General features: G+C 39.5%; 1 protein-coding gene and 2 long non-coding RNA genes across 3 annotated transcripts; 1 reads left to right on the top strand and 2 right to left on the bottom strand.

Moving 5' to 3' along the window:
• Positions 1-11,831: 11,831 nt before the first annotated feature.
• On the bottom strand, positions 11,832-19,019 carry LOC310636627. The gene is made up of 3 exons (XR_014491755.1): positions 18,431-19,019; positions 12,886-13,008; positions 11,832-12,642 (listed from the first exon to the last, which is right to left on the bottom strand). It is a non-coding gene; the product is annotated as an uncharacterized lncRNA (long non-coding RNA).
• Positions 19,020-19,535: 516 nt separating this feature from the next.
• On the top strand, positions 19,536-25,135 carry LOC310636625. The gene is made up of 4 exons (XR_014491754.1): positions 19,536-19,570; positions 19,940-20,070; positions 22,416-22,944; positions 25,051-25,135. It is a non-coding gene; the product is annotated as an uncharacterized lncRNA (long non-coding RNA).
• An 18,387-nt stretch (positions 25,136-43,522) lies between these two features.
• Positions 43,523-61,521, bottom strand: PTGES3 (prostaglandin E synthase 3). Its single transcript, XM_083355736.1, has 8 exons — positions 61,241-61,521; positions 52,539-52,652; positions 52,333-52,402; positions 51,596-51,694; positions 49,616-49,705; positions 49,149-49,211; positions 48,284-48,308; positions 43,523-44,955 (listed from the first exon to the last, which is right to left on the bottom strand). Coding segments are annotated over exons 1-8 (483 nt in total). The 5' UTR covers positions 61,243-61,521; the 3' UTR covers positions 43,523-44,935.
• Positions 61,522-72,089: the final 10,568 nt, after the last annotated feature.

The raw sequence follows: 72,089 nt of genomic DNA, 5'->3' as shown, positions 1-72,089 counted from the left end.
ATTTGAAATTTGAAATTTGAAATTTGAAATTTGAAATTTGAAATTTGAAATTTGAAATTTGAAATTTGAAATATGAAATTTGCCTTGCCTTGCCTTGCTTTGCCTTGCCTTGCCTTGCCTTCGGCATTAGGAATTTTGTTCCCCGGACACCAAAAAATTCTTAATTTTTAAAAGCTATGAAAAACACCATTTTTAAGGAAGAAATTCAACACCGAATCTCATTCTGGTGTCCGTTTTTACATTTGGGTGGAAAAAAAAATTTCACCTCCTGGGCACAAAAATCCCTGACTCCGGCATCAGGAATTTTCTTCCCCGGACACCAAAAAATTCTTAATTTTTAAAAGCAATGAAAAACACCATTTTTGAGAATGAAATTCAACCCCGAATCTCATTCTGGTGTCCGTTTTTAGATTTGGGTGGGAAAAAAATTTCACCTCCTGGGCACAAAAATCCCTGACCCCGGCATCAGGAATTTTCTTCCCCGCACACCAAAAAAAGCTTGATTTTTAAAAACTATAAAAAACACCATTTTTAAGCGTGAAATTCAACCCCGAATGTAATTTTGGCGTCCGTTTTTACATTTGGGTCAAAAAAAATGTCACCTCCTGGGCACAAAAATCCCTGACTCCGAAATCAGAAATTTAGTTGCCCGGACACCAAAAAATGCTTGATTTTTAAAAAGTATAAAAAACACCATTTCTAAGGATGAAATTCAACCCCGAATCTCATACTGTACTCGGTTTTTACATTTGTGTCAAAAAATCTTTTTCACCTCCTGGGCACAAAAATCCCTCACCCCGGCATCAGAAATTTACTAGCCTGGACACCAAAAAATGCTTGATTTTTAAAAAGTATAAAAAACACCATTTTTAAGCGTGAAATTAAACCCCGAATGTAATTCTGGCATCCGTTTTTACATTTGTGTCAACAACGAAATATTCACCTCCTGGGCACAATTTTCTTCCCCGGACACCAAAAAACCTTGATTTTTAAAATCTATAGAAAACACCATTTTTAAGCATGAAATTAAACCCCAAATCTAATTCTGGCGTCCGTTTTTACATTTGAGTCAAAAAAAAAATGTTCACCTCCTAGGCAAATAAAATCCCTGACCCCGGCATCAGTAATTTTCTTTCCCAGACAACAAAAAATTCTTGATTTTTAAAAACTATAAAAAACACCATTTTTAAGCGTGAAATTCAACCCTGAATGTAATTCTGGTGTCCATTTTTACATTTGGGTCAAAAAAAAAATTCACCTCCTGGGCACAAAAATCCCTGACCCCGGCATCAGAAATTTACTAGCCCGGACACCAAAAAATTCTTGATTTTTAAAAAGTATAAAAAACACAATTTTTAAGCATGAAATTAAACCCCGAATGTAATTCTGGCATCCGTTTTTACATTTGGGTCAAAAAAAATGTCACCTCCTGGGCACAAAAATCCCTGACTCCGAAATCAGAAATTTACTTGCCCGGACACCAAAAAATGCTTGATTTTTAAAAAGTATAAAAAACACCATTTCTAAGCATGAAATTCAACCCCGAATCTCATACTGGACTCGGTTTTTACATTTGTGTCAAAAAATCTTTTTCACCTCCTGGGCACAAAAATCCCTCACCCCGGCATCAGAAATTTACTAGCCTGGACACCAAAAAATGCTTGATTTTTAAAAAGTATAAAAAACACCATTTTTAAGCGTGAAATTAAACCCCGAATGTAATTCTGGCATCCGTTTTTACATTTGTGTCAACAACGAAATATTCACCTCCTGGGCACAAAAATCCCTCACCCCGGCATCAGGAATTTTCTTCCCCGGACACCAAAAAACCTTGATTTTTAAAATCTATAGAAAACACCATTTTTAAGCATGAAATTAAACCCCAAATCTAATTCTGGCGTCCGTTTTTACATTTGAGTAAAAAAAAATGTTCACCACTTAGGCAAATAAAATCCCTGACGCCGGCATCTGTAATTTTCTTTCCCGGACAACAAAAAATTCTTGATTTTTAAAAACTATAAAAAACACCATTTTTAAGCGTGAAATTCAACCCCGAATGTAATTCTGGTGTCCATTTTTACATTTGGGTCAAAAAAAAAATCACCTCCTGGGCACAAAATCCCTGACCCCGGCATCAGTAATTTTCTTTCCCGGACACCAAAAAATTCTTGATTTTTAAAAACTATAAAAAACACCATTTTTAAGCGTGAAATTCAACCCCGAATGTAATTCTGGTGTCCATTTTTACATTTGGGTCAAAAAAAAAATTCACCTCCTGGGCACAAAAATCCCTGACCCCGGCATCAGGAATTTTCTTTCCTGGACACCAAAAAATTCTTGATTTTTAAAATCTATGAAAAAAACCATTTTTAAGGATGAAATTAAAACTCGAATCTAATTCTGGTGTCTGTTTTTACATTTGGGTCAAAAAAAATTTACCTCCTGGGCACAAAAATCCCTTACTCCAGCATCAGGAATTTTCTTCCCAACAAAATCTTGATTTTTAAAAATTATGATAAACACCATTTTTAACGAAGAAATTCAACCCCAAATCTCATTCTGGTGTCCGTTTTTACATTTGGGTGGAAAAAAAAATTTCACCTCCTGGGCACAAAAATCCCTGACTCCGGCATCAGGAATTTTCTTCCCCGGACACCAAAAAATTCTTGATTTTTAAAAGGTATGAAAAACATCATTTTTAAGAATGAAATTCAAGTCCGAATTTCATTCTGGTGTGCGTTTTTACATTTGGATGGAAAATAATTTCACCTCCTGGGCACAAAAGTCCCTGACTCCGGCATCAGGAATTTTCTTCCCGCACACCAAAAAAATCTTGAATTTAAAATCTATGAAAAACACCATTTTGAAGGACGAAATTCAACCCCGAATCTCATTCTGGTGTCTATTTATACATTTGGGTGGAAAAAAAATTTCACCTCCTGGGCACAAAAATCGCCAGGACTTAAAAACCTGGTTTTTTGAATTGTCTGGCCTGGACTTTGGGATTTTAAATTAAATTAAATAAACTTAAAGAAATTTGAAATTTGAAATTTGATATTTGAAATAATTTGAAATAATTTGAAATAATTTGAAATTTGAAATTTGAAATTTGAAATTTGAAATTTGAAATTTGAAATTAGAAATTAGAAATTAGAAATTTGAAATTTGCCTTGCCTTGCCTTGCTTTGCCTTGCCTTGCCTTGCCTTTGGCATTAGGAATTTTCTTCCCCGGACACCAAAAAATTCTTAATTTTTAAAAGCTATGAAAAACACCATTTTTAAGAATAAAATTCAACCCCGAATCTCATTCTAGTGTGCGTTTTTACATTTGGGTGGAAAAAAAAATCACCTCATGGGCACAAAAATCCCTTACTCCGGCATCAGGAATTTTCTTCCCAACAAAATCTTGATTTTTAAAAATTATGATAAACACCATTTTTAAGGAAGAAATTCAACCCCGAATCTCATTCTGGTGTCCGTTTTTACATTTGGGTGGAAAAAAAATTTCACCTCCTGGGCACAAAAACCCCTGACTCCGGCATCAGGAATTTTCTTCCCCGGACACCAAAAAAATCTTCATTTTTAAAAACTATGAAAAACACCATTTTGAAGGACGAAATTCAACCGCAAATCTAATTCTGGCATCCGTTTTTACATTTGGGTCAAAAAAAATATTCACCTCCTGGGCACAAAAATCCCTGACCCTGGCATAAGGAATTTTCTTCCCCGGACACCAAAAAAATCTTGATTTTTAAAAGCAATGAAAAACACCATTTTTGAGAATGAAATTCAACCCCGAATCTCATTCTGGTGTCCGTTTTTAGATTTGGGTGGGAAAAAAATTTCACCTCCTGGGCACAAAAATCCCTGACCCCGGCATCAGGAATTTTCTTCCCCGCACACCAAAAAAATCTTGATATTTAAATGCTATGAAAAATGACATTTTTAAGGACAAAAAGCAACCCCGAATCTCATTCTGGTGTCCGTTTTTAGATTTGAGTCAGAAATTTTTTTTCACCTCCTGGGCACAAAAATCGGCATAAGGAATTTTCTTACCCAGACACCAAAAAAATCTTGATTTTTAAAAGCTATGAAAACACCATTTTTAAGGATGAAATTCAACCCCGAATCTCATTCTGGTGTCCGTTTTTAGATTTTCGTAAAAAAAAAACATTCACCTCCTGTGCACAAAAATCCCTGACTCCGGCATCAGGAATTTTCTTCCCCGCACACCAAAAAAATCTTGAATTTAAAATCTATGAAAAACACCATTTTTAAGAATGAAATTCAACCCCGAAACTCATTCTAGTGTGCGTTTTTATATTAGAGTAAAAAAAAACATTCACCTCCTGGGCACAAAAATCCCTGACTCCGGCATCAGGAATTTTCTTCCCAAGAAAATCTTGATTTTTAAAAATTATGATAAACACCATTTTTAAGGAAGAAATTCAACCCCGAATCTCATTCTGGTGTCCGTTTTTACATTTGGGTGGAAAAAAAAATTTCACCTCCTGGGCACAAAAATCCCTGACTCCGGCATCAGGAATTTTCTTCCCCGGACACCAAAAAATTCTTGATTTTTAAAAGCTATGAAAAACATCATTTTTAAGAATGAAATTCAAGCCCGAATTTCATTCTGGTGTGCGTTTTTACATTTGGGTGGAAAATAATTTCACCTCCTGGGCACAAAAGTCCCTGACTCCGGCATCAGGAATTTTCTTGCTTTGCCTTGCCTTGCCTTGCCTTCGGCATTAGGAATTTTCTTCCCCGGACACCAAAAAATTCTTAATTTTTAAAAGCTATGTAAAACACCATTTTTAAGAATGAAATTCAACCCCGAATCTCATTCTAGTGTGCGTTTTTATATTAGAGTAAAAAAAAACATTCACCTCCTGGGCACAAAAATCCCTGACTCCGGCATCAGGAATTTTCTTCCCAAGAAAATCTTGATTTTTAAAAATTATGATAAACACCATTTTTAAGGAAGAAATTCAACCCCGAATCTCATTCTGGTGTCCGTTTTTACATTTGGGTGGAAAAAAAAATTTCACCTCCTGGGCACAAAAATCCCTGACTCCGGCATCAGGAATTTTCTTCCCCGGACACCAAAAAATTCTTGATTTTTAAAAGCTATGAAAAACATCATTTTTAAGAATGAAATTCAAGCCCGAATTTCATTCTGGTGTGCGTTTTTACATTTGGGTGGAAAATAATTTCACCTCCTGGGCACAAAAGTCCCTGACTCCGGCATCAGGAATTTTCTTCCCCGCACACCAAAAAAATCTTGAATTTAAAATCTATGAAAAACACAATTTTGAAGGACGAAATTCAACCCTGAATCTCATTCTGGTGTCTATTTATACATTTGGGTGGAAAAAAAATTCACCTCCTGGGCACAAAAATCGCCGGGACTTAAAAACCTGGTTGTTTGAATTGTCTGGCCTGGACTGAGTGATTTTAAATTAAATTAAATTAAGTTAAATTAAAGAAATTTGAAATTTGAAATTTGAAATAATTTGAAATAATTTGAAATAATTTGAAATTTGAAATTTGAAATTTGAAATTTGAAATTTGAAATTTGAAATTTGAAATTTGAAATTTGAAATTTGAAATTTGCCTTGCCTTGCCTTGCTTTGCCTTGCCTTGCCTTGCCTTCGGCATTAGGAATTTTGTTCCCCGGACACCAAAAAATTCTTAATTTTTAAAAGCTATGAAAAACACCATTTTGAAGAATGAAATTCAACCCCGAATCTCATTCTAGTGTGCGTTTTTACATTTGGGTGGAAAAAAATTTCACCTCCTGGGCACAAAAATCCTTGACTCCGGCATCAGGAATTATCTTCCCTGGACACCAAAAAAATCTTGATTTTTATAAACTATGAAAAACACCATTTTGAAGGACGAAATTCAACCCCAAATCTAATTCTGGCATCCGTTTTTACATTTGGGTCAAAAAAAATATTCACCTCCTTGGCACAAAAATCCCTGACCCTGGCATCAGGAATTTTCTTCCCCGGACACCAAAAAAATCTTGATTTTTATAAACTATGAAAAACACCATTTTTAAGGAACAAATTCAACCCCGAATCTCATACTGGCATCCCTTTTTACATTTGAGTCAAAAAAAATATTCACCTCCTGGGCACAAAAATCCCTGACCCTGGCATCAGGAATTTTCTTCCCCGGACACCAAAAAATTCTTGATTTTTAAAAGCTATGAAAAACATCATTTTTAAGAATGAAATTCAAGCCCGAATTTCATTCTGGTGTGCGATTTTACATTTCATTGGAAAATAATTTTACCTCCTGGGCACAAAAGTCCCTGACTCCGGCATCAGGAATTTTCTTCCCCGGACACCAAAATAATCTTGATTTTTAAAAGCTATGACACCATTTTTAAGCAGGAAATTCAACCCCGAATCTCATTCCGGCGTCCGTTTATAGATTTGGGTGGAAAAAATTTTTTCACCTCCTGGGCACAAAATTCCCTGACCCCGGCATCAGGAATTATCTTCCCCTGACACCAAAAAAATCTTCATTTTTAAAAACTATGAAAAACACCATTATGAAGGACGAAATTCAACCGCAAATCTAATTCTGGCATCCGTTTTTACATTTGGGTCAAAAAAAATATTCACCTCCTGGGCACAAAAATCCCTGACCCTGGCATAAGGAATTTTCTTCCCCGGACACCAAAAAAATCTTGATTTTTAAAAGCAATGAAAAACATCATTTTTGAGAATGAAATTCAACCCCGAATCTCATTCTGGTGTCCGTTTTTAGATTTGAGTCAGAAATTTTTTTTCACCTCCTGGGCACAAAAATCGGCATAAGGAATTTTCTTACCCAGACACCAAAAAAATCTTGATTTTTAAAAGCTATGAAAACACCATTTTTAAGGATGAAATTCAACCCCGAATCTCATTCTGGTGTCCGTTTTTAGATTTTCGTAAAAAAAAACATTCACCTCCTGGGCACAAAAATCCCTGAATCCGGCATCAGGAATTTTCTTCCCCGCACACCAAAAAAATCTTGAATTTAAAATCTATTAAAAACACCATTTTGAAGGACGAAATTCAACCCCGAATCTCATTCTGGTGTCTATTTATACATTTGGGTTGAAAAAAAAATTCACCTCCTGGCAACAAAAATCGCCGGGACTTAAAAACCTGGTTGTTTGAATTGTCTGGCCTGGACTGAGGGATTTTAAATTAAATTAAATAAAATTAAAGAAATTTGAAATTTGAAATAATTTGAATTTGAAATTTGTGAAATTTGAAATTTGAAATTTGAAATTTGAAATTTGAAATTTGAAATTTGAAATTTGAAATTTGAAATTTGAAATTTGAAATTTGAAATTTGAAATTTGCCTTGCCTTGCCTTGCTTTGCCTTGCCTTGCCTTGCCTTCGGCATTAGGAATTTTCTTCCCCGGACACCAAAAAATTCTTAATTTTTAAAAGCTATGTAAAACACCATTTTTAAGAATGAAATTCAACCCTGAATCTCATTCTAGTGTGCGTTTTGACATTTGGGTGGAAAAAAAATTCACCTCCTGGGCACAAAAATCCCTGACTCCGGCATCAGGAATTTTCTTCCCAACAAAATCTTGATTTTTAAAAATTATGATAAACACCATTTTTAAGGAAGAAATTCAACCCCGAATCTCATTCTGGTGTCCGTTTTTACATTTGGGTGGAAAAAAAAATTTCACCTCCTGGGCACAAAAATCCCTGACTCCGACATCAGGAATTTTCTTCCCCGGACACCAAAAAATTCTTGATTTTTAAAAGCTATGAAAAACATCATTTTTAAGAATGAAATTCAAGCCCGAATTTCATTCTGGTGTGCATTTTTACATTTGGGTGGAAAATAATTTCACCTCCTGGGCACAAAAGTCCCTGACTCCGGCATCAGGAATTTTCTTCCCTGCACACCAAAAAAATCTTGAATTTAAAATCTATGAAAAACACCATTTTGAAGGACGAAATTCAACCCCGAATCGCATTCTGGTGTCTATTTATACATTTGGGTGGAAAAAAAAATTCACCTCCTGGGCACAAAAATCGCCGGGACTTAAAAACCTGGTTTTTTGAATTGTCTGGCCTGGACTTTGGGATTTTAAATTAAATTAAATAAAATTAAAGAAATTTGAAATTTGAAATTTGAAATTTGAAATTTGAAATTTGAAATTTGAAATTTGAAATTTGAAATATGAAATTTGCCTTGCCTTGCCTTGCTTTGCCTTGCCTTGCCTTGCCTTCGGCATTAGGAATTTTCTTCCCCGGACACCAAAAAATTCTTAATTTTTAAAAGCTATGAAAAACACCATTTTTATGGAAGAAATTCAACACCGAATCTCATTCTGGTGTCCGTTTTTACATTTGGGTGGGGAAAAAAATTTCACCTCCTGGGCACAAAAATCCCTGACTCCGGCATCAGGAATTTTCTTCCCCGGACACCAAAAAATTCTTAATTTTTAAAAACAATGAAAAACACCATTTTTGAGAATGAAATTCAACCCCGAATCTCATTCTGGTGTCCGTTTTTAGATTTGGGTGGGAAAAAAATTTCACCTCCTGGGCACAAAAACCCCTGACTCCGGCATCAGGAATTTTCTTCCCCGCACACCAAAAAAAGCTTGATTTTTAAAAACTATAAAAAACACCATTTTTAAGCGTGAAATTCAACCCCGAATGTAATTCTGGCGTCCGTTTTTACATTTGGGTCAAAAAAAATGTCACCTCCTGGGCACAAAAATCCCTGACTCCGAAATCAGAAATTTACTTGCCCGGACACCAAAAAATGCTTGATTTTTAAAAAGTATAAAAAACACCATTTCTAAGGATGAAATTCAACCCCGAATCTCATACTGGACTCGGTTTTTACATTTGTGTCAAAAAATCTTTTTCACCTCCTGGGCACAAAAATCCCTCACCCCGGCATCAGAAATTTACTAGCCTGGACACCAAAAAATGCTTGATTTTTAAAAAGTATAAAAAACACCATTTTTAAGCGTGAAATTAAACCCCGAATGTAATTCTGGCATCCGTTTTTACATTTGTGTCAACAACGAAATATTCACCTCCTGGGCACAAAAATCCCTCACCCCGGCATCAGGAATTTTCTTCCCCGGACACCAAAAAACCTTGATTTTTAAAATCTATAGAAAACACCATTTTTAAGCATGAAATTAAACCCCAAATCTAATTCTGGCGTCCGTTTTTACATTTGAGTAAAAAAAAATGTTCACCTCTTAGGCAAATAAAATCCCTGACCCCGGCATCAGTAATTTTCTTTCCCGGACAACAAAAAATTCTTGATTTTTAAAAACTATAAAAAACACCATTTTTAAGCGTGAAATTCAACCCCGAATGTAATTCTGGTGTCCATTTTTACATTTGGGTCAAAAAAAAAATCACCTCCTGGGCACAAAAATCCCTGACCCCAGCATCAGTAATTTTCTTTCCCGGACACCAAAAAATTCTTGATTTTTAAAAACTATAAAAAACACCATTTTTAAGTGTGAAATTCAACCCCGAATGTAATTCTGGTGTCCATTTTTACATTTGGGTCAAAAAAAAATTCACCTCCTGGGCACAAAAATCCCTGACCCCGGCATCAGGAATTTTCTTTCCTGGACACCAAAAAATTCTTGATTTTTAAAATCTATGAAAAAAACCATTTTTAAGGATGAAATTAAAACTCGAATCTAATTCTGGTGTCTGTTTTTACATTTGGGTCAAAAAAAATTTACCTCCTGGGCACAAAAATCCCTTACTCCAGCATCAGGAATTTTCTTCCCAACAAAATCTTGATTTTTAAAAATTATGATAAACACCATTTTTAACGAAGAAATTCAACCCCAAATCTCATTCTGGTGTCCGTTTTTACATTTGGGTGGAAAAAAAAATTTCACCTCCTGGGCACAAAAATCGCCAGGACTCCGGCATCAGGAATTTTCTTCCACGGACACCAAAAAATTCTTGATTTTTAAAAGCTATGAAAAACATCATTTTTAAGAATGAAATTCAAGCCCGAATTTCATTCTGGTGTGCGTTTTTACATTTGGATGGAAAATAATTTCACCTCCTGGGCACAAAAGTCCCTGACTCCGGCATCAGGAATTTTCTTCCCCGCACACCAAAAAAATCTTGAATTTAAAATCTATGAAAAACACCATTTTGAAGGACGAAATTCAACCCCGAATCTCATTCTGGTGTCTATTTATACATTTGGGTGGAAAAAAAAATTCACCTCCTGGGCACAAAAATCGCCAGGACTTAAAAACCTGGTTTTTTGAATTGTCTGGCCTGGACTTTGGGATTTTAAATTAAATTAAATAAAATTAAAGAAATTTGAAATTTGAAATTTGAAATTTGAAATTTGATATTTGAAATAATTTGAAATAATTTGAAATTTGAAATTTGAAATTTGAAATTTGAAATTAGAAATTTGCCTTGCCTTGCCTTGCTTTGCCTTGCCTTGCCTTGCCTTCGGCATTAGGAATTTTCTTCCCCGGACACCAAAAAATTCTTAATTTTTAAAAGCTATGAAAAACACCATTTTTAAGAATAAAATTCAACCCCGAATCTCATTCTAGTGTGCGTTTTTACATTTGGGTGGAAAAAAAAATCACCTCATGGGCACAAAAATCCCTGACTCCGGCATCAGGAATTTTCTTCCCAACAAAATCTTGATTTTTAAAAATTATGATAAACACCATTTTTAAGGAAGAAATTCAACCCCGAATCTCATTCTGGTGTCCGTTTTTACATTTGGGTGGAAAAAAAATTTCACCTCCTGGGCACAAAAACCCCTGACTCCGGCATCAGGAATTTTCTTCCCCGGACACCAAAAAAATCTTCATTTTTAAAAACTATGAAAAACACCATTTTGAAGGACGAAATTCAACCGCAAATCTAATTCTGGCATCCGTTTTTACATTTGGGTCAAAAAAAATATTCACCTCCTGGGCACAAAAATCCCTGACCCTGGCATAAGGAATTTTCTTCCCCGGACACCAAAAAAATCTTGATTTTTAAAAGCAATGAAAAACACCATTTTTGAGAATGAAATTCAACCCCGAATCTCATTCTGGTGTCCGTTTTTAGATTTGGGTGGGAAAAAAATTTCACCTCCTGGGCACAAAAATCCCTGACCCCGGCATCAGGAATTTTCTTCCCCGCACACCAAAAAAATATTGATATTTAAATGCTATGAAAAATGACATTTTTAAGGACAAAAAGCAACCCCGAATCTCATTCTGGTGTCCGTTTTTAGATTTGAGTCAGAAATTTTTTTTCACCTCCTGGGCACAAAAATCGGCATAAGGAATTTTCTTACCCAGACACCAAAAAAATCTTGATTTTTAAAAGCTATGAAAACACCATTTTTAAGGATGAAATTCAACCCCGAATCTCATTCTGGTGTCCGTTTTTAGATTTTCGTAAAAAAAAAACATTCACCTCCTGTGCACAAAAATCCCTGACTCCGGCATCAGGAATTTTCTTCCCCGCACACCAAAAAAATCTTGAATTTAAAATCTATTAAAAACACCATTTTGAAGGACGAAATTCAACCCCGAATCTCATTCTGGTGTCTATTTATACATTTGGGTTGAAAAAAAATTTCACCTCCTGGGCACAAAAATCGCCGGGACTTAAAAACCTGGTTGTTTGAATTGTCTGGCCTGGACTGAGGGATTTTAAATTAAATTAAATAAAATTAAAGAAATTTGAAATTTGAAATTTGAAATTTGAAATTTGAAATAATTTGAATTTGAAATTTGAAATTTGAAATTTGAAATTTGAAATTTGAAATTTGAGCTCAACACACCCACACGCACCCAGTCTAATTGTTTGGGCTTGCAGAAATTCCCCACTTCCCCCCTCCCATTCTTGTGGCAATCAAGAACGAGCAAGATGGCTGCAGCCAGTTTCATTGTAGTTGACACTTTGCTTTTCTGCCTTTTAAAATACAGAGCAGACACATTTTTCTCCTGATTAGCTGAGAAGAGCTAAGGTTTTTGTAAGAAGCTGAGTGTATGCGTGAATCCAGCCCTCTTGGAATGGGCCAGGCCTGTGGGAAGTGGATCCACTCCACCATGCAAAGGGAACAAAACACAGGCTACACTTGAGGGACAAAGATTGGCAAGAATCGAGGCATGCAGGCCATCTGAAGTTCAGAACAAGAGAAGATACGGCGGGTACGCTGGCGGCAAGGGAAAACAATGGCAACACCAAAGTCAAGGAAGAGAATGACAGATAGGACACATTACACTTAAAGAAAGCTATGCCAGCTTTCCATTCAAAGAAACCCACCTCCCCCGTCAGAGTCCAACACATAAAGAGAGGAACCCCCGATCGCCCGCTGAACCACTTTCCCAGTAGCGGCCAGACTGCAGCCTCCGCTCTGTTCTCTGCTCTCCTCCATCTCAATTGTTCTGGGCACCAAGACAATAATGGAAGGAAACAAATTCTTCATCAGGCATGTCAAATCTCTTTCTCAGGGTTCCTCCCTAGCAGCAGCTGCATACAGGTAACTCCATCTGCAACGATCTAGGGGGACCCCTTTCCTTCATCCCAGAAACACGCAGGTGTAATGTCTTCTGAGCAGGATGACTCCAGCTGAATACATTTTCTCTGTAAATTGTACAAAACAGCCTAAATAAGTAAAAACAAAAGTTACTCTCAGGATTTCTCAAGGAGGTACAGCTTGGGGAACTACACTAGCCTCCTCAGCTCTACCTCTCTCATAGGAACACCAACTGATGCAGTGTCCTGGTGGAAAAAGACAAGCTTGCTATGGGTTTGAGGGGCCGGTATTTACATCACCAGTCCAGTTGTGCCCATTAAGAAATGTGACTCAAATCACCCACTCCTTACCTCTAAACTCCAAGCTCTCACTGTCCCACTGCACAAATGAAAACACGGTCATCTTGGTATTTCTTTTCCAAAAGAAAGGTCTTCGCAGAAGGGCTCTACGTGCATCCATCGAGCAGCCTAATTCTAGAAAGTGGGAGAAACAGGTGGTTACAGACTGCTTCTTGTCCCAAAAGAGGGCTAAAGACAAATGCAAAACAGCTACTGAAGTTGACCCTATGCTCAGAAAAAGTGTGAACTGAATAGGACCCAAAATATTGGAACAATTCTGTGTTTCATTAGTCACTAGCTTGCCGCAAAGCTACTCAACTACTTGTCCTATCTCTTTGTTTTGGATTTTGTTGCTAAAATGACCCCTGGAGGTCTTTCTAAATCTCTCCTCTGGCCAAAAACTAAAGCATCAGGCCCATAGGAGAGGGCCTTTTCTGCACAGCTATCGGACTGGCCAACAGGACCCTGGAGAGCAGCTCTTTGCCCAACCCTCAAAGGATTTAAGAATAGGGTAATCGTACATCTCTTTGACAGAGCTTCAATCTGAAACTTATTCCCAAAGCTTAATTTGAGCTAATTTCAATGGCATAACGGTGCTCCAATTTTCAATTGGTATTTTTATCGAAGTAAGCACCTTGATGATTTAAAAAAACAAAAGTACTGGTGCTGCAGGCACAGTTATGGCTACATTGCTGTTTTTTATGGTATAACTGTAGGCAGCAATTAACCTTACAGTGATTTTCAAAGTTTAGGTTATATTTATTCCTATTGTTTAGTACACTAAGGTTTAAGGTATAATCTATGTTTATAGTTATTTCTAATTTTATATTTGTACATTTCTAAGTTGCTTTATGTTTATCCAGCTTTTGTTTCTTTTACCATCTAAGTGCCTCAAAAAACACTGACATGTAATCTATAAATAACAATGCAATTAAAATTGCTCTTGAAATTACAGAAGAGAATCATTCCAAAATCAAAAGCTCGGCAAAAGAGATGCATTCCTACCTTGTCCCTAAATACCTGAAAAGTGGGGCCCATGAACACCACCTGGCAGGCACACCAAAGGGCCCTTTGCAGTAGACAGCAAAACTCTGTAACTGGGGTGTGGGAAGAGATTTCAAAAGATCCATCCTGCTATTTCCCACCAAAACTACAATACTTAGAGTGGTGGCAAATCGCAACCTCACACCGTATTTTCCACTCCATGTTGCAGCTTTTAGTTGGCTCCCAACCTTATTCAATTTCCATCCCCCATCACTTTAAAAGAAAAAAGCCTGAACCTAAGGGAAACTGGGAAAGAAAGAAAGACACCCCAAAATTCCCCATTGACTACTTATCCGGTTTCCTGAGTTCCTTTGTAACAGCCTGCAGGACAGGTCACCATCCAGCAGTGCTTCTTTCCCCAGGGCTGATTCCAAAAGACTGAAGGCCTTTACAGCTGAAGACCATCCAGCAGGCCTTTACAGGACTGGCCCCACCCTTCTGCCTGGCCCACACCCACTAGATCAGTGAATGCAGCTGTGAGTGGGGGAAATTAGCAAAATTGCAAGCCAGACTCTGCAAAGACTCAAGTCTCCTGTTGCCTTGAGTGACCAGCTTTTTCTTCTGGTATAACTGAGCAGAGGGCAGGCTGTTTCTTGTAATCTGGAGAAAAAGGCAAGGAGGACTCTCCTGCCCTTCCTAGCCCTGACTCCCTTTGGACAAAGCTCTACAAAGTTCTACAAAGTGAGATGGGCATCAAACAAATCTAATAAATAAATACATTCCATTAGTTTCAGCTTCTTTTGTCACATCCATTTCACCCCTACTTTAAATAATAGTGAATGCAGCTGTGACTGGGGGAAAGTAGCAAAATTGCAAGCCAGATTCTGCAAAGACTCAAGTCTCATGTTGATCCAAAAGACCCATTAGGGCTTATTTTCAGTGATGTCTTATGTTTTCATGTACAGGAGGAGCCAGCCCCGCTCTCCAAGCAGCAGATGGAGGCAGAGGCATGGGGGAGAGGAGGAGTTGCCGCCACCCACATCTCCTGCGATTCAAAGGTGAAGCATCACTCCCTGTTTTAAGCTCCACCTTTCACTGGTGTTTTGGAGCTATCCTGTTGCATTGGCAACGAGTGTTGCTACTGCTTGGTTTCAGTGACCATGAATTCTTCCTTCGTTCAGGGTTGGAAACTCTGCTCCTTCCTTCCTGCCATTCGGCAGTGAACGCTGGTCCCCACTTTCTCGCCATCCTGTATGGCCCCATGACTCCCTTCTTTCTCCTAGAAATGGCAGCCCCGTTTTCTGCTGCTTCTCCTCCCGGTGTTGTGTCCTTCCTTTGTATGGAAGGATGCTAAGCTCTGGGAAAACTGCGCCAGCTGGAGCTAGGCAAGGAAGGCCAGGCTCCCCTTCCCCTTGAGATTTTGCATGGAGAAGTGGATCTGCTTCCTGTAGGGTTGACCTTGGCACCTGCATCTGTTGGCAAACACAAGAGCTTTGCTCTTTTTCTACAGGGTCTTTGAAATTTCCCCCTCCCCTTTGTGTCAGATGGGACCAATTAAATTAGAACTCTGGGGCTAGAGGTTTCCTCAAAGAACATGCTTATTGGTTAACAAAGTATCAGCACAGTCAAAAGTGAAATCAAGCCTGAAATTCCCTCCAACTGTATTTTTGTGGATCCCCCTAGTTCTTACTAATTTTACTATTTTTGATGGTTCTCTTCTCCTAACTAGTAGGAACTCATTGGGTTACAAAATTTGGCCATTTGGCAGAGACACCACACGACTTGAAGACAAAGATGAGCACCTCTAACTTATCCAAACTTGGGGAAAAAAGGCTCCTGTGCTCCAGCTTCGACTTCTGCAAGCCCAGTCTACCAGAAACCAATTACTACAATGTTACAACAGGAGAAGATTGATACTCAACAGAAGGAAACCCAAGCAATTTTACGAGCAATCTATGATGCTAACGCTGACCAGTCTGCTACAACAACTAAAAATCATGAAGAGTTGAAAAGTGACAAAATGAATCAAAAAATTAATAATATAGACTCCCAACTGGAAAACTTCAAAAAGATGATTGCAGAAAACCAATAAAGAATCCAAAAAATGGAACATAAGTCAACTAAGGTTGACCAGAAACTAGAAGACCTGAAAGATGAAAACCAAAAATTGATGCAAATAAATGGAGATCTGGAAGAATTGTTGGCGGTCATAGAAATGGAGCGAGCATCATATTTTCTAAGATTTCAAAACATACAAGAAGATAAGGAAGAGGATCTTTTATAACTGATAACAGAGTTACTGGCAGACGTATTAGGATTAGGGAGGTCACAGATGGAAGGGGAAGTTGACCAGGCCTAATGTGTCAACTCCAACTATTTCTAGAAGCAACAAGGTGCCCAGAGAAGTGCATGTCAGATTTTTAAAAAGAGCTACAAGAGATGAGATCCTGAGAAAAGTAAGAGAGGAACTGTTGATATATAAAGAAAAAGGAATTGTGGTTCTTAAGCAAATCCCTAGAAGGATAAGAGGCTCACAGAGACTACCAATTTCTAACTAAGAAATGTTGAAAAAGGAGTGAACTTTAGATGGCTGATTCCAGAAGGGATTTTAATCTATTGAGATACGAAAAAATACAGACTGGATACACCACTTAAAGCAGACATGTCAAACACAAGGCCCGGGGGCCGGATCCGGCCCGCAAAGTGGTTTCATGTGGCCTGCGAAGCCATCCTGGAAACAGTGAGGGAACGGCCCCCGCTGCCTTGGTCCTGGCCCAGAGATCCTCCTTCTGCCAGAGACCCTCAGATCTGTCCCACTCCTGCCCAGGCCCCCATAGGCACCCTTGATGCGAACGATGTAGAGCTGGCCATGCCCACCCAGTAGGCCATACACACTCTAGCCACGCCCACCCAGTAGACCACGCCCACCCAGGCCATACCCACTCGGTCCCTTGAGGGCAACCGCAATGCTGATGTGGCCCTCAATGAAATTGAGTTTGACACCCCTGACTTAAAGCATTGGAGTTCTTTGACAGCCACAGAACCTTTCTGGGTGAGAGATGACTTGGAACCCAATAAACAAGACGAAATGCCAGTTGAAGGTGAGGCCGACCAATGAGTGAGAGAAGAGAAGAGAAGAAACTCTTATTCAGAAGAAAGCACAAGACCAAAAGATCAGAGACAAATAAGATTGACTAGAAGATTAAGACCTAGATATAATTGAAAAAGATGGAGGAGACTGGGATCTTATCAATAAACATCAATGGCTTAAACTCCCCCTCAAAAAAGAGACATTTTTTACACGTTTACAAAAATTAAAAATGGACATAATTTGTCTTCAAAAAACCCATATTAAGAGGCAACATATCAAAATTTTAGAACAACCAAAAATTTGCAAACTCTACTTTGCATTGTCATCTCAAAAAAAAAAAGAGGAGTAGCCTTTTATATTAAAGAAAAGATGAGTCCCAAACAAATTTATGCAGATGAAGAGGGGAGAATTCTAATGTTTGAAATCATGATGGACCATAAGCAGATATTAATGATTGGAATATATGCACCCAAAGATAAACAAGAACAATTTTATCTTGAACTATATAAGAAAATATTAGACTTAAACTACCAAAACGTTTGTATATTGGGAGACTTTAATGTTATAGTGGATGGAACTTTGGATTATAAAAGTGCCAAGCAAGGAAGGAAAGGAGGAAATTTACTACCTAAAGCATTTTCAAAAATGATAGAAGAATTCAGTATTTTAGATATATGGCAAGAGAAAACCCAGAGAAACTACAATTTTCATTTTACTAAAATAGACACAAATCACGGTCAAGAATCAACATGATATGGATTTTGTTGGACTTGAAACTGATGATTCAAGAAGCGGAAATTGAAACCAATGACTGGGCAGACCACAATCCAATAAAAATGACTTGGAAAGGAATTAAGAAGAAGCCTAGATGGTCTCTAAACAAATCGATACTGAAGGACAAAGAATTCCTACAAATAGCGACAAAGGAAATGGAATTTCTCTTTAAAATAAACAAGAAGGAAGAAACATCACTCCAAAATCTTTGGGACACTGCTAAAGCATATTTTAGACGCCTGGCCATAACTTATATTGCCAAGAAGAGTAAAGAAAAGAAAGAACTACAGCGTACAGTGAATCCTGTAAGCATAGCTACGCACGCTGTATGCGGACGCTGTGCAGCGTACAGGAAATAGCCGGCGCCGCTGTATGTATACGCTGTACAGCGTATATAGTGGGCATAGCCGGCGCTGACTAAGCTTCCAGTTTTCTTTTTCTTTTTTCTTTTTTTATTAAGTTTTTCTTTTTTCCTTCTATTTTTCCCTTTTTTCTTTTTCTTTTTTTCTTCTTTCATTTGCTTTTTCTCTTTTTTTGTTTCTTTTTACTTTTTCCTTTTTTCTATTACCTTTCCTTTTTTCTTTTTTAATTTTCTATTTCTTTTTTCTTTTTCATTTTATTGTATTAATTTTTGTTTTTCCTTTTCCTTTAGCTTTTTCCTTTTTTTCATTTCCTTTTTTCTTTTTCCTTGTTTCTTTTTTCTATTACCTTTCCTTTTTTCTTCTTTTTCATTTTCTTTTTTTTTCTTTTCTTTTTCTTTTTTCCATTTTCCTTTTTTCTTTTTCTTTTCTTTTCCTTTTTCCTTTTCCTTTTTCTGTTTCTGTTTCTTTTTTCTTCTTTCTTCTTTTTCTTTTTTTCCTTTTTCTATTTTCCTTTTTTCCTTTTTTCTCTTTTTGCTTTTCTTTTTCCTTGTTTTTCTTTTTCTTAATTTCTTCTTTTTATTTTTTCCTTTTCTTTTTCTTTTTTATTTGCTTTTTTGTTTTTTGTTTTCTTTTTTCTTTTTTCCTTTGTCCTTTGTCCTTTTTTCTTTTTTCTTTTTCCTTTTCTTCTTTTTTTATTTGCTTTTTGTTTTTATATTTTATTAATTTTTTCCTTTTTCTTTTAACTTTCCTTTTTCCTTTTTTCTTTTTCCTATTAATTTTCCTTTTCTTTTTCCTATTTTTTTCATTTTCTTTTTTCCTTTTCCTTTTTCCTTTTTTCCATTTTTTTCTTTTCTTTTTTCCTATTAATTCCCTTTTTTCTTTTTCTTTTTAATTTTCTTTTTCTTTTTTCTTTTCCTTTCCTTTCCTTTTTCCTTTTCCTTTTCCTTTTTTTCCTTTTTCCTTTTCATTTGCTTTTTTATTTTTTTCCTTTTCCTTTTCATTATTCCTTTATTTTCTTTTTTCTTTTCTTTTTCCTCTTATTTTTTCTTTTTCTTCTTTCTTTTTTCTTTTATTTATGTTTTCACTTTTTTCTCCTTTTTCATTAATTTCTTCTTTTTCCCTGTTCCTTTTTTCTTTTTTCCTTTTCCTTTCCCTTTTTCACTTTACACTTTTTCATTTCCGTTTCCTTTTCCTTTTCCTTTTTCTTCTTTCATTTGCTTTTTCTTTTTTCTTTTCTCTTTCCTTTTTTCCTTTTCCATTTTTTCCTTTCCTTTTTCTTTTTTCCTCTTTCTTCTTTTTCTTCTTTCTATTGATTTTGTTTTTTGTTTTCATTTCCGTTTCTCTTTCCTTTTTTCCTTTTTTTCTTCCTTTTTTCTTTTTCTTTTTTTCTTTTTCTTTTATTTTTTCTTTATATTTTCACTTTTTTCTTTTTTTGTTTCTTTTTTCGGGTTCGGGTTCAGGTTTAGGGTTAGGGTTAGGGTTTAGGGTTTAGAGTAAGGTTTAGGGTTCGGGTGCGGGTGCGGGTGCGGGGTTAGGGTTTGGGTTTGGGTTTAGGGTTAGGGTTCAGGGTTAGGGTTAGGGTTCGGTTTTAGGGTTCAGGTTTAGTGTTAGTGTTAGTGTTAGGGTTTAAGGTTTAGGTTCAGGTTTGGGTTTGGGTTTGGATTTAGAGTTCGGGTTCGGGTTTAGGGTTCGGGTTCGGGTTCGGGTTAGGGTATAGTGTAAGTGTTAGGGTTAGTGTTTAGGGTTTAGAGTAAGGGTTAGGTTTTGGGTTCGGGTTTAGGGTTCAGGTTCAGGTTCAGGTTTAGGGTTGGGGTTAGGGTTCAGGGTTAGGATTACGGTTACGGTTACGGTTTAGGATTTAGAGTAAGGTTTAGGGTTAGGGTTCGGGTTTAGGGTTTGGGTTCGGGTTCGGGTTTAGGGTTACGGTTACAGTTAGGGTTAGGGTTAGGGTGAAAGTTTAGGGTTAGGGTTAGGGTTAGGTTTAGGGTTTAGGTTTTAGAGTAAGGTTTAGGATTAGTGTTCGGGTTTAGGGTTAGGGTTAGGGTTCAGGGTTAGGGTTAGGGTTAGGGTTTAGGGTTTAGGGTTTAGAGTAAGGTTTAGGGTTGGGGTTTGGGTTTAGGGTTAGGGTTCGGGTTTAGGGTTTAGAGTAAGATTTAGGGTTCGGTTTCAGGTTCGGGTTTAGGGTTAGGGTTACGGTTTGGGTTTAGGTTTAGGTTTAGGGTTTATAGTAAGGATTAGGGTTGGGGTTCAGGTTTAGGGTTAGGGTTAGAGATAGAGTTAGGGTTAGAGTTAGGGTTAGGGTTCAGGGCTACGGTTAGGGTTAGGGTTACGGTTTAGGGTTTAGAGTAAGGTTTAGGGTTAGGGTTCGGGTTTAGGGTTAGGGTTAGGGTTAGGGTTTAGGGTTTAGGGTTTGGGTTAGGGTTCGGGTTCGGGTTTAGGGTTAGGGTTAGGGATTACGGTTTGGGTTAGGGTTCGGGTTTAGGGTTAGGGTCAGGGTTAGGGTTAGGGTTAGTGTTAGTGTTAGGGTTTAGGGTTTAGAGTAAGGTTTACGGTTAGGGTTCAGGTTTATGGTTCGGGTTATGGTTAGGGTTAGGGTTTAGGGTTTAGAGTAAGGGTTAGGGTTAGGGTTAGGATTAGGGATAGGGTTTGGGTTAGGGTTAGGGTTGGGGGATAGTGTTAGTGTTAGGGTTCAGGTTTATGGTTTGGGTTATGGTTAGGGTTTAGGGTTTAGGGTTTAGAGTAAGGGTTAGGGTTAGGCTTCAGGTTTAGGGTTAGGGTTAGGGTTAGGATTCGGGTTTAGGGTTTGGGTTAGGGTTAGGGTTCAGGGTTAGAGTTCAGGGTTTAGAGTAAGGTTTAGGGTAAGGTTCAGATTTAGGGTTTGGGTTTAGGGTTAGGGTTAGGGTCAGGGTTCAGGATAAGGGTAAGGGTTAGGGTTTAGGGTTTAGAGTAAGGGTTAGGGTTAGGGTTCAGGTTTAGGGTTAGGGTTAGGATTAGGATTAGGGTTAGGGTTAGGGTTTAGGGTAAGTGTTAGGATTAGGGTTTAGGGTTTAGAGTAAGGTTTCAGTTTAGGGTTAGGGTTTAGGGTTTAGGGTTCGGGTTAGGGTTAGGGTTGCAGGTTAGGGTTACAGTTTAGGGTTTAGAGTAAGGTTTAGGGTTAGGATTCGAGTTTAGGGTTCGGGTTTAGGGTTCGGGTTCCGGTGAGGGTTAGGGTTAGGGTTAGAGTTTAGCGTTTAGAGTAAGGTTTAGGGTTAGGGTTCAGGTTTAGGGTTAGGGTTAGTGTTGGGGTTAGGGTTAGGGTTCGGGTTCGTGTTTAGGGTTTACAGTAAGGTTTAGGGTTAGGGTTCGGGTTTAGGGTTAGGGTTCAGGTTTGGGGGTTAGGGTTAGGGTTTAGGGTTAGGGTTCAGGGTTAGGGTTAGGGTTCGGGTTTAGGGTTCAGGTTTAGTGTTAGTGTTAGTGTTAGGGTTTAGGGTTTAGGTTCAGGTTTGGGTTTGGGTTAGGGTTTAGGGTTTAGAGTAAGGGTTAGGGTTTGGGTTTAGGGTTAGGGTTAGGGTTAGGGTTAGGGTTAGGGTTTAGAGTTTAGAGTTTAGAGTAAGGGTTCGGGTTTGGGTTTAGGGTTCGGGTTCGGGTTAGGGTTAGGGTTAGGGTTCAGGATAAGGGTAAGGGTTAGGGGTTAGGGTTTAGAGTAAGGGTTAGGGTTAGGGTTAGGGTTCAGGTTTAGGGTTAGGGTTAGGATTAGGATTAGGGTTAGGGTTAGGGTTAGGGTTTAGGGTGTTAGGATTAGGGTTTAGGGTTTAGAGTAAGGTTTCAGTTTAGGGTTAGGGTTTAGGGTTTAGGGTTTAGGGTTAGGGTTAGGGTTGCAGGTTAGGGTTACAGTTTAGGGTTTAGAGTAAGGTTTAGGGTTAGGATTCGAGTTTAGGGTTCGGGTTTAGGGTTCGGGTTCCGGTGAGGGTTAGGGTTAGGGTTAGGGTTAGAGTTTAGCGTTTAGAGTAAGGTTTAGGGTTAGGGTTCAGGTTTAGGGTTAGGGTTCGGGTTCGGGTTAGGGTTAGGGTTCGGGTTCGTGTTTAGGGTTTACAGTAAGGTTTAGGGTTAGGGTTCGGGTTTAGGGTTAGGGTTCGGGTTTAGGGTTAGGGTTAGGGTTTAGGGTTAGGGTTCAGGGTTAGGGTTAGGGTTAGGGTTCGGGTTTAGGGTTCAGGTTTAGTGTTAGTGTTAGGGTTAGGGTTTAGGGTTTAGGTTCAGGTTTGGGTTTGGGTTAGGGTTTAGGGTTTAGAGTAAGGGTTAGGGTTTGGGTTTAGGGTTAGGGTTAGGGTCAGGGTTAGGGTTAGGGTTTAGAGTTTAGAGTAAGGGTTAGGGTTTGGGTTTAGGGTTAGGGTTAGGGTTCGGGTTAGGGTTAGGGTTAGGGTTCGGGGTTAGGGTTAGGGTTAGGGTTAGGGTTCGGGTGAGGGTTCTTAATTTCTTCTTTTTCTTTTTTCCTTTACCATTTTTTTCTTTTTCTTTTTTCTTTTTTCCTTTTTCCTTTTTCTTCTTTCCTTTCATTTGCATTTCTTTCTCTTTACTTTTGCTTTTTGTTTTCTTCTTTTCTATTTTTCCTTTTTTCTTTTTTCCATTTTCCCTTTGGTTTTTCTTTTTTGTTTGTTTTGTTTTCTTTATATTTTCAATTTTTCTTTTTTATTATTAATCTCTTCTTTTTCTTTTTCTTCTTTCTTTTCTGTTTTCTCTTTTCCTTTCTTTTTCCATTTTTCCATTTTTTCTTTTTTTGTTTGCATTTTTCTACTTTCTTCTTTCTTTTTTTATTTTTATTTTTCCTTTTAACTTATTTCTATTACCTTTCATTTTTCTCTTTTTATTTTCCTTTTTTGTTTTGTTAGGTTTAGGGTTAGGGTTTAGAGTAAGGTTTAGGGTTTCGGTTTAGGGTTAAGGTTAGGGTTAGGGTTAGGATTAAGGGTTAGGGTTAGGGTTTAGGGTAAGTGTTAGGGTTAGGGTTTAGAGTTTAGAGTAAGGTTTAGGTTTCGGGTTTCAGGTTTGGGTTTAGGGTTAGGGTTAGGATTAGGGTTATGGTTAGGGTTAGGATTTAGGGTTTAGAGTAAGGTTTAGGGTTCGGGTTCGGGTTCGGGTTTAGGGTTTGGGTTCAGGTTTAGGGTTTAGAGTAAGCTTTAGGGTTCGGGTTCAGGTTCGGGTTTAGTGTTAGGGTTAGGGTTCATGGTTAGGGTTAGGGTTTGGGTTTGGGTTAGGGTTAGGGTTAGGGTTAGGGTTAAGGTTAAGGTTAAGGTTAGGGTTAGAGTTAGGGTTAGGGTTGAGGGTTAGTGTTAGTGTTAGGGTTTAGGGTTTAGAGTAAGGTTTATGGTTAGGGTTCAGGTTTATGGTTCGGGTTATGGTTAGGGTTAGGGTTTAGGGTTTAGAGTAAGGGTTAGGGTTAGGGTTCAAGTTTAGGGTTAGGGTTAGGATTAGGGATAGGGTTTGGGTTAGGGTTAGGGTTGAGGGTTAGTGTTAAGTGTTAGGATTTAGGGTTTAGACTAAGGTTTACGGTTAGGGTTCAGGTTTAGGGTTCGGGTTATGGTTATGGTTAGGGTTTAGGGTTTAGAGTAAGGGTTAGGGTTCGGGTTCAGGTTCGGGTTTAGGGTTCGGTTAGGGTTCATGGGTAGGGTTAGGGTTTGTGTTAGGGTTTAGGGTTTAGAGTAAAGTTTAGGGTTAGGGTTCGGGTTTAGGGTTCGGGTTTAGGGTTCGGGTTATGGTTCAGTGTTAGTGTTAGGGTTAGGGTTTAGGGTTTAGAGTAAGGTTTAGGGTTGGGGTTCGAGTTTAGGGTTCGGGTTCGGGTTTAGGGTTAGGGTTACAGTTCAGGGTTAGGGTTAGTATTCAGGTTTAGGGTTAGGGTTAGGGTTTAGGGTTTAGAGTAAGGTTTAGGGTTAGGGATCGGGTTTAGGGTTAGGGTTTAGGGTTTTTAGTAAGGGATAAGGTTCGGGGTTAGGTTTAGGGTTAGGGTTAGGGTAAGAGTTAGGGTTACGGTTAGGGTTTAGAGTAAAGTTTAGGGTTAGGGATCGGGTTTAGAGTTAGGGTTAGGATTAGGGCTAGGGTTAGGGTTAGGGTTTAGGGTAAATGTTAGGGTTAGGGTTTAGGGTTTAGAGTAAGGTTTAGGTTTCAGGTTAGGGTTTAGGGTTTGGGTTCGGGTTGCGGGTTAGGGTTTGTGTTAGGGTTTAGGGTTTATAGTAAAGTTTAGGGTTAGGGTTCGGGTTTAGGGTTCGGGTTCGGGTTTAGGGTTAGGGTTAGGGTTTAGGGTTTAGAGTAAGGTTTAGGGTTCGGGTTCGAGTTTAGGGTTCGGGTTCGGGTTTAGGGTTCGGGTTACGGTTCAGGGTTAGGGTTAGGGTTAGGGTTTGTATTCAGCTTTAGGGTTAGGTTTAGGGTTAGGGTTTAAGGTTTAGAGTAAGGTTTAGGGTTAGGGTTTGGGTTTAGGGTTAGGGTTAGGGTTTAGGGTTTAGAGCAGACATGTCAAACACAAGGCCCGGGGGCCGGATCCGGCCCGCAAAGTGGTTTCATGTGGCCCGCGAAGCCATCCTGGAAACAGTGAGGGAACGGCCCCCACTGCCTTGGCCCTAGCCCAGAGACCCTCCTTCTTGCAGAGACCCTCAGATCTGTCCCACTCCTGCCCGGGCCCCCTTAGGCACCCTTGATGTGAATGATGTAGAGCTGGCCACGCCCACCCAGTAGGCCATACGCACTCTAGCCACGCCCACCCAGTAGGCCACGCCCACCCTGCCCACACCCACCCGCCCCCCTGAGGGCAACCGCAATGCTGATGCGGCCCTCAATGAAATTGAGTTTGACACCCCTGGTTTAGAGTAAGATTTAGGGTTTGGTTGGAGGTTCGGGTTTAGGGTTACGGTTAGGGTTCATGGTTAGGGTTAGGGTTCGGATTTATGGTTAGGTTTAGGGTTTATAGTAAGGATTAGGGTTAGGGTTCGGGTTTAGGGTTAGGGTTAGGGTTAGGGTTAGGGTTAGAGTTTAGGGTTTAGAGTAAGGTTTAGGGTTAGGGTTCAGGTTTAGGGTTAGGGTTAGGGTTCGGGTTTAGGGTTTGGGTTCGGGTTCGGGTTTAGGGTTATGGTTACAGTTAGGGTTAGGGTTAGGGTGAAAGTTTAGGGTTAGGGTTAGGGTTAGGTTTAGGGTTTAGGTTTTAGAGTAAGGTTTAGGATTAGTGTTCGGGTTTAGGGTTAGGGTTAGGGTTCAGGGTTAGGGTTAGGGTTTAGGGTTAGGGTTAGGGTAAGAGTTAGGGTTAAGGTTAGGGTTTAGAGTAAAGTTTAGGGTTAGGGATTGGGTTTAGAGTTAGGGTTAGGATTAGGGCTAGGGTTAGGGTTAGGGTTTAGGGTAAATGTTAGGGTTAGGGTTTAGGGTTTAGAGTAAGGTTTAGGTTTCAGGTTAGGGTTTAGGGTTTGAGTTTGGGTTGCGGGTTAGGGTTTGTGTTAGGGTTTAGGGTTTATAGTAAAGTTTAGGGTTAGGGTTCGGGTTTAGGGTTCGGGTTCGGGTTTAGGGTTAGGGTTAGGGTTTAGGGTTTAGAGTAAGGTTTAGGGTTCGGGTTCGAGTTTAGGGTTCGTGTTCGGGTTTAGGGTTCGGGTTACGGTTCAGGGTTAGGGTTAGGGTTAGGGTTAGTATTCAGGTTTAGGGTTAGGTTTAGGGTTAGGGTTTAAGGTTTAGAGTAAGGTTTAGGGTTAGGGTTTGGGTTTAGGGTTAGGGTTTAGGGTTTAGAGTAGACATGTCAAACACAAGGCCCGGGGGCCGGATCCGGCCCGCAAAGTGGTTTCATGTGGCCCGTGAAGCCATTCTGGAAACAGTGAGGGAACGGCCCCCACTGCCTTGGCCCTAGCCCAGAGACCCTCCTTCTTGCAGAGACCCTCAGATCTTTCCCACTCCTGCCTGGGCCCCCTTAGGCACCCTTGATGTGAATGATGTAGAGCTGGCCACGCCCACCGAGTAGGCCATATGCACTCTAGCCACGCCCACCCAGTAGGCCACGCCCACCCTGCCCACACCCACCCGGCCCCCTGAGGGCAACCGCAATGCTGATGCGGCCCTCAATGAAATTGAGTTTGACACCCCTGGTTTAGAGTAAGATTTAGGGTTTGGTTGGAGGTTCGGGTTTAGGGTTAGGGTTAGGGTTAGGGTTAGGGTTAGGGTTAGAGTTTAGGGTTTAGAGTAAGGTTTAGGGTTAGGGTTCAGGTTTAGGGTTAGGGTTAGGGTTCGGGTTTAGGGTTCGGGTTCGGGTTCGGGTTTAGGGTTACGGTTACAGTTAGGGTTAGGGTTAGGGTGAAAGTTTAGGGTTAGGGTTAGGGTTAGGTTTAGGGTTTAGGTTTTAGAGTAAGGTTTAGGATTAGTGTTCGGGTTTAGGGTTAGGGTTAGGGTTCAGGGTTAGGGTTAGGGTTTAGGGTTTAGGGTTTAGAGTAAGGTTTAGGGTTGGGGTTCGGGTTTAGGGTTTAGAGTAAGATTTAGGGTTCGGTTTCAGGTTCAGGTTTAGGGTTAGGGTTAGGGTTTGGGTTTAGGTTTAGGTTTAGGGTTTATAGTAAGGATTAGGGTTAGGGTTCAGGTTTAGGGTTAGGGTTAGAGATAGAGTTAGGGTTAGGGTTAGAGTTAGGGTTAGGGTTCAGGGCTACGGTTAGGGTTAGGGTTACCGTTTAGGGTTTAGAGTAAGGTTTAGGGTTAGGGTTCGGGTTTAGGGTTCGGGTTAGGTTTTAGGGTTTGGGTTAGGGTTCGGGTTCGGGTTCGGGTTTAGGGTTAGGGTTAGGGATTACGGTTTGGGTTAGGGTTCGGGTTTAGGGTTAGGGTTTATAGTAAGGATTAGGGGTAGGTTTTGGGTTCGGGTTCGGGTTAGGGTTAGGGTTAGAGTTAGAGTTAGAGTTAGAGTTAGGGTTAGGGTTCGGGTTCGGGTTCGGGTTCGGGTTTAGGGTTTGGGTTTGGGTTTGGATTTGGGTTTGGGTTTAGGTTTAGGGTTAGGGTTAGAGTTAGGGTTAGGGTTCAGGGCTATGGTTAGGGTTACGGTTTAGGGTTTAGAGTAAGGTTTAGGGTTATGGTTCAGGGTTAGGGTTAGGTTTTATGGTTAGGTTTAGGGTTTATAGTAAGGATTAGGGTTAGGGTTAGGGTTCGGGTTAGAGTTAGGGTTCAGGGTTAGTGTTTAGGGTTTAGAGTAAGGTTTAGAGTTAGGGTTACAGTTTAGGGTTAGGGTGAGGGTGAGGGTTAGGGTTTAGGGTTTAGAGTAAGGGTTAGTGTTTGGGTTTAGGGTTTGGGTTCGGGTTTAGGGTTTTGAGTAAAGTTTACTGTTCAGGTTTGGATTTAGGGTTTGGGTTCGGGTTTAGGGTTAGGGTTCAGGGTTAGGGTTTAGGGTTTAGAGTATGGTTTAGGGTTAGGGTTCAGGTTTAGGGTTTGGGTTAGGGTTCGGGTTTAGGGTTAGGTTTAGGGTTTATAGTAAGGATTAGGGTTAGGGTTCGGGTTAGGGTTAGAGTTAGAGTTAGGGTTCAGGGTTAGTGTTTAGGGTTTAGAGTAAGGTTTAGAGTTAGGGTTACAGTTTAGGGTTAGGGTGAGGGTGAGGGTTAGGGTTTAGGGTTTAGAGTAAGGGTTAGGGTTCAGGGTTAGGGTTTAGGGTTTAGAGTACGGTTTAGGGTTTGGTTTGTGTTTGTGTTTAGGGTTCGGGTTCAGGTTTAGGGTTAGGGTTACGTTTTATTGGTTTAGAGTAAGGTTTAGTGTTAGGGTTTGGGTTTAGGGTTAGGGTTACGGTTACGGTTACAGTTAGGGTTAGGGTGAAAGTTTAGGGTTAGGGTTAGGGTTAGGTTTAGGGTTTAGGGTTTAGAGTAAGGTTTAGGATTAGTGTTCGGGTTTAGGGTTAGGGTTAGGGTGATGGTTCTTAATTTCTTCTTTTTTCTTTTTCTTTTTACCTTTACCATTGTTTTCCTTTCCTTTTTCTGTTTTTTTCCTTTTTCTTCTTTTTCTTCTTTCTTTTCATTTTCATTTTCATTTCTTTCTCTTTCTCTTTTCTTTTGCTTTTTCTTTTCCTCTTTTCTATTTTTCCTTTTTCCTTTTGCTTTCATGTTTCATTTTTTCCTTTTTTCTTTTTTTCCATTTTCCCTTTGGTTTTTCTTTTTTTGTTTTCTTGTTTTCTTTATGTTTTCAATTTTTCTTTTTTATTATTAATTTCTTCTTCTTTTTCTTTTTTCTTTTCTGTTTTTTTCTTTTCCTTTCTTTTTCCTATTTTACCTTTTTTCTTTTATTTGCTTCTTCCTTTTCTTTTTTCTTTTTTCTTTTTTTCTTTCTTTTTCCTTATTTCTTTTACCTTTCTTTTTTCTTTTTTCTCTTCTTTTTCTTTTTCTTTTGTTATTCCTATTAATTTTTACTTTTTATTTTTTCCTTTTCTGGGTTTTTTCCCTTTTTATTATTTTTATTTTTTTATTTTTGCTTTTTCATTTTCTTTTTTCATTTCTTTTTCTTTTCTTTTTTTCTTCGGTTTCAGGTTTAGGTTAGGGTTAGGGTTAGGGTGAGTGTTAAGATGAGGGTTCTTAATTTCTTCTTTTTTCCCTTTTTTAATTATCTTTCCCTTTTTCTTTTTTCTTTTCTTATTTCCTTTTTTTCATTTTATATTTCTATTAATTTTTTCTTTTTCTTTTTGTCTTCCTTTTTTCTTTTTTTTCTTTTCCCTTTTTTCTTTTTTCTTTTTCTTTTGTTTTTCCTATCCTTTTTTCTTCCTCTTGGAAGGAGAAAATGGAGAAAAGAAAGAAAAAAAGGAAAAGTGAAAAAAGAAAAAAGGAAAGGAAAATGAAATGAAAAAAAGAAAAAGAAAAGATAAAAGAAAAACAAGAAACAAAAAAGAAAAAATGAAATGAAATGAAAAAAGAAAGAAAAACAGGAAAAAAGAAAGGAAAAAGCAATGAAAAGAAAGAAAAAAGGGAAAATAGGAAAAAGGAAAAAGGAAGAAAGAAAAAGATAAAGAAAAAATTAATAGGAAAAAAGGGAAAAAAGGAAAAGGAAAAGGAAAAAAGGAAAGGTAATAGAAAAGAGGAAAGGAAAAAGCAAGAAAAAACAAAAAAGAAAAAGAAAAGTAAAAATGGAAAAAGAAAAAAGAAAAATAATAAAAAGGAAAAGAAAAGAAAAATGAAAAGAAAAAAAGAAAAGAAAAGGTTCGTTTTTTTCTTTTTTTCTTATTAATTACTTCTTCTTTTTTCCTTCTTTTTTATTTTTCCTTTCCTTTTTCTTTTTCTGTTTCTACACCTGCTTCTTTATTAATTGCATTAATTCCCATTAATAGCAATAGCACTTAGACTTATATACCCCATCATAGCCCTCTCTAAGCAGTTAGCATATTGCCCCGAACAATCTGGGCCCTCATTTTACCAACCTCGGAAGGATGGAAGGCTGAGTCAACCTTGAGCTGGATCAAACTGCTGGCAGTTGATAGAATTAGCCTGCAAGGCTGAATTCTAACCACCATATATATAAACCAAGTTTATATATATATATACTTGGTCATTACCTCCGGTAAGGTTAACAGCACACTTGTGCATAAGGGTCAAGGAAAGGAGGGGTTTTTCTTTCATCACAATACTTCTCTATTTGGAGGTGAAGGACACTGTAACTCATGTAATGGTTTCTCCAAAGTTCTAATGAATTATGTGATTTCAGAGAGATTTTGGTGAATAAAGTAGCCTCACTAGGAGGGGCACATTAATGTTATCAACTCTAACCCAGAAACTGATCCTGGTTCATCTCAGGTTTGGAATATTTCTTCCACAGAACGAGATTGGAAAGATCCAATCCATCCTATATCAGTAATTTAGGATTGTACCAGGCCCTCGCCTTCAAACTTTTACCTCCTCAACTCATACAATAACTGATTGTAACAACATAACAAAGAAAAGCTGTAACTGAGTTTTGGTATTTACATTGCCCAAATGAAAAGAGAATTCCAGTTGTGATTGAGTCTCTGCTTAGACTTTACTTGCTTGAGACTGAAGCATTTTGAGATAAGCAGAATTGTCTCAAAATATCCCAATTCTAGCAAAATGAAAAACAACCTTCCTCGTGGTAAGCTTGGAAAAAGCTTCTTTCATGAAACATGAACATCATTTTCTCCTACAATGAGACATAATGGAGGCTGAGAGTATTGAATGTACTGTTACAACACACTTAATGGGACAATGGGAGGTTAATGTGTTATGTTTCGGGATCGGTGAGACATTGATGAGGCGTTTGGTGAAAACAGCAACACGTTTATTAAGTTAACACAGAAGCGAGTGTGAACTGCCGCTAAGCTTCTATTTATATGGATCATCGCTAGGCGGCGGCCAATAGAATTAAAGCAGTCTTCCCGCTTAAAACACAAGTAACAACTTTGGAGACAAGCAGTCTGGAGTTTTAACATACACAATAGTTAACTAACAATAATGGTTTCCAAGTATTTTACACCAATACATAACACCCCTTCCTCCTAGATGGTTCACAGTCTCAAGTATTGAACATAGTCCTGCAAATACTTTGGTGGCCTTTTCGACTGCTCCAAACATCTCGGAACCGCTGGAGGTTCCCAGTCTACCAGCTCGCCTGCCATGCTGGGTAGACCAGTGTTCTGCGACCTGTTTGCATTGGGTCACCCTGAGTCTTTTTGGCTGGTCTGTTCCAATAGACCCAAGCCAAAAGTCCATTGGTGGAACAGTTCCCACTGAGCTGGAAATCAGAGCCATCTGCCAATTCGGCTCAGTGGGTATAGACTCTGCGAGCGGGGGTAAATCGCTGACTGCAGACACACACACACACCTGTTTCTTCTCTGGGAGTCTCGTTGGAGTATGCAGACTCTGCTGACAGGCCGCTGTCATGCTGCCCCTGGGTCAGGGTTTCACGAGAGTCTTGGGCCGGCAACTGGTTCGCTAGCCTCCAATGCAGTTGGTTGATGTGCCGTTGGAGCACTCGACCGTCTTCCTGAGCCACTTCATAAGAGAGTGGCCCTGACACCTTAGCAACCACAGCTACCACCCACAGTGCCCCTTAACCATAATTCTGGGCCCAAACCCAGTCACCAACTTGCAAACTTCATGGTGGTTTTGGTTGTGCTGAGTCCGATGCAACTCGGTCTGGATGCAACTGATCTAACTTAGTAATCAAGCGCCATCCCCATCTAAGTTCTGCTGGGCTTCTGCCTGTGGAAGTGCAGGGGGGTTGTGTGGTGCAGAGTAAAAAGTCAGCCAGCCCGTTCTGCCAGACTCCAGTTACGATCCTCTTTAAGGATTCTTTGGTCAGTCAGACCATGCGTTCTGCTTGGCCATTTGAGGTTGGGTGAAAGGGGGCCAAAGTGGCGTGCCTAATCAAGTTAGTCCTCAGAAAAGACTGGAATTCTGCAGCAGTAAACTGAGCCCCATTGTATGAGACTAGCACGTCAGGTAGCCCATGCATGGCAAAGATCCTGCACAGTTCCTTGGTGGTCCTGGCAGTAGTCATAGTTGGGACGGGTGCAACCTCTAACCACTTAGAGTGACTGTCCACCACAATGAGGAACTGCTGTCCCTGAAATGGTCCTGCAAAATCGATGTGGATTCTTGACCACAGGGCTTGTGTGGTTTCCCATCAGTGGACTGGGGCATGAGGCATTTCTGGCCTGGACTGCTGGCAAGTGTAGCAACTGTGTACCTGGGCCTCAATATTCAACCCTGGCCACCACAGGTAGCTTCTCGCGAGTGCCTTCCTCCGGACTATTCCTGGATGTCCCTCATGCAGAGACTCTAAAACCCTGGGCCTTAAGGAGTTTGGGACTATGACGTGACTCACGACTCCCCCAAAGAATGCAGCCTTTATGAGCTGAAAGCTCATCTTTCCTCCCATAAAACTTTGGAAGTTTGGCCCCAGACTGATGTCTGGCCATCCTGTGTACACCCAGTTCAAAATGCAGCTTAGCATTTTGTTGGAGGCTGTCTCAGCAGCCACATCCCCAGCATGAAGGGGAGACTCCAGCAAATCCTGAATAGCCAGGATGCGTGCAGCCGGAGCGGGGTCTGGCTCCGAGTGTGGCAGGGGCAGCCTGCTAAGGCTATCTGTGTGGCTCATTTCCTTGCCCGGTTTGTGAATCAGGCTGTAATTATAAGCTGAAAGATAGACCACCTCAGCATCTGTGGAGATAGAATCTGAGGTGTTTGTTCATGGTGAACAAACCTAGAAGTGGCTTGTGGTCCATGAAGACCGTGAAATGGTGGCCGTACAAGTAGTCATGAAATTTCTTGATATTGGCCACTATGGCCAATACCTCTTTGTCTATTTGGGCGTAGTTGCGTTCTGCCGAAGACAGAGTCCTAGAGTAATAAGTGATGGGAGTCTGCCTCCCATCAGCCATTAAATGGCTCAACACGGCCCCTACACCATATGAAGATGCATCACAAGCAATACTGATAGGCAGATTTTTGTTAAAATATGTTAGCACCGAGTTAGACGTCACCAGTGATTTGACTGCCAAGAAGCTTTCCTCGTGGACTCTCGTCCACTGCCACTGTGCCTTTTTGTCCAAGACCCTGTGTAATGGCTCTGCCACTGCAGCCTTGTGTGGAAGGAAGGAATGATAAAAGTTGAGTAGCCCTAAGAATGCGTGAAGCTCCCCTTCGACTTAGGACTGGGACCCTGCTGAATTGCTTTAAGCTTTGATTCCGCTGGGTGAATGCCTGTGGCATCTATGCGGAAACAGAGGAACTCGGTTGAATCTACCCTTATCTTGCATTTTTCCCTTTTCAGTTTCAACCCTGCTTTGTGGAAACGCTGAAGAATGGCTTTGAGCTGTTCTCCCAATATTTCTACTGACTCCCCAGCTATGAGGACATCATCAAAATAAGGGCACACCCCTGGAATGCTTTCTAGTGTGCACTCCATCACACTCTGGAAAAGCTACACTGACCCCAAATTGTAGGCGTCTTACCCTGAAAGCTCCCCTGTGGGTGACTATGGTCTGAGCTTCTGCCGTGGCATAATCCACGGACAGTTGTTGGTAAGCTTGGGCCAAATCCAATTTGGCAAATACATGACCTTCATGTAGTGACGCAAGAATATGGCTGACTATAGGCACCGGATACCCATATTGTTGAAGTGCTCTGTTTATAGTACACTTGTAATCCGCGCATATGCACACCTCCCCATTGGCTTTAAATGGTGTAACCATGGGTGTCTCCCACACACTGCTATCTACTGGCTGCAACACGCCTTGTTGCACCAGCTTGTCCAGCTCTGTGTCTATTTTTGGTTTTAGGGCAAAAGGCACTCTGTGAGGCTTGATCCTGATGGGGGTTACGGTTGGATCAAGGTGGAGAACAATTGGAGGTCCCTTGTACTTGCCTAAGCTAGGGCTGAAAACATCAGCAAATTTCCGGCAAACTGCCAACAGGTCTGCTGCATGCGTTCTGTTAATGCCAGTCATGTGAATGCCCAGGGCATTGAACCAGTCTAAGCTGATGAGGCTTGTGCAGTGGCCTTTGACTACCACAATGTCGAGTGGACCCTCAAACTCTTTGAATTGAACCTTGAGCATAGCTTCTCCCTTAACTGCTACGCGGGAATTTTGGAAGTCCGTTAACAGCAGATTTGACGGCTTTAGTGTAACTCTTTTGCCTCTGCAGTTGCAAATGTTGTTAAAAGTTCTTTAAGAAATTATGGAGAGGGCTGACCCTGTGTCCAGTTCCATGTGGCAGGGAATTCCTTGAAGCTTAACTTTAAACCTAACCTTTTCTTTAAGGGGGCGATGGACACCTGTTCTAAAAACACTCCTTCTATTGGAGCAATAACCAACTCTGTTCTGCCCCGAGCACCCTGTACCTTTCCTGGGGAATTTTTCTTGTTGAATGTCCCTCTGGCGACCTTTACAGATGGCAGCAATGTGGCCTTGTTTGCCACATGCCCGGCACATTGCTGTACGGAACCTGCATTCCGAACACCTGTGACTGCCTCCACAGCCCGCACATCGAGTGAAGGGAACTGCCTTCTCAGATGGCCGCTGCCCTTGTTCTGGCAGCTTCCTCAGCCGGTCAATGTCACTGTCCATATCAGGGTTGTCTGCTCTTTTGGCGTCCTCATGGTGGACAGTTTCTGGGCTGGGAGTGTTCTTGGAGAGCCGTAAAGCTTTGACGGCTCCCCCAGCAGCTTCTTTGGCCATTATCTCTTTCAGGGCATCCTGGAATGTCAGGGTTTCCTTCACAAACAGCTTCTGCTGAAGGTCCGTGTTCCTCAACCCGCATACCAAACGGTCTCTCTGTCTTTCTTCAAGGTCTGTGAAATTACAGAGCCGGGACGCCTGTCATAACGCGGCTATAAATTCTGCTCCCTTTGCTCAAACGCATGTCTCCATGCAGTGACGGAGAGCTTTGGCTAAAAATGTTCCTTAAGCTTTTTCTTGAACTTGGAGTAGGCGACCGACTCTAGTGTAGCTGGAGCAACTAGGTTTTCAGCTATATCAAATGTCGCCTGGCCACACACGCACAGTGGTGTTGCGGCCTTTAAGCCATCTTTGCTAACTTGGTTAGCCTGCAGATAGTTCTCAACGCATGAAATGTACGAGCTCCACCTCTCGGGATGCGACACGTCGAACTCCAACAGCTTGCCAACCTTGGCCATGGTAAGCTGTTGCTGACCTCTTAATGCCTTGTGCTGCTAAGGGCTTCTGTGTTGATCCTAGGGACAGATCCTTAGGATGTGGGTGCCTCCAGCATGGCTTGCTGGCAGGCAGAGGGGGGAATGTGGTTACTACCAGGGCGCTGATGCCTGGTCTTACCCCTAATGACTTCTGGCTCTCTCCTCCTTAGCAACACATCCCACCTTCATCGCCACTGTTATGTTTCGGGATTGGTGAGACATTGACGAGACGTTTGGTGAAAAGAGCAACATGTTTATTAAGTTAACACAGAAGCGAGTGCAAAGTGCCGCTAAGCTTCTATTTATATGAATCACTACTAGGCGGTGGCCAATAGAATTAAAGCAGTCTTCCCGCTTAAAACACAAGTAACAACTCTGGAGACAAGCAGTCTGGAGTTTGAACAGACATAGTAGTTAACTAACAGTAATGCTTTCCAAGTATTTTACACCAATACTTAATATAATGTATTTATCAAAATGCCCAGAAGTTAATTGACTCAATAATTAACTTCAATAGAGTTAGATTTAGCTCTGAAAGACACTGAGCATGCACCAAAATTCAGGACAGATTATTTTCTCACTGCTCCTGCTGGTCAGTGAAGAAGGGCTGTTGATGTTTTGAAGCCTTACAAGTACTTTCCTAGCTGAAGATCTTGTGCATATTAGACGTTTTCAATCAGTTAGCATGACTTGTGTGCTGCTAAAACCACTGAAAAGCAACTTGACTGGGTGGATGAATGTGTTTCTCTGTATTTTTTTTTCTAGCTCTATGGCTGGGCCTTTGATGGAGGCCGGATCTGCAGAAGTTGGCAGGTGCAGATTATTGGAGGAGTAAATTAGTTGTGGTCTAGATCAAGCCACAGTCAAAGGCAAGGTACAGGAGTCGTTTGAATATCTGGCAAAAGCTTCGCTTGATGCCTCTTTTTTAATTTCAAAAAGTTGACAGAATATCAATGGTAGATGAGCTCAAATATAATTATTTAGCCGTTCCTTCCTTAAAAGCACCATGAACCCCACCCTCTTCAAATTATTGGCAAGCCACAGAGAAATCTATATTTCAACAAATGTGGAAAAACTTTTAAAGACTTAAAAGAAGAGGAGCTATTACAGGTTTGTACAACTCAGACAAATTGCCACCAATAATGTTGTTTGTGTAATATTCTTGGCACGTTAACAATTTTTATTGCTTTTAGGCTCTTTTGAAATCAATTCCATTACCACTTTTTAAAAATTCTACCTGATTAGCAGGACAACATAGTGAGTACAATATGAAGCAGATGTTCCAGATAGTTGAATGCAAAAATGCCACATTTGTTAAAAAATCTCACTGGACTAGCTAATCCAATTGTAACCTTTTTTATTATTAATTTAAGAAGTCAAGGGGCTATAGTAACAGAGTTCTCCATGTTTAGCCTCTCATGTTTATGTTTAACATAATGTTTTTGGCTCCTAAATCCTTAATATGTGCATAGACATATATTTGGAATTGGATTCTTGATGTTGTTTTGCCAACATCAGCTTGTAAAATGTGATTCCATTAGGCAGCAGTCCAAAAACTGTCCCTGACAAAATACTTGTTTTGTATAATAGTAATTCTATTGATTGACTGCCAACATTTCAGTCTCTGTTATGCTAACAGCAATTTATCTATTGCACAGATATTAGCTATCTCCCTGCTTTAGAAATATCTTGGCTGATCTCTGCTGTTCAAGATCCTCTTAAAGATCAGCTCCTATATCTTCATCTGGGAATTGGAGGTACAATCTGCCTGGCCAATGCAAGATGGGTGGCTAGATTCTGTGAAAGAGGGGATATTAACAGTTAGCAACATTATTTTCTCAAAAATCAGTCCTGCAGAAATGAAGGTTCTTTTACATTTCTTCTAATATTTGCCTGGAAACTGTAATCTGCTCTGTATAAAGGTAGACAAGTGTACCAGTGGACAATTTCATTGGCACTCACCAGCCTTCCTTTTAGTTTTTAAGATACTTTTAGCTAATATAAATTAAACAAGAATCTGGCATTGGCAAAGCATAAACCTTCACCATTATTTGCAAGAATATTGGGGGCTTCTCCCAGCCATCTGGAAAAAATAAAAATAGTGTGTGTATGAGGTCATTGCAGCCCAGGGTTTAACGTGTTAGGAACAACTGCAATGAAAGGGACATGATTAAAAGAGCTACATTATTCTGATGAAGGGAATGTAGGTTTTTTTCCCCACCACAAACCTGGTGCAAACCAATGTTGATTTCAAATATTGTGAAAAGCCAGGACTTGTTTTAGTCAAACTCATTTTTGGAATGCCTGATTCACACACAAAATACACTTGAATTCACAAACTAGAATGGCTGAACTTACACATAATTTAACTTTAATTTAATATAATTGATTTGTTATAATTGCCAGCCCCATTAGATTGTGGGCAGCTTACAACACCTAGAAAACAGTAAAAGCAATTAAACACACATCAAGAGGTAGTATGGACTAAAACATCCAGAACAATAAACCATACAGGGCACATACCTCAAAGATCCCACAAATACATTAACCCCACATCTGGAACACAGGCAGGTCTTAAATGCTTTCTGGAATGTGAGGAGACAGGATCAACAGGGATGGCCTACTTCAGTCCACAAGATGGCAGAAGGGATGTGGAGTGCATCCACTCTATCTGAATGTATGGGTGGGCAGAAACAATTGGAGACAGTTGTCCCTCAGATAACTGGATCCTGAATCAGGAACAGCTTTATAGATGACAATCAGCACCTTGAAGTACACCAAGAAGTGTACTGGCAACTATTGTGGCTTGCGTAGCAGCTGTGACATATGTGAAGTGTCCCTTATTGCTCACACCATGGTATCTTGTACCAGCTGTACCTGCCAGATGGTTTTCAAGAGCAGCCCCATTGTCTAGTTGTGTGTTGGCCAGGGAACAAGTGACGACCTGAAGGACTTTCTAGTCAAATAAAAGGCACAGCTGGTGAACAAGATGAAGTAAGATGAACATCACAGTAAGCAAAAGCGAAATACATGTGGTGTGAACCCAGTACTTTTGCTGCGGTTCTAACCTCTTTACGTTAACAAATTTTGACTAAAATATTTGGAATGGTGCTTCCCTCAATATATGAAGCCATCATGTGACTTGTTGGCTTTGACTTAGTATGCCGTGTACATCCAGATGCATTGTTTGTAATCCATAGTTCATAATTTGGCACATTTTATGAGCCCAGCCAATTAATGTTTATTTTATAAACCTGTATGGCAATAATGTTCCATTTTCAAAAGAATGCTTGCTATAATTAATATAATGGTATCTCCCAAGATTATCTTTCTTAGATAATCTTGGGAGATACTATTATACTAATTATAGCAAGCATTCGTTTAGACAATTCTTTAGATAAGCATTTAGATAATCTCAGTAATTTTTTAGGTTTTTGCATAGGTTTTCAGATTGAATTTATAGTATCTGTAGGTATGTGTCAAAGAGATCAGTCTGACAAAAGCAGCATTGCCCTTTGATGATGGAAGCCTTTTTGTATATAATCATGACTTGACATGCACATTCAAAAGGGACAGAGTTGAGATGCAGTAGTGTTACTGATATAGATTATCACTATAGAACCACATAATCTGAGGGGAACAAGAGCTCCTGTTTTAAACCCTGGAAGTCTCTGATCTTGGGACACAGCAACGCTTATAAATAGGAACCAGTTGCCAAGCATTTGAATGTTGATCACATGATCATGGGAATGCTGCAAAGATTTTAACAGTGAAAAACAATCATAAGTCACATTTTCCAGTGGCGTTGTAACTTTGAATGGTCACTAAATGAACTGTTGTAAGTCAAGGACTACCTGTACTCCTTTTCTATTGCAGTCAAACTCAAAGCCAATATCCACGCTGGAGTCCCACCAGGTTGTACTGCTCATCACAGCTTGTGATCCCTCCAATTGAGTGATAGTCCTCTTGCCTGCCTGTACAGGTAGTCCTTGAGTTACGACCACAATTAAGCTCAATCATTTATGTTGCTAAGTGAAACATTTGTTAAGTGAGTTTGCCCCATTTTACGACTTTTCTTGCCAGTTGTTAAGTGAATCATTGCATTTCTTAAGTTGTAACATGGGTGTTAAGTGACTTTGCCTGTCAGATCACAAAAGTTGATCACATGACCCCAGGACACTGTAAGTCATAAATGTGAGCCAGTTGCCAAGCATCTGAATTTTGATCATGTGACCATGAAGATGCTGTAAGTTGAGGACTACCAGTAATAGCTGCCAATCTCCAAACGTCACCTCCGCTTCTCCGTTTTGTATATCCTGTTTTCCTACACACACACACACACACACACACACACACACACACACAGAGAGAGAGAGAGAGAGAGAGAGAGAGAGAGAGAGAGAGAGAGAGAGCAAGCAGCTTTAGTGTTTGCTTTTGTAAGAGGAGTGGAGGAAGGTGGGTGCCTGCATGGCTCAATTATTACAGGCAGCTGGAATGCCGCTGGCGTGGATGCCGGGTTTCCCTGAAAGTAAGACCCACCCCGAAAATAAGCCTAGCTTGATTTTTTGGGGGTGGGCCTAATGTAAGTCCTACCCCAGAAATAAGCAAGGTGCATGCCTAAAAGTCAAGCTAGGGCGGGGATGGGTGGAGCTTATTATTGGAGCCACACCTCCCATGCATCGACATTTGCCTTGCTGGCCCACTTCTGTGGCCAAAGGAGCAGTTTCATTCTGCAGCTGAGAATGGAGCTTCGGCCTGCATTTCGCAGTCAGAGGCCTTTCCAGAAGCTGCTCCTTTGGCTGCAGAAGAAGTGAGCCGGCTGGGCAGGGCTATTGGTGCCGCTGCCGTGAGATGAGTGGAAAAGACACCCCAAAATAAGACCTGGTACCTCTTTTGGAGGGACAAAAAAAGACCAGGTCTCATTTTCAGGGAAAAACAGTAGTGAGTAAAGTTGTGACTGTATGTATGTATGTATGTGTATGTATGTATGTATGTGGGAAGTAGAATGGGAAGCTTGGGTGTAGTAGTTTTTCCCAAGCGCAATCAGGAATCCTAGCATTTTCATGCAATATCTTGTTTTTCCTAATTGGTATTATTTTGCAAGCTGCAGAAATTCAGAATTTTGGTTATGACATCCAAATATATTGATGAAAGAGCTGAGACTCAACACAATCATTTTGCAGCCATTACATGTGTCTCTTTAAGCAAGATTCTGCTGATTTCAGTCTTATTTTGGTGTTTACGGCAGTTCTACATTTAAGCCCACTTGACTTGATTGATGTTGCAGCTTACTCTGGACAATTTCTGAAACCTAGAACAATAAATAGGAAATAGACCAATCCTTTTTGTTTTCTTAGAAGTAAATTTTATTTTATTTATAAAATTTATTAGCCACCCATCTTAGCATAGGGTAACTCTGGGCAGCTTACAGTTACATCTTAGTTAAAACATAAAATGTTAAAAACAAACATTAAAACTAAAGACACATGGGGAAGGCGGGGGTGGAATGGGGAGGAGGTGGGATCTGTTCTTACTCAACCACCTCCATTGCACTGTTCCCCCACTGGGGCCCCAAGCCGACTGGCAAAGCCACGTGTTTAGACCCTTACAAAAAGATAGGAGGGTTGGGGCCAACCTCACATCGGGGGGGGGAGAGATGTTCCAGAGGGCAGGAGCAACAGCAGAGAAGACCCTCCTCCTAGACCCCACCAGCTGGAATAATTGGACTGATGGCATGCCTCCTCTGCTGGCACGAGTGGTACGGGCCAATCCCAATGAGGTGAGACAGTCCCTCAAGTAACCTGGACCCATGTCATGAAGGGCTTTAAAGGGGATCACCAACACTTTTAGTAATCAGTGCAGCTCATGGAGCATTCTTGGGGCCCCCAAAACTACCTGTGCTGCCACACCAGCTGTAGCTTCCGAATGGTCTTCAAGAGTAGCCCCATGTAGAGCTATTCAAGTTAAGTTTAGTGGGACTACTCCAGAAACCAAGATTACCACAAACATCCATGAAAATTCTTGGCTGGTTTTGCAACTCAGATAATAGGGGACTTCCCCCCCCCTCTACTGAGCCCAAATATCTGTAAACTGAATCTTCTCTCCGATAGTGGGAAGTGGAAGACAGGAAGGGCATAAGAAAAGCCATATTTCTGTCTTGTCTGCAATATCTTTCAAAATGGTGAATTCTCATTCCCAGCTTACCATTCATGCGTTTTGTTTTTTGAATCTGAAAGCCAAAGATTTGCTCATATCATGCTGTGTAATTGTTTGGTATTAATTCCACAAAAAGTCATAATATTGTGACTGAGCACCATCGGGGAATATGTCCTTTCCTATTCCTTTTTTAAAATATGTTACTATGCGCAATCCTGTAGAGAATAAGGAAGATAACACTGATGGAAATATACAAGAGCCATCAAAGCAAAGGAGGCTGAAACACTTTTTTAAGCACTAAGAAAGGAAGGTAATGTTTGGAATTTGCTCAGGCGGACACTTTCCTGATTCACTCAAATATAAGAAGGGAGAAGACTTGCAAGTTTGTTAATATAGGCAATCTCAAAGTAGCCTTCTAGCTTTCCTGTAGAGTTGATATTCTAGTGTGGCTGACGTCCAATTATGTGTGTTTATTTGGAAGTAGAATTTTGTTAAGTGATTCAGATGATTTACTTTTACATGAGTGCTTCTGGTAGTGTAGCATGTAGTTAACAAATGAAAAAAAAATTGTAGAACTCTTTAATCATGAAAAAATTCCAGCACCTGTCATGTACCATATGCAAGCTGGTATCTGTTCAGATTTTTTTTCATTCCAAACTGAAGCCAAGTTCTCTTGGGTGGGAGGTAAACTTTCAATCTGGCCCTGGTCCAATCGTGTATTAGGCTGCTTATTTTTTTACCACGTAAGAACTAGCTTTCCCACAAGTGCTCTTGTAGCTCTAATCCTAAAACAAACTACAGCAAAATACTGCAAAAACTGGCGTTATTTACAGTATGACTGATCCAAATGGTCACCATATTACAAAAAAGATGTTGAGAAAGGCAACTAAGATGATCAAAGGCTTGGAGACTAAAACATACGAAGAAAGGCTTTGTATTGGGTTTGGCTAGTCTAAAGAAGAAACAGAGGCAACATGATAGTGTTCCAGTATTTGAGGGGCTGCCACAAAGATGAGGGGTTACGTTATTCTCCAAAGCACCAGAGGGCAGGACAAGAAACAATGGTTGGAAACTGAACAAAGACAGAAGCAACCTAGAATTAAGGAGAAACTTCCTGACAGTGAGGACAATTAACTAAGGGAATAGCTTGCCCCCAGAAATCGTGGGCGCTCCATCACTGGAGATTTTTAAGAAGAGGCTAGACACTCACTTGTCTGAGATGGTACTATAGGTTCTCCTGCTTAAGCAGGGGGCTGGACTAGAAGATCTCCAAGGTCCCTTCCAGCTCTATTCTATTATTATTAAATAGGTGATAGCATTTACATGATGTAATAACAATGTCATCTTTCCCTCTCCAAATGCCTCTTCTGGTAGTATAGGAAGGCTGTGCCCAAAGAGATAAAGCACTAATTGTGGTACCCCTTTGATGCATGTAGAATAGGGGTGGGATCATTACTTTTACTATCAGTATTGTGACTGTCTTGACTCCCTCTTTTAGATATCTCTAGACTATTCGAAGTGAGGGACGGACTTGGGAGTAGGAGGAATCTCAGAAAGTCAGATGTTTGGAAGTGAGTGGTATTGGGGAGGCATGAGAAAAAGAATGGACAGGATTTTTTTATACTTGAAACACAATAGGTGTGTGAGAGAGAATAAGTTCTAGTCAATGAACCTGAAAGAGAAGTGAGCAGGCTGAACTGATGTGTGCCAGAGCTGGGGAAAATTCTGAGTAAGAAAGTAAAAGTTTGGGTTTAAAGGAGTGCTTTGTATTTTGGTGCTCAAGCCACAACTTCTGGTTAGTTTTTGGTTAAAATAATTAGATTTTAAGTGAAACGATTGGTTTGGAATTGGCTATGATAATGGCATCCATTTTGAATGAACATTTCTCACAGCAACCATTTTCAGAGACAGCTCACGGCATGTAGAGTTTCAACTATGACTCTGGGGGTTTTAGGTTAGTGCTTAGAAGGGAAGAAGAGCTGGATGAGAATTAAGCAGTTAAAGGAATTTGTAATTCAACCGAAGACAGAATCTTTAGAAAAGATACTCCCCTTGAACAACCAGATCTGTAAGAAGAGATTTAAAGGACTTTGCTAAATGACCATGTCAAAGAGTGTCTATTTCTGAGGAATTCAGATCTGAACTAAAGTATACAGTACCTTTATTGTATCAACACTGAACAATTATAGTGCACACTACTTGTTTTTGAAGTCTTTAGAATTTGTTGATCCAGAGAGTAAAAGCCAAGCTGTTACTGAATATGGAAGTCATGTCAGTTAACAATTTATAGGTTATACCATTTATAAGCTCTGCTTATATGGTAGCTACCCAAATGAGATATGAAATATTTTGTCTTTTTTTGCCGGTACATACAGCCTGTGTATCCCACAAATTAAGTCAGCAAAACATTGACTCGACTAACCTCCAAACTAAAATAATATAAACCATTCCAATCCATAATTTAATTTTCTAGCTTCTTCGATTTTTATTTTAAATTACAGTTAAAGGTTTCTTGCCTAACCTGCTTGTGCTGAAATGGAAAGATGTTTGTCCAGGCTAGAACCTTATTTGCCAGCTTGTCAAGCAGAGAGATGACTTGTGCCACTTCTACAATTCAAGATAGACTGTGAAAACAAATCCAGCTGAAAAGACAGGATTTCCCCCTTGATTTCCAAGTAATTTTATTCCAAATACCTTCGTTTGACCTCCATAAAATGCACATAAGATTACAGCTTAACTGAAAACACTGAATACATCAACCAAAATATGGAAGTGGGAACAGCATATGACAAGATCTTGGGGCAGAGTGCATTGTAACACACCTTTAGAAACGCTTCTCTGTTCAGAATTAGAGTCTATATTTATATTCTTCAGTAAATTCTTGTCGGCCAAACTGCAGTCACATATGCTCATTTTAAAAAATAAGTGTTGTATTAATCAGGTGTGAAATGCAGAAGCTCAACATTTTAAGGGATGACCGTTTATATATTAATCAAATTACAACACTTCTTTTAAATTGCTCTCAGTATTCAAAACTTAAAGTCCAATTTTGTTTAAGGGGAATCATTTGGGAATATTAATTTTTTCCCTCCTTCAAACAGCTTGAACAATCCTATATTATCCCAAACTTGAAAGAAAAGTACTTCATTCCAACAAATAGTAAGAATACATGAAGTTACAGCCAGCCAGTTGACAGTCATGGAGTCTTCAACAGTTTATTAGAAATAATGTAGACATTAAAAAATCCCCACTGCTTTGAACACAAATTGAGGTTTCCAGGCTTATAAGCTGGTCAAAAAACAAAAGATCCAATAGTGTATTAACATTTTGTCACTCGCTTTCATACCAACAGTGCAAATACAATTTGGTCTAAATGTACAGATTGATAAGCAACAATGTACAGGCTCCCATCTCCATAGCAAGAGATTCATGAGCTCTGAGGATTTAACAACCAAGTGTACACGCTTCACCCATTTTAAGTTTTAAAGGGGTTGCTAATTTTAGCTAGGATATCTTGAACACTAACTAGTGATTAAATACAACAAAGTGAAAAGAATTAAACATTAGTGGAACATACCCTGAAGACACCCCTGGAGGTACAGCATGTTACCAGCTTAAATTTCAAAAGCCAATTAGAACATTGCTTCAGCCAGTTTTGTTCCAGCTACAAAACGTGAGAGATCTGCAGTCCACAATGTGAGGGGGAAAATTATATATATACCACTTCATGTAAATTGAATTTACCCATTGTAACATCTTACGATGCAAAGAGGCATTATAAACCCTTTTATTGCAACTGATCTGACTGCCTATACCTCAAATATTTGTGTGATTGGGTTTTTATTGTTCCTTTTTTGGAAGTCTGGAAAACTTTCATGCTAACATTATTGCCTCATGTAGCTTAAGACTGCCCTGAACAATGGTACGCACCAATCAATGAAGCTGCTTAAAACAGGTTGAAGATGAATTAAAGGATGCATTTTCTGTCTTTAGAGCTATCAACTCAAGAATTCTTATCCCAATTATGAAATGTTGTGATGAAGTCTTTCCCCAAACCCCAACATTTGTCAGTTTCTTTTATTCCAGGTCTGGCATTTCTAAAAGAAAAAAGAGGGAAAAATGATTTTGGCTTATAGTTATAGCCTAACTATTGCAAAAAATATTTTTTTTAAAAAAAAGTATAACTTTCGACCTTAAAAATGTGACAATATACCATTTGATAGCTAAGCTAGAGTATACAAAGGTTTGATAGCTTTCACAGATATTTGCATTACTACCCCTAATGAGAATATGTCAAGTTGCATACAGATAATCCTCAACTGGTTACTTAGCAACTGTTTAAAGTTCGGATGGATCCCGAAAAAGGGACTTACGACCCAGAATCAACACTTCAATATCCATTCCAGCCCCCATGATTACATGACTGCATTAAGGGCACCGACCCCATGTTTGTGGCCATTTGCAGCATCCTGGGGTGACATGACTGTGATTTAACTTTTTTTTTGAAACTGGCATTTACTTCCATTTTTCAGCAAAAATCGCCCCAGTGAAGAATAGGTTCATGTAATAACTGTAGTATTTGCTTAACAACTGCTGCAAAAGGTTGTAAAATCAGGCAGTCACATAATGACCCACTTTATAACCGCCATTAACTTCTAACTGAAATTGTGGGTTCAATTATAGTCTTAAATCAATGACTACCTGCACCTTCTTTCCCAAATGTGCTAAGGTCTGGATATATAATGACAATTTCCCACTATGTTTTACATTTTCCAATCACAGTGCAAGACACACTAATCTTTTCCAGTTCCTCCAGCATTCTTATTCCACAGGAATGGGGGCCAGGGAAGAAGAATAGATTGGTATGCAAATACAAGAGAGGTTACCTAAAAATCAAAGGCAGTAGATTTTAAGTGGGCAATATATTTCTTATTCCAACAAACTCAAAAGGTTTATTACACTGATGGATAATGCATAATAGTTTATGATACCATCTCTGCTAAACCACAACTTGGAAAAAGAAAGCCAACATGTTAAAGATTGAGTGAGTAGTAGTTAGCTGTGAAAAGAATTCTACCACTTTGATACTAGAGTATTGTCAGGTTATAAGGAAAGGACCTCACTAAACATGTAAATAAAGGAAAAAATGTAGGAGGTAAAATAGATCCAGTTCAAGTGACTATTATGTAAACAACTTTGTCTAACCTGGTAGATGTACTGATATCCACTCAAACCCTACATAAGGTACCATATTGAGCAAGGGTGATGTAGAATGTAAGACTCAAGTACTGCCTCTGCTCACGAAGTGTCAACAACCAGAGGAAAACTGAAAATAACTGACTGCAACACTTAAGGCAGGCATGTCAAACTGTTGCCGGATGCGTCACTCTGAAACTGCGCCTACCCCATTGCCGCCAATGGGGAAAAAGTCGCGATACGTCGCGTGATGTCACGTGATATCACGAGTTTGACATGCCTGACTTAAGGATTTGTAACCTAGTAGACCTCAGCAATAGAAATTATTTCTATGCCACCCAGAGTCATTTTATCACTGAGATGAGCAGCACAGGAATTTAAAAGAAAAAAATAAATATTATATTTAAATAAAAAATTATTAGTGTTTTCTTACTAAAAACAGGTTTCCTATTAGGCCACAACTTTCATGCTTAAAATTACTGGCTCCTGGATCAGGAATTCAAAGCTACAGGGATAAACTAAAATATATATATATATATATTACATCTGAGCTTATTTGCCACTAGCTGGTTTCCCAAATATTGGTCGTTAATCAAAAAAGCCCTGAATAACATGGGTTTTCATTTTCCAAAGTAGCATTCTACAATCTAGTATACTTCAAATACTAAATCCTATCACCTGCTGAAATTTATAGGAGTGTGGAATCACTAACCCACGTGCAAAATCTATCCTAATAGTTGATTGAACATTTAAAATAGATAAAAAACTACTTGATGACTTGAGTTGCCTTATATTATACAGTGGATATAAAAAGTTTACACACCAGTTAAAATGCTGGATTTTTGAGATGAAAAAAAATCAGAACAAGGTACATCACTTCAGAATTTTTTCTTTAATATAGCACATAAGCTGTTCAATTAATAAAGTATATAAGCTATACAAGCATATTAAGTTGTACTTAAATCTTTTATGGGGAAAAATAACAATAATTTGATTTTATGACAGCATTCAGTCTTTTGGGGTAGGAACTTATCAGCATGGCACATCTTGCTCTGGGAATCTTTGCCACTCTTCCTTGCAAAAATGCTCCAAATCTATGAGATTGCAAGGGCATCTCCTGCGTCCGATGTTTGGAACTATTCATAATTTCCTCCATTTTGACAACAACCCGAATTCCAGCTGAAGAAAAGCAGAACCAAAGGATAATGCTGCCACCACTATTGTTCACACCTGTGGGTATGGTGTACTTTTGGTGATGCGCAGTGTTGTTTTTACACAAAACATCCTTTTTGGAGTTCTGGCCAAAAGGTTCAATCTTGGCCTTATCAGACCATAGCACATTTTCCCACATGCTTTTGTTATTTGATGTAAGTTTCTGCAAAATGTAGCCAGGCTTGGATGTTTTTCTTTGTAAGAAAAAGGCCAAACTACCCAAAGCCCAAAGTACAAGAGATTTTTGTCACACAATCACTACTTTTCAGAAATTCCTGCAGCTCCTAATGTTGCTGTAGGCCTCTTGAACCAATTTTCTTACTTTTTCATAAATTTTGGAGGGACATTCAGTTCTTAATAATGTCACTGTTGTGCTACATTTTCTCTACTTGATGACTGTCTTCACTATGTTTACTGGTATATCTAATGCCTTGGAATTTTTTTTGTACTCTTTTCCTGACTGATACCTTCCAACAATGAGATTGCTGAGGCAAATGAGTAAATGTCAGAATAATCCTACTAAAACAGCTGAACTTTATATGGGCTTGATCAGAGTCACTTCAGTTGACGGCAAATGTGTGTACTGACTACTATTTAACATCAGTTGGAATGTGATTGGTTAATTCTGAACACAGCCACAACCCTAGGCATATTTATGCAACCATGTTATTGTATGTTTTTATTGTTATTTCCCCCCTAAAAGATTTCAGTTTGTTTTGCAATTGAATTGTACCACTTTTATGTTATTTTAAAAGCAGAAAAATTCTGAAGTGATTTATCTTGGTTTGATTTTTTACAACTCAAAAATCTGACATTTAACAGGGTTGTGTAAACTTATATTCACTGTACAAAGGAAACTTTTAAAAGAAAATTACCTACAACAGCAACATTAACTATTCTTGATTGAAATAGAAAGGATGAGGTATGGGAGAGACAAACCAGTAAAGTTCCCAGCATTTTCTTAATTTTACAAGAAGTATAATACAGGAAATAAATATCCTAAAACAATCAACTTACTTTCATCATCACTATCTGGTGAATCCTGTAACAAAAAGAGACAAAGTTAACAAGTAAATTCAATGTACTGCTTTAAAAAGCCATATACTGTGTTTCCCCAAAAATAAGATCGGGTCTTTCTTTCTTTCTTTCTCTCTCTCTCTCTCTTATTTATTTAGCCTCCAAAAGAGGCACCAGGCCTTATTTTTAGGGGATGTCTTACTCACTTCCAGCACTGACAGCCCTGCCCAACAGGTTCAGTTCTTCGGCAACTGAAGGAGCAGCTTCATTTTGCAGCTGCATTCTGGCCTGCATTTTGCAGTCAGGGCTTTCCAGAAGGCCTATGCAGCCGAGTACTGAGCTATGGATTGAATCCATAGCTCAGTTCTCGGCTGCAGAGGTCTTCCGGAAAGGCCTGTTGACTGAGAGATGCAGGCCTGGCTGCAGAAGACGCCACAGAAGAAGTGGACCAGCGAGGAGAGGCCTGGCTGCAAGTTAAGTGGGTGCAGGGTGTGTGGGGCAGATCTTCCCCCCCCCGCTTGATTTTTAGGTGTGTGCCTCGCCCCAAAACTAGGGCTTATTTTCAGGGTAGGCCTTACTTTCGGGGAAACACGGTGGTACTAGACATCAAAAGTTATACTGTGGGCCTCCGTATATAACTGGAATCTTCCAGGCCCCAAACAAAACGTATGTTTAATTATGCAAAGCTTTTTTTAACATCAAATGTAATATTGCAAAATGTGCAAATATCACCTTTGTTCCAAATTACATTCATGTAGACATTTCCAAAAGAAGTTTCTAGTATGATGTTCATAGAAATTCTTATGCATGTTTACATGGTGTTATCAACATTCAGGTGAAATATGCCTTATAGAAAGCTACTCACATCATCTGCTCCATCTACTTCTGGCAAATCTACATCTTCATCACCACCCATGTTGTTCATCATCTAATTACAAATGAAATATAATATTCAGTAATGTTTCACATTGTTATTTTGGACCTGAATAACCTGAAGGAACATTTTCTCCTTTTTATACCAAGAATTAAACTTTACCATCAGTAATAGTGCTCAGTACCAATTAAGCCATCCTAAACCACTGAAACCCTTTTCAGGTTCCAAGCACTATCACAGAATCTCTCATGATCGTATACATAAATGCCTAAAATCTTTCACACACAAAAATAGAATCTTGTGACACTGACATTCTTATGTGAAATTTCATGATCACCCTTTTTAAAAAAGAACATTCTGTGTTACAAATATATAAATGTTCTGCAACAGCATTTTAATCAATCCAGCACCATGGAACCATGGTGTCAGCATTCTTCTTATATAAATATTCCACTTACTTCAGAAAAGCGATCAAAATTGGACATATCTTCATCAGAATCATCTTCCCAATCTTTCCAGTTGTTAAAATCCACACTGAGCCAATTGAGCTATGGATGTAGAAAGTAAACATTTAATTCAGGCAGCTTGTAATCATGTTAAATATGAGAAGTTTAGGAAACGTGAAAGGGAAAAATGTTTATTTGCTTCTCTCCTACTGATAAAGCTTTCCAATCTTAGGAAAACTAAGAGGAAAAGAAAACAAAATCACCTCCTCTCCACTTTGCTGATTAGAGAAAGCACATCGGCATAAAACTGGATTAGGTTTCCCCCACTGTTCCAAATAGATCACCAATGATCTATCACCAGTCTTCTCTTCGTTAATACCTTCCCCATTTAATTTCCTAGTATTTATTTCAATCTGATTATGAGAAAAGCAGTCTTAATAGGTCTGTGTCAACATTTATACTTACACATTTGTTCAACAAATAAGGAAGAATTGGAGCAAAGACCAGCCAATCTATTTCTTGGAGAATAAAATGTTGAATATGTACCATATTCATGGAACATGCAAGAAATGAGTCTGCACATGTGACTGCTTATAAAAGATATAGAATGAACAAATGTGGGACAATTGTACAGTAATTGCTAAATATTCTAATCTCAAAACAACTGTTTCAAATGTTCTGATCTTGAAACAAAGCAAAGGTGCTTCATATATTGTGTTGTGGTTTATTTCCCAGGCAGCTAATATTTCATACTCAAAGACAAAGACATACATTTTAAGGTTGTGTAAATGCAATGTCTTGGGCTGGTTGATTTGTTGAGCTTTGGTAACATGCACTTTCTGTACATACTTTTAATCTTACTGATTTTGAGCTTCAGGGTGCATTGTTGGTTTAAATTGGTTTGTTCTACTAGGTGGGCTTTACTCTATGTATATTTTCATGCCCTTTTTGTAATTTCCAAAGTGCTTTTAAAAATATCTAAGAGGAATATAACTCTGGAATTATCATTAGGCAAACTCTTTTTAACCTGTATTGAGCTTATGTAATTTACTTTCCGATGACTCAGTTCTGTATTACTTTTTTCAAAATGTATTAGGCTGGCTGATTTAGACCTTGGGACAGGTACTTAATTTATTATTGCATTGTACAATATAGGAAGTTCTCAACGTATGACCACAACTGAGCACAAAATTTGTTGCTAAATGAGACATGTTAAGTTTTGCCTCATTTTATGAGCTTTCTTGCCAGTTGTTAAGTGAATCACTGCAGTTGTTAAAGTTCACATGGTTAAGTGAATCTGGCTTCCCAATTGATTTTGCTTGTCAGAAAGTGGCAAAAGATGATCACAAGAACCTGGGACATTATGAGTCAATTGCCAAGCTCTGAATTTTGATCACATGACCATGGCAATGCTGCAGCAGTCATCTCACTTTTTTTAAAGCGTCGTTGCAACTTTGAACAGTCACTAAATGAACTGTTGTAAGTTGAGGACTATCTGTATATTAATGAAATATATAGAGGATTTCAATCAGCACAGTTGCAGTGTAAATTAAAATTGATTATTTTAAAACAATGTCGTAACAAAGGCTATGATTTTATTAGCTGGGTGGTTTATTTAGTTATTCCTTCCTGTGGCAATGGAGATATACTCTATTTGAACTAAGTGCTAATTGAAATAGTTGAAAATAGTTCTCTTTGTCCTATGTTAATGCATTTACCAAGAGCCTAGGTATTTAATTTAAGGAAGGAACTGCTGAAAACAGGGGATAGCAGACTTGGGGTTTTAAAAATAATACATTCAATTGTTGAAGGATTTTGAATTTTGAAGCTTAGCTATTCTGTTCAAGCTCAAATAAAATATATTTTCCATTTTATACATATCCCAACATACTGTGTTGGGTTGAGTATTCAAAAAACGTAAAGTGTGTTTAGGAGGGAGACTTGTTTTAATAGTTTAAAAGTGATACAAAATGGTACAGTGAAAATTTTTACCTTGGCTTTCTCTTTTGTTAACCGTGGCCATGACTGGCCGGATTCTCCTTTTCGTAAACAACATAAAACAGATCTGTCTGTTCTTTTATGCTTGGATTCCTAAAAAAATTTAAAAAGTTCCTTTATAATTAGTGTATGTCTAGTTCTAACAACATGAGATAGAATAAAAGTGTTCCTAGGTTATATTATAAAGAAATCAGATTTTATCCAATTAAATGCTCTTCCATCATATATTCTTGTTTTAATATAATTTGCCATTACTTGGTTTCTCTGAATATAAAAAAGATCATTTTAATATGAAAGTGTATTCAATTACACGGCTCCAAGCCCATAATATGGTACAATAAAAACGATGCAAATGCATAAACATAAGGATACACCATTGGAAATACATAAGACTAAAATTCTATTTCCAATTTTATAGAAGAGCCTGCTCTGCTTAAATCCATCTAATGAACTCCCAAACAGCATAAACTCTTCAATGTATATTACTCAATGTTAACAGAGACAACCACTAATAATTCTTTCCCAATAAATTAAGAATTCTACAAACAAGCAGGTATGCATAATGAGCTTTGTTAAAAATTTGGCATTATACAAATAAATGAGAATAAACAATAAGGATGAGAATTTGGCAGCTTAACTTTTCTACATAATCATAGCCTTGACTGACTAAAATGTTACAACAGTGTTTCTGACATGTTAAAATTAAGTATAGGAAGACGAAGACAACTTACGTTTGGATCAATAGAATTATAAAGATCAATTTCATTTAAATGTTTGAAGCTATCATTTCCTCCAAGACAACTGCAAGAAAATAAAAATCAAGTACTCTCAATATCAACAAAAGAGCCAATTTATTCATATCAAGCCTGTTCATACTCAGCTGTTTGTTGGAGTGGGTGGTTATAATAAATTTAATGAAATAAAATAATTTACTTACGTGAATGTAAGTTTGGCTTTCTCAAACTTTACATTAACATCTTTACTGTCTTCAACACAAAATTCAATAAAGACGTAATCCCTTCGGTCATACCACTTTGCTGAAGCAGGCTGCCTAAAAATAATTTGAGAATTAGATTAATATTAATACCCAACAACCATCTGACATACAATAATACAATACAATATTGATTGTTTAGAAGTCATTAGCAACCCAAAATTTTTCATTCCCCCCCCCCGATTACCGGTAGTTCTTTTCATATAGTCCTATTTTTTTTGTTGCATGTATTTTTTACATGAAATTAAGACTGCATACAAATTCTGTTAGTTTAGAGTACACAATTATGGAAACTTGCAGTTTGGGACTGGACTAAATTGACTGTCAGCTAGGCCTCCCCTGCAGCTTTGGCTAAAGGCAATAATAGCAATAAAAGGAAGTGTTTTTCTTTAAAAAAATTGCTTTAAGGTCAAGCATAGATAGGCCAAAATCAATGGATGTATTTGAAAAATTTGCAGTTGATCCCTTTAAGTCAAACTATTAAATTATAGAAACTGGAATTATGTAGATGAGAATATCAATATTGAAACCAGAAAAAAGGCATTTTGTTCATTAACCACATGCTTGTCTACTGCATCCTCCATTCTTCTTTTGTTTCTAGACCGTTGAATATTGGGGCTTGCATTAAAACAGCAGCCCCCAAACTTTTGGGCGCCAGGGATTGGTTCTGTGGAGGCCGTTTTGTCTGCAGACTAGGGGAGTGTGGTTTTGCACGCTGCCTAGATCCTGAAGGTGCATGGATGGGGCTTTGCTGTATTTGTACGGCCTAGTTCCTGCTGATCTGCAGATCAGTGCTGGTCTGCGGACTGGAGGTTGGGGACCGTTGCATTTTTTTTAAAAAAAAGAAAAGAAAATTGAAACTTTCAACTTATCCTTAGTTTATAACCATCTACTTTTGCCATATTTATTATAGGTAGAATTTAATTTCCAGAGCATGGGAATTTTAAGTGGTGTGTGGATTTGATTTATTCCTATGTGTCTTTTGATCACTGAACATACCTCAATGGCTTAATAACTACACATAAAACTATATTTACATAATATTCAAGAGATATTTAAAAAGCTAAAGCGGAATCAAAAAGACCAGAACATAGTATTTCCAACAGCTAACACAAACAAAAAAAAACACTCTTACCAACTGGGCAAGCAACTTTATATAAGCAAGGAGCAAACCCCACACTCACCAGCACTGATGATATTACCTAGTAAGGTGATGAAATTTAAGAAAACAGCCAAGATCAAACACCAAAAAGTCCACATATTTTCACATTCCTGATTCACAGAAACTCCAAATGAGAGTGCTACAGAACTACAGCACAATTCTTACTGAGATACTGCTAGTGAGAGATAGAACACTCCTTTACATTTATGCTATTGTGATTTACATTAAGGTAAATAAAGTTCTTGGTTCCACAATAAAGCAAATGCATGGCAATGATTTGGATAATCCTTGCATACTAGCTCTCAGAACACCTATGCAAATAGTTTTAGGAGTGGATTACTGCCAGGACTCACAATAGGATCCTACGTTTTGCCCAGGAGTCCAATTATATAGTCACCTACTGAATATTACAAATAAGAAGCAAAAATATAGAATGTCACAAATTCGTAACACACAAGTTCTATTAAACAGTTGCTCATATCACAGCATATAGCCAAGTTTTGTTGCCATGGTCTTGACATAAACAAAGGCAAAGCCAGCACATCAAGATAACTGCTGCAATCAAAGCAATGAGTATCCAAAGGCAGCATACAGGTATGTACTATTGCATCCTCTTTTACTGATTTTACACCAAGTTGATTCATACTGACTCCAAGGTTCAGTTACTAAAAGGACAATCATTACCTTGAGACCAAAGGTGCATTTTTTTTCCTGGAAGGATTCTTGAATCTGGAATTTCCATATTAAAAAAAATCTGTTTAATTCAATAATGGTCTTCAGGCTTCAAAAAAATGAGGATTTTTTTTTAAAAAGGCTATTTCTATTGTAGTGTTGCTTCAGGTTTTTTTCAGTGGGAAGCAAAAACATGCCTAAATTCTTGCAATTGTTGTGCCCTACAAACTAGAGACTGGAGTTATATCTGAATTTGATTTCCAATTCCTGGTTTGGGAGGGGGAAAACTAGTGAAAGTTCAATCTCAGATGTAAAGGGTAAATGTTTGCCTCATTAATTTTTGGGTGGTTTACAGAAAGAACTAGGTAGGGAGAATAGTGAATGGTAGAATTTACAGCAATTGTGGCTTAATGTTTTTGCTTCTTTTAGGCATACTCAAATTGGGACAAAGTTGGAAGAACAATGCTCCCTTCAGGTTTTTCAAATATTTAGTTATGTAAGAATTTACATTTTACAAAACTATACAACCTATTTGTCCATTTAAACTTACTGTTCTTAATTAGGATTCAGTTTTGAAAAAAATGAAGGTAAAATATATTTAAGCCTTAAGAGCATATTAATATAATTATAAATGGAAAAAACAACACTTAAGACCTCAAAGAACAACTGGATTGCAAACTGGCTTATTTTTATTTTAAATTACTAAGAATTTAAGTCAATTCAATTTGGGCTTAGAGCAGGGTCTCCCGGTCTGTGGACCAGTACTGGGCCGCAGCAGCCAGCAACCGGCCCACACAAACAAGCAAAGCCCCATCCGCAAGATTCAGGCAGCACACAAAACCACGCACCCTCCGGTCCACGGAAAAACCTCTCTCCACGGAACCAGTCCCTGGTGCCCAAAAGGTTGGGGACCTCTGGCTTAGAGTATTAGTAGGAGTTTTAATGTTTCAGGTTACAGAAACCTAATCTTTAAACCAAGTGCTACCATCAGAGATAAGCAACACACTTCCCTGATCATCCGGGGGGGGGGGGTGCGAGACGATATTCCAGGAGGCGCAAAAACTTGAGTTTAAAAGTTTCAAAATTAGTGTATATGCATGATTCATTGACATTATTTCAAACTTTTATAAAGGGTGCAAAGCATTTTATAAAGGGTGCGAAGCATCAGGAGCATTCTAGGGATGCAGGGTATAGAAAAGGTTGGGAACCGCTGAACTAGATGCATAATATAATTTCTACAATCCTAAAAGTCAATTCTATACAACTTATTTTCTAAAAAATATTTGACATAACATGTAATTTTCAATATTACAAAGTACACTTTCAAATTTTGACAAAGATTTCTACTCTAAAAGCTGGAGGCTTTCCAATTACAATGACCAATTCGAGTTAGCTTACAGAAGTAAATAATGCTCATAGGTATAAAACTGCACAATTTCAGTTTTTGACATCAGCATCATGCAATTGTTTAATTTCTTTTACCCGTTTTCTCACTGAATTTTTTGTGTGCAATGTATTAGTTTCTGAAATCTGCTATGGGATGGTCAAAGCATATGGATTTTTTCCTGAGTTGTTAGGCCCTGCTGCCATTCTACAGGAACGCGCCCATATTTTCTTATAGATATTATACAGGTAATCCTCGACATACAACCATAATTGACCCAAAATTGATGTTGCTAAGTGAATTTTGCCCAATTTTACAACCTTTCTTGCCACATTTGTTAAGTGAATCACTGCAGTTGTTAAGTTAGTAACATGATTGTAAAATGAATCTGGCTTCCCCATTCACTTTGTCAGAAGGTTGCAAAAGGTGATCCCATGACCCTGGGACACTGCAGTTGTCATAAATGAGTCAATTGCCAAGCATGTGGATTTTGATCATGTGACCATTGGGGATGCTGCAATGGTTGTAAGCGTGAAAAATGGTTGCAAGTCACATTTTTCAGTGCCATTGTAACTTTCAAGTCACTAAATGAACTGTTTTAAGTCAAGGACTATCTGTACTGCAAAGATCATTAATAGCAAGGTTTTTTTCTGAAAGCATATCTAACAATACTGATATTCTTCTGTTAGGGGATTTTCAAAAATGGTTCTAAATGACTTTCTTATATTATGTATTCTTAAGCACTCAAAATTTAAAAATACAAAACAATCAAACCCACTATAAATATTGATGTACATGGCAAGAATAGAATTGATATATTAACCAAGTTCCAGAATGCATGTGCTGCTATTCATTCAGATTCAACAACATTGTGTCAGAAAGGAATTATTCTGGTATATGCTTTACATAGTTTAGGAAACAGTTTACCTATTGTATCTTCAAGATTCAATTTAAACAAATCTAACCACAAAATAACAAAAAAAGAATATATTGAGCTCATTTGTTGGACTTTAAAGTACCAGACTGTATGTAGCTAAGAAGCAGTTTTAGATGCTTGGATCTGCATTCAGTAGAGCTACTGGTAATCATTGGGATTATCCTTACAAGGACACAAATTTCACAGGGAATAAAACAGAAAATTAAATTTGCTCAGTAGAAACTCAGTTACAGGAAACTTTCAACTACCAAGCAACAATCTTATATAAAAACAAATGGCAAGAAGTGTCATCCACAGTTAAACATCAAAGAAGTGAATGGTTACTTACTTCACCTTATATTCTAAGAACAATACTTTAAATGTAAGAAGTGTTAAGGATTACTGAAATAGCAGGACTACCAGATTCTGTAATAGTTTTGTTCCCTATGCCATCCGTCTGGTAAACTCACAAGATTCGTTTTTCTCGCCATGCACATGTATACATAATCCAAACTAGACTGTGTTGTTTCCCTGTGTCATATATGTGGATATATGCATAATTCTGTATTTATTTTTGTCATATTTATGTAGTGTATATTGGAGGTGGGGACTCTTTGAGAGCTGTATGAAATGAAATTTCATTTTAATATATGCCAATTAGTGTACATTCAAAGTGACAATAAAGTTTCTATTCTATTCTAAATATACTAATTTCCTCCAAATGCCATACATTCAACTTCTTATATAATGACAAAACTGCCATTTTATGAGGTATTAAGTTCTCACTAACCTAAATTATCATTTGAATTGCTATATACAGGGTTACTATTCATCCTGGAATACCTAGCAGTAAATATTGTTAGCTGTAGTTCAATAGAACAATAAATGTGTAATAGGGAGGGAAATGTGTGAAACCACATAGCATGTTTCATTTTTCTTACTAGCTATGCATTTCCAAGTTTTGACATATTTAACATTGGGATATTATTTTGTGACAAAAACTCCATGTCCTTAAAGCCACAAGTATATATAACCCTGCAGGAGCATCCAATTTCTAAACGATGTTCCTGACAGCAGCTAATGATTTAATGTGTTTTCCATTAAGAACTCCAGTTCCCTATAAAACGCCCTACACAGGACTTAGTTGTTGGTGATTTCAATTATCATATTATGGCAATAGTTTATCTTTAAGAGAGATTTTAAGTGTGTACTAATATAAATAATATAACTAATATAAAACTGTATAGGCTGCAAAGTTAGCCCCAAATGAATAGTCGAATTGTTGATATGCATTTCCTTCAAAACTCCAATATCTTCATCTCTTGATTTGCCTCTACATCTTAATCACACAAACCATAGTTTACATAACATCTCACCCATAAAACGTGATTGCAAACCACAGTTTGAAAGTGGTTTCCAGTTTTAATTGAAGACAAAGGCTTATACAAAATAGTTTATACAGAACAGCTCAAATACATCATGTACTGTACTGGTTTATCAAACCAGAAAGTGAATAATGCACAGCACTTTTCAACTTAATCTCCCTTCAACTTCCAGAATTCCTGTTTTAGCATGGCTATTACTAAGAATTCTGAGAGCTGAATTTCATACTTAAGATAACCAGGTTGGAGAAGGTTGAATCAAAACATTTTCAGGGAAGAGGGAGTATATGAGCTTGCAGACAAGATGTTTAAACAATACAGGTAGTCTCTGACGTATAACCACTTGACCTCAAAATTTCTGTTACTGAGACATTTGTTAAAGGTTTGCCCCATTTTTACCACCTTCCCTGCCATAGTTGTTAAGTGAATCACTGCAGTTGTTCACTTAGTAACATGGTTCTTAAATGAATCTGGCTTCCCAACTGACTTTACTTATCAGGTCACAAAAGTTGATCACAAGACCCCAGACACTGCAACTGTCATAAATATGAGTCAATTGCCAATGGTCATAAGCAGTGGTGGGATTCAAATATGTGAACAACCCGTTCTCTGTGTGCATGCCACTTCCGGAAGTCCATTCTGGGCTTGGGCAACAAAAAATTAGCTACCGAAGTGGTGTGAACCGGCTGAACCCCATCACTGGTCAAAAGTCACTATTTTCAGAACTGCCGTAACTTCAAATGGTCACTAAATGAACTGTTGTAAGCCAAGGACTATCTGTAGTGAGAATCATGATATGGCTGTAGATTGTTTTCATCAGAGATCAGTAAAAATTCTTGTATTAATCATCTTATTATTTGAGAGTGACACAAACAGCAAACAAATGATCAAGGCCACTATGAATGTACTAAGCCAAAATGCCTCAATCTCTCAGACTCAGATGTTCCAAGTACAATTTCAGAACCATCTTAAAACAGTATGTTTTAACTGTCTATTACACCTGTATAGCAAGCAGCATTTTTGCATTCTTATCAGTGTAAATTTATTTTGTCAAATGTGGTTTCTCAAAAAACTTTCTAGCTTGACTGAGCTGAACTTCACTCTGAATCAACAGCAATATACTCTAAATACAAAAATCTTCACACACCCAAAAGTATTCAGCCCCAAAACATGTGTCAATACTCATATTTAACGAGGACATTTCTAAATGTTCTTAAATCATTAATGCAGAGCAACTGCTCTTTCCACACTAGTTTGGGTAACAGCAAACAAGGGAGCAGTCCAATATGGATTTTTAATTTGGAATCTATCAAAATTGTTTCTGTTTTTGATGAAAGTTTTCACCTACACAATATATTCTCTCCTAGAATTTTCTTCCCTCAACTGTTTTGTGCCAAACTGAAATCTACTTTCAGCTTGGAATAAAGCTATTCTATGATTAGAAAATAAATTCACTGGAGAGCATTTGGAAGGTGAGGTCTCCCTTCTTACAGCTACAGGAAAAATGAAAATGATTAAGTCTAAAGATTATAGCAAACCCTTAGCAAAATCAAAACTAATATAACTACAAGATATTAAGATGAAATCTTCAGCAATAGCTTAATTCTTGATGACTCCATGAATATGAATATATATATATATATATATATATATATATATATATATATATATATATATATATATTGTTAATTCTTGATGACTCCATGAATATGAATATATATATATATATGTGTGTGTGTATATGTGTGTGTACATATATACATACATACACACACGTATGTAATTTTCTTGGGAGTATAGTATAAACTGTCCGCAATTGTCTTTTTCTAAGATTTCTGGTTTTCCCATCTAGCATACCATTCTGGTACATCTCAGTGGTCCAGGCAGTCACCTGGAATCAACACACTCCAACACACACACACACACACACATATTCAGTACTAACCAGGCTGGACTAACTTTGAGGTAAACTAAGGTTAACTAGACAAATCATTATAAATTCTTACTTATATTGGCAAGTCCTCTGAACCTTTCTAAAGAATCTAAAAGGCTAGGTAGATTTCCATCTTATGTCAGGAACAGACTGTTGCCAGAGCAAGAAAACTCATTCAAAAGTGGATTCACAATTTACTTTGAGATTGGTACCAACACTGAACTATTCCCAAATATTCTCATTTCTTAGTTATTATAAATCTATCAATTAGCACTCTAAACAACAGTAAATAGGATTTGCCTTTGGTTTTGATCTTTTTCACTATTGCTTGTGGGACTTTTTTCCCCTTTAGTACAGTATGTACAAGCACATTCCACAGCCTGATCTTCCTTTTACAAGCCACAAGTCTTATTCCCATATTTAAACATACTTACTTCAGTACAATAAGGAATACTGTGAGGAAAAAAACCAGTTTAATCCAATAAACAGCAAGAACTCCAAGCTATTTCATTCACATTTTGATCTTAGTTGCATTATTTTCTCCCTTCACAGAAATCTTGCCCTCCTCTATGACCTTGTTCTCTTAACTCCTAAAATAAAAGCTGATTTATAGCTCTTCCCTACCAGTAACTTCCCTCACCCTCCGTTTAGACAAGTAACCATTTTCCTCACAATTTTACCTAGCGCATGCTTTTAGATCTTATATACCAGATATTGCATAACACAACCAACGTTTAGATCTCCACTTTCCCAGGATTTTGACCGCTCCAACAAGTACCACCTAATCGGGAATTTAGGTACAGATTAAGGGAAAGGAAAGGTCGAATAAGTTGGAGCCGATGAAGGTGGAGAGTGCTTCAAGGCAGTGGCGAAAGAAGTGCGCTCCGAACGTGCACAGAGGCACTCTTCTCCTATAGATTTAAGGAGGCAACGCCCAGGTACTGAAGGAAAGAAAAACCGCACCACATTCCATAGCAACCCCGCGTTAGGCCGCCTTTCTCCCACCGCTCCATCCTTAACTACTGCCATCCACACACCCGCTCCCCTATCAGGCCTAGGCTCGATAAAGGCATGGGTGGTCTCTGAGAGAAAGGTTTTCGCATTTCCAGATAGTACACATTCATCCATCCGGCTGCCACACGCGAGGGACCATCCGAAGCCACTTCGACCGTTCCCGGCCCGCCTCACTCACTCACATGGCGAGCAATGTTAGCAGCGACGGCGGCTCCTACTCGTGCTCCTTGCTCTTTCTCCGTCTCTCCAAAGGGCTCAGACCGGAAAAACGAAGGCGGGACTGAAAGTCTCCCGGCAAGGACGAGGTGGTGGCAGGGTGGCGATGGGAGCGGCGGCACGGTAAGAGCGGCGGCCACTCGTCCTCGGGTCTGAAAGGCTGAGGCCTGTTACCCACAATGCCGCGCGCGCACGCGCGCGCGCTCTCTCTCTCTCTCTCGCTCGCTTGTTCTCCAGCAACGGCAGCTTCCAGGCAGCTGGTGACGCAGCAAAATACTCACCACCACCCCCGCCTCCACCGTCCCTTTCAGTCGTGTTAAAGTACGCATGCGCACTACTCGCCACCACCTTGCCGCTTCGTCGTCCGCCACAGCGCGCTTACCAAAAGCCGGCGGAAGTTTTGTTCCGCGCATGCGCGTCCCCCCACCTTCTAAATACTCATGCGCAACACTGTCTTTCGCGCACATTCTCTTGCACTGCCTGCCGTCATAATTCAGATAGCGACGCATGCGTGTTTTTAACTTTCGCGCATGTTCTCGTTTTTTCTGGACCTTCTAGGCTAGGGATTAACCCCTATTTTCCAGCGCATGCGCAGAAGAGAAAGATTTACAGTTTTAGTTGCCGGGCCGCTGTTTGCCGGCTTAGGGTTGGCTGGGATGAATCTTGCCTGGTTTGACTTACGCCGCAGTATTATAAAATGGTGCGATTTAATTCCAAAGAAATTGAGCTGTACTTTCCGAGTCATACTGAAACTAATCTAAAAGTCGGAGAGCATCTACAATAGCTTCCTAAGTTTCCTTAAAATAATTGTAAAATAAAGCCTTCATCCCCAGAGAAGTGAATTGAGTGATCTGAAAAGTTATCTCTCCGCTTTACATTTCCTTTCAAACTGATAAGAAAATGGGATGCAAGATGTGCATATGTGCCCAGAACATATAGTAAAGGTAAAGGTTCCCCCGTACATGTGTGCTAGTCGTTTCCAACTCTAGGGGCTGGTGCTCATCTCCGTTTCAAAGCCAAAGAGCCAGCACTTCTCCGAGGACGTCTCCGTGGTCATGTGGCGGCATGACTAGACGCCAAAGGCGCACGGAACGCTGATACCTTCCCACCGTAGTGGTCCCTATTTTTCTACTTGCCTTTTTACGTGCTTTCGAACTGCTAGGTTGGCAGAAGCTGGGACGAGTAACAGGTGCTCACTCTGTTACTCGGCACTTGGGATTCGATCTGCCAAACTGCCGACCTTCTGATCAACAAGCTCAGCGTCCTAACCCACTGAGCCACCGCGTCCCAAAAGAATGGACACTGATTCGAGTCTCAACCTGTAAAAGCTTATCTTATTTTCTTTTTGTGATTGTTAGGAAGACATATAAATGACCACACAAAAAGGTTGCCAGGCTTTGAACTACCACTTCAGCAATGGACAATCCTGAATAGTATTTGCGCCTCACATGGCGTCTGCCAGCACTCTGTATAAATGGGACATAGTATCCTCCCCTCAGTATGACTGCGGGATCTGTAGATCACATTGTGACTTGCTGTAAGATGAGGGCATATACTGGTCCATTATCTGATTTTTTAAATATAATCAATGCTACACTTCAATGGTCCGATGGCCTAGACATTGGTATTTGAACAAATTTGCATAGAGAGTAGCTTAATTCCTTTGAAACTGGATCAACAACTGGAATAGCTTTAGCAGGTTGCAGTTTGTAGCCAATAGTTGGAGTTGACTGTTGCAGGTGAAGGTATAGATCAAATTGCCAGTGTGCTGTGTGAACTTCTATCTACCACTTAAAAGCTAGTTTATTAAAAAAAAACATTTATGTATTGTCAGTGTTTGTATTTCAACATAACACTGGAAACCCATCTTTGATGCCCTAATTCAGTGGAGAGGAGTGAAACTGGGAAAACACTTTAATTAACTTCTTTGTAATTTGTGAAAACAGAGCAGCCAGGGTTAAAAGAAGAATCAATGGATAAGTTTAAGAACCTATTAGTTTAAACAAATTTATAAAAGAGTTTCAGAATGGAGTAAAATCTAAAGTAATCAAATGCAACCTTTCTTGAGCAAAAAGTCATATTTTCCCTTTATGAGGTCTGCTTGGGGCCACATAAAGTAGGCAAGTTCAAGGATTGTAAATGTAAATCTTATATTTGATTTATAACATCTATCCCATTACAATTCTGTCTCCATATTATGTTGATTTTAGTATGGTTTTATCCTCAATATTGGAAATAGCACTAGATACAGGGAAGTGTTAGTAGCACTGTATTGTGATAGTAGGAGAAACATGGTACAGCAAAGTCTTTTACTCTGTATAACAAAAATTCATTTTAACAGGCCATTTAGGGGAAAGGGGTATCTGCTATTCCCAAATGTACAATAAATATGAAAATAGGTTATGACAGCAATTTACAACATCTGTTGCAGATGTTAAATTCAAAGGACTTTAATGTAAATTTAACTGTCTTGTACAGTTAGTTCAGATACAATAGATTTGTCATTTTGGAAGCGGAGGGATGTCTGAATGAAACTTTTTAAAACATTTTTATCCCACCTTTATTATATTTGTAATAAATAATTCAAGGTGGCAAACATACCTTACTCACTTTTTTTCCTACAGCAACCACCCTGTAAGATGAGTTGGACCGAAAGAGTGATTGATTGAAAATAACCCAGCTGGCTTTCATGCTTCAGGCAGGACTAGAACTCAGCGGGCCAGGATGCATCACAACAAAACTGTGCCCACCCCATTGCCGGTGACGGGGGGGGGGAGTTGCAATACGTCATGTGACGTCAGGGACTTGGTTAAATTAAGGTTTTATTGTATTACTCTTTTTATCCTACCACTCTAACCTATTGTTCGTTAGCAATTATTGATAGTTCTTGTTGTTATTGTTGTGATTCAGCATCAGCCGGTGGTTCCGGCAGCTGGGTCGGAAGAGGAGGAGGAGGAAAGGTTTGGAGAGACTTTGGTGTCAGAGGGAGGTTCTGATGCACTGCAGGACTCTCAACCTGGCCCCTCCCATCTTGTTCAGACTCAACTGTGTGAGCACGAGGGATTGGAAGAAGATGATCCACAGCTGGCTCTGTTCAGGGACGCTAGGAGCAGGAGGCAATCTAGCAGAGCAGAACAGAGGAAGGCAATGAGGCAACTCGGGAGAAGGCAATGAAAAGCCACGCCTTGGGACTGCTGATAAAAGGGGAAGGTGTGGGAGGTGCTGGTTGCTGAAGGCAACTGTTTGAAGATTTTCTGCTAGAGTCCTGGTCTGTTGTTCTTGTTTAACTTTTGTTTAACCTTTTGGTTTAAGTCTTGTTTGAACTTTTTGTTTCACTTTTGTTTGAACTCTTTGGAAATAAATTTGGTTGGGTTTTTGGAACAGAACAGTTATGTGTTGGAAACATCAAACTATATTCTTTCATAGTCAAAGAGATACTGTGCTGCTATAAAATAATGTTTGCTCTATTAAATGTATTAATGCTCAGTGTAAAGCTTATATATATTTCTTCACTGTAATATGAAAATAATAAATTGTTAAAGCAAAGCAAAACACTTTACTGTAGAAAAGAGAAATTTTCCTGCCACGTCCTTTCTCCAGGATAGAAAAAACAAGTATACCGCATCTCATTTTGTTTCAGTAAATTATACTCTATTTTGTACTGGTGTAAATGTCTCGATAGGGTATCATCAGAAATTGGGAATCATAGCCAGATCATCGTACCTAGCTGAGGTTATAACTGCTGCACCAAAAGCTGTTTTTGAAGCAAAAACAACAAAAACAAGAACAAAAAAGCCCACTTTATCAAAGCCAGACCGTCTAACACAAGAGGTCTCCAACCTATGGGCCGCTCACCTCCTCGTTCCACCATTGACGCAAGTGTTGTGCAGGCAGTGGCAGCACCATTAGTATCGCGCGGGTGGTGGCATTGCCACGAACCTTGCGCGGGGAGCAGCAGTACTGAGCGGCAGGTGGGGGGGCACACCACACACAGGTGGTGGCATTGCCATGAACTTTGTGCGGGCAGCGGTGCGAGCCTCACACCAGGGGTGGTGACATGAGCCTCGCATGGGGGTGGCGGCATGAGCCTTGTGCTGATGGTAGCATAGCTGCAACCTTGGCGGTGCTGGCGCCACAAGCCTCACCCAGGTGCAGTTGTTGCTGAGAGCCTCGCAGGCATGCTCGCAGCCCCGTTTGCATGGTGCGCATGCTCGCAGTCTGTTTGTACGCACATGCACATGTGGCCACATTCATGTTTGCACATCTGCGCGTAAGGCACCTGCCCCTCCCTCTTCCATCGGTCCGCCAACCCAAAAAGGTTGGAGATCCCTGCTATAACACACAGTTCCTCAAAAGGTTTTTAATCTTCTCATCCACTTGCTTAAACCACAAATTTCATTTGATATTTTAGGACAGCGGTTCCCAACCTTTTCTATACCCTGCACCCGTAGAATACTTCTGATATACTCGCATCCCTTACAAAAGTTCAAAATAATGGCAATGAATTATGCATGTACACAATAACCATGGTGGCGAACCTATGGCACGCATGCCATAGGTGGCACACAGAGCCCTCTCTGTGGGCACATGCACCATCGCCCCAGTCCTAGGCCTTCAGCTGGGTTTTATAAAACCTTTTTGCTTTAGGCCTCCGCGTGCAAAAAAAAAAAGGTTCAATTTCAACTTCTTGCAGGAAAAAAAATCACAAAGTTGGAATTGATTGATTGAACTTTTTAGTCCCACCCAATCTGCCGTTACCACTGCAGCCACGGCCACCCAATGGGCCACACCCATCTGGCACCCAACGATACATAAGTGTTTTGGGTTGCAGTTTGGACACTCGGTCTCTAAAAGGTTCGCCATCACTGCACTATAATTTTGAAACTTCTAAACCCAGGTTTTTGCACCCCCTGGCATATTGTCTCGTGCTCCCAGTTGGGAAACTGTTTTAGGAGATGAGTAACATTTTGATTTTGGAAGTTGCGTTTAATATTTTGACAGGTGAGGGACACAAAGTACATATGCTGCATCAATGACAGGTCTTTTTTATTTTTTGGAAGGGATTTGGAGAGGGTCACTATTTAACAAAATGATTTGATTATTATAGGATTTTAGTGCTTACACTTGTTTACACACATTTCCAGTTTTGTAAAGACAGGAAAATTTCAAGAGAGTTGGCAAAGGTCCAAATGAGGGAAATTGGGGGGCATGCATACAGCCTTACAGCCACAAATTGGGCACCATTTTAAGCCATACAAGTTAAGAGAATAATTTTAAAGTTGTCTGTCCCTATAACTGTTTCTTTTGGTATCTGGGGAATATTTCTAAAGAAAGAGCTGTTGCCAGAATGGGATTAAACAAACCCAGCCTCTCCTCCTGGCAACGAGATAACCATGAATGCTGATTTGCAATGGGGACGCTGCAATGGGAACAGAAAACACTGAAACAGGTGCATTTTCTCTCATGGAAGCTAACATAACGGCAGGGCAGAATATCAGACCAGGATTTCAAGGTTTGTATGACCTTATTATCAGGTCACTACCAGTCTCACAAGAAACTTGGATTACTGATGCAGACAACTGCAGATGAACTTGTAAACTACAGGAAAATTACCTTTTAATTCAAGAAAGTGGGAGGAGTGCTAGAAATCAGTCAATTATGGTAGTATCCACTGGATTGAGAATGATGGATCCCTTTTGGTCTGCTCGTCTTTCAATTCAAAATTGCCCATTTGTAGTTATCAATACTATACAGTATTTCTTTGACATCCATTAGAGATAATTGACATTAAGCTTTTAGCCTAATTACTAACTGCACTGTTGTTTCCTCAACCTGTTTAGTCCTCCACCCTTGCTAGTAGTGTAACGTGCAGACTCTGACTGGGCAGAGTCTGATGTGGAGGAATCAGGCGGTCTTGAGCATGTTATCTGGACTGAGTTCGACCCTGTTTCCCCTGATGATGTGGACAGGATCATGGGGAGACTGAGCTCCACCACCTGTTTGTTGGATCCGTGCCCCTCCTGGCTAGCTTATGCGGCTCGGGAGGGAACACGAGGCTGGTTCCATGCAGTAATAACTGCTTCTTTGAAGGAGGGTGTCTTCCCTGCCGCCTTGAAGGAGGCGGTGGTGAGACCCCTCCTCAAGAAGCCTGCTTTGGACCCGGCTGTTTTAAACAACTATCGTCCAGTCTCCAACCTTCGCTTTCTGGCGAAGGTTGTTGAGAGTGTGGTGGCGCATCAGCTCCCTCTGTTCCTGGAGGAAACTGATTATCTGGACCCGTACCAATCGGGCTTCAGGCCCGGACACAGCACGGAGACGGCATTGGTCGCACTGGTGAATGATCTCTGGAGGGCTAGGGACAGGGGTTGCTCCTCTGTCCTAGTCCTATTAGATCTCTCAGCGGCTTTCGATACCATCGACCATGGTATCCTGCTGCGGCGTCTCAGGGGGTTGGGAGTGGGAGGCACCGTTCTACGGTGGTTCTCCTCCTACCTCCGGGACCGCTCGCAGTCGGTGTTGACAGGAGGGCAGAGATCCGCCCCGAGGTCTCTCATTTGTGGAGTTCCTCAGGGGTCGGTTCTCTCACCTCTCCTGTTCAACATCTACATGAAGCCGCTGGGCGAGATCATTCGTGGTTTTGGGGTGGGGTATCACCAGTACGCTGATGATACCCAACTCTTTCTCTCCACCCCGAACCAACCCAGTGATGCCCTCTCCGTGATGTCCCGGTGCCTGGAGGCGGTTCAGGTCTGGATGGGGAGAAACAGGCTTCGTCTCAATCCCGCCAAGACTGAGTGGCTGTGCATATCGGCGTCTCGGGTTAACCATGTTATTCCACCTCTAATGATGGGGGGTGAGGTGTTACCCCCCGTTGATAGGGCTCGCAACTTGGGCGTCCTCCTGGATTCACGGCTCAATTTTGAAGATCACATAGGAGCCGTGACCAGGGGGGCTTTTGCACAGGTTCGCCTGGTGCGCCAGTTGCGTCCCTATCTGGACCGAGACGCCCTACGCACAGTCACTCATGCGCTTGTGACCTCCCGTTTGGACTACTGTAACGCTCTCTACATGGGGCTGCCCTTGAAGACCACTCAGAGGCTTCAACTGGTGCAGAATGCGGCCGCGCGAGTTGTAATGGGGGTTTCCCGATACTCCCATGTAACACCTCTACTCCGCGAGCTGCATTGGCTTCCGGTTGCCTTCTGGGTGAAATTCAAGGTGCTGGTTATCACCTATAAAGCCCTACATGGCCTGGGTCCGGGATATTTGAGGGAACACCTGCTGCCGGCATCAAACGCCCTTCGCCCAGTGCGCTCCCACAGGGAGGGTCTGCTCAGGGTTCCGCCGGTGAGAGATTGCCGGCGGGTGACACCCAGGGATAGGGCCTTCTCAGTGGGAGCGCCTGCCCTCTGGAACCAGCTGCCGGTGGAGCTGAGGACTGCCCCCGACCTCCGATCATTCCGCCGGGGCCTGAAGACCTGGCTCTTTGAGCTCCCGGGCCCAGGCTGAGGAGAAAATTTTAACTGGGGTTCTTAAGTGTACAGGGTGAATTTAATATTTTTTAACTGGTTTTTAACTTTTGTATGTTTTGATTTTTAATTCCCTGTAAACCGCCCTGAGTCCTCAGGGAAAGGGCGGTATACAAATGTAATAAAATAAAATAAAATAAATAAAATAAATAAATGATGATCATACTTTATGCAGCAGATGAAACTGCATTTAAAATGTATTATCTCATTCATTTATTTAGAGTCTAAATCAGAAGCTCCAGTTTACAGACAAGCTAACATGTTTATACCATCATAGAATTTAAAACCCTAATGAGAAGCCCGAGGCCACCCAGATTTCTACTCTCATCTCTCGTTCTGGACTGGGACTGATGGGAACCAGGGATTAATAGTAGAGGGCTGCAAGTGCTCCTTCCCATCTTAAAGACCTGAATTACGATAGGTGGTATAAATCTCAATACTTTTTATGAAACTACTTAATTTTGGTTCTAGGAATCTGCCATTATTTTTGGCACATTTAAGCAATAGGATTTTGAATAATTTTTGTTAAATACAGAGTGCATCTAAATATGCCTTCTTTTGCTGCTAACTCATTTGAAGATGACCTCCACGGACCTTATTTATTATTTATTTATTAATTTAATTTGTATACCGCCCTTCTCCCGAAGGACTCAGGGCGGTGAACAGGGCAATACATAATAGAAACAAGATACAAAAATTAAAAATTATTAAAAAGTAATTAAACAGCGATGCCCGTAATAAATTAGTACAGATTAAAAGTTAAGACCAATTTATAAAACCCAACCCCATCCCATCAGGTCAGGCCGGCTTGTTCAAAAAGGTGGGTTTATATATATGGGGATGTATCATTAAGAAAACTACAAAAACGAAGGCAAAAATGTTACCCATATGTATAATTGTAATTTTTAAAGAAATTTAGCTATTTAAACTTTTAATACTTTTTAAAATTGCCTTATAAGTGGACTTTGGACAAAAGTATTACTTAATCTTCCTAGTTATATATTATACAGACAAGCAAGCATACAAACAACACTTCTCCAAATAAACACCTTGCCTGGATCAGGTTAGTTTATCATAAAATGACTGTTCATTTCATTTGGTTGATATAATTAGAGATATTAGCAAACATTTTACAACTATAGTACATTGGGAAAGTAAAAACATGGATTCTGTCACTAAAGGACTATACTTTTTTTTAAAAAACTACATCATTTTAATGTAACTCATTAATCAGATCAGGTACAAATTTAGTGTTTATATACACATGCATAGAATTCTAGCCTTGTCTTAGATGTAAAGCCAGTTGGGTAACTTTGGGCCAGTCACTCTCTCAGCCCAACCCGCACATTCTGGGGAAAATAGGCGAGTAATGGTGTGTATTTAATAAAGGTGCGATACAAACAAAAATAAAAATTGCAAAGTGTAAACAAGTCCCTACATTTGCATTTATCTAAAACTTAAAAACGGCTTCCACTGATGAATCTTGAATGTTTTGAAAAATCCCAAAGTACATTTTAAAAACCCACAACTAATTCCATCCCGTGTGTTAGAAATTAGTCAATCCTCAGATTCTCAGTAGAAATAACATAATTAAGTCAAGCTATGTGAATAAAATTAAGATATTTTGGAGCATGCAGAATTTTTGTAAATAGTACTAAAATATAAGAATTATAAAGGGACGCGGTGGCTCAGTGGGTTAGGATGCTGTGCTTGATCAGAAGGTCGGCAGTCTGGCAGGTCAAATCCCGAGTGCCGCGTAACAGTGAGCGCCTGTTACTTGTCCCAGCTTCTGCCAACCTAGCAGTTCGAAAGCACGTAAAAATGCAAGTAGAAAAATAGGGACCACTAAGGTGGGAAGGTAACAGCGTTCCGTGCGCCTTTGGTGTCTAGTCATGCCGCCACATGACCACGGAGATGTTCTCGGACAAATGCTGGCTGTTCAACTTTGAAACGGAGATGAGCACCGGCCCCTAGAGTTGGAAACGACTAGCACGCATGTGCGGGGGAACCTTTACTTTATAAAATTATGAAGGATTAAAAAAATAATTATTTCAGCTGTATTTTTACAGCTTTGGGATTGGATGAGTATGTAATTGTGGTTTTGAGTTGTTTTACTTTAGCTGTCCTTAAGAGTTTTCATGTTGTTTTTATTTTCACTGTTATCTGCCTGGGGTTGCTGCAGCAAGATAAATGGCCATACAAGTTGAAATAATCAAATGTTTTGCTACATTTCTATTAATTTTCTAAAGGGTGCAGAACAATCTTATCTGGAAGGGCGCTGATGCAAAGCGGGAGATCCAAATCATTTTTGTATCTATTCTGTGGTGGAATATACAGTCATGGCCAAAATTGTTGGCACCCCAGAAATTTTTCCAGAAAATCAAGTATTTCTCATAGAAAAGTATTGCAGGAACACATGTTTTTCTATACACAGGTTTATTCCCTTTGTGTGTATTGGAACACAACAAAAAAGGGAGGAAAAAAAGCAAATTGGACATAATGTGAAACAAAACTCCAAAAATGGGCCGGACAAAATTATTGGCACCCTTTCAAAATTGTGGGTAAACAAGATTGTTTCAAGCATGTGATGCTCCTTTAAACTCACCTGGGGCAAGTAACAGGTGTGGGCAATATAAAAATCACACCTGAAAGCAGATAAAAAGGAGAGAAGTTCACTTAGTCTTTGCATTGTGTGTCTGTGTGTGCCACGCTAAGCATGGACAACAGAAAGAGGAGAAGAGAACTGTCTGGGGACTTGAGAACCAAAATTGTGGACAAATATCAACAATCTCAAGGTTACAAGTCCATCTCCAGAGATCTAGATTTGCCTTTGTCCAGTGTGCAACATTATCAAGAAGTTTGCAACCCATGGCACTGTAGCGAATCTCCCTGGTCGTGGACAGAAGAGAAAAATTGATGAAAGGTTGCAATGCAGGATAGTCCGGATGGTGGATAAGCAGCCCCAAACAAGTTCCAAAGGAATGCAAGCTGTCCTGCAGGCTCAGGGAGCATCAGTGTCAGTGCAAACTATCTGTCGACATTTAAATGAAATGAAACGCTATGGCAGGAGACCCAGGAGGACCCCACTGCTGACACAGAGACATAAAAAAGCAAGATTACAGTTTGCCAAAATGTACTTGAGTAAGCCAAAATCCTGGGAAAATGTCTTGTGGACAGATGAGACCAAGATAGAGCTTTTTGGTAAAGCACATCATTCTACTGTTTACCGAAAACGAAATGAGGCCTACAAAGAAAAGAACACAGTACCTACAGTGAAATATGGTGG

This window comes from Vipera ursinii (genome assembly GCF_947247035.1).
Source record: "Vipera ursinii genome assembly, chromosome: 2".
Classification (NCBI taxonomy): domain Eukaryota; kingdom Metazoa; phylum Chordata; class Lepidosauria; order Squamata; family Viperidae; genus Vipera; species Vipera ursinii.
The sequence above is the reverse complement of the archived record's forward strand: the minus strand, read 5'-3'. Positions and strand labels throughout refer to the sequence as shown.

Excerpts from the sequence above, each read along its gene's own strand:
- PTGES3 (XM_083355736.1), bottom strand. Across the intron at positions 51,695-52,332 it reads ATAATTCTATTGATCCAAAC|GAATCCAAGCATAAAAGAAC; the intron begins GTAAGTTGTCTT and ends AAATTTTTTTAG. Across the intron at positions 49,706-51,595 it reads TAACAAAAGAGAAAGCCAAG|CTCAATTGGCTCAGTGTGGA; the intron begins GTAAAAATTTTC and ends CTACATCCATAG.